The 55,463-nt window shown below is 42.0% G+C and overlaps 1 protein-coding gene and 1 long non-coding RNA gene across 3 annotated transcripts; one reads left to right on the plus strand and one right to left on the minus strand.

The window, feature by feature from the left end:
* Positions 1-31,252: 31,252 nt before the first annotated feature.
* On the minus strand, positions 31,253-37,916 carry LOC106611021 (uncharacterized). Its single transcript, XR_001330042.3, has 3 exons — positions 37,119-37,916; positions 36,237-36,407; positions 31,253-32,853 (listed from the first exon to the last, which is right to left on the minus strand). It is a non-coding gene; the product is annotated as an uncharacterized LOC106611021 (long non-coding RNA).
* Positions 37,917-38,121: 205 nt separating this feature from the next.
* Positions 38,122-44,001, plus strand: otx2b (orthodenticle homeobox 2b). 2 transcript variants are annotated; one of them, XM_014210818.3, is made up of 5 exons: positions 38,122-38,381; positions 40,661-40,706; positions 41,177-41,392; positions 41,840-41,991; positions 42,404-44,001. In XM_014210818.3, exons 3-5 carry the CDS (start codon positions 41,296-41,298, stop codon positions 43,022-43,024), a joined length of 870 nt encoding a protein of 289 aa, XP_014066293.1. In that variant the 5' UTR covers positions 38,122-38,381; positions 40,661-40,706; positions 41,177-41,295; the 3' UTR covers positions 43,025-44,001. The 2 variants fall into 2 exon arrangements, with proteins under 2 accessions (XP_014066293.1, XP_014066292.1); XM_014210817.3 differs by lacking the exon at positions 40,661-40,706 and having other exon boundaries at positions 38,123-38,381.
* Positions 44,002-55,463: the final 11,462 nt, after the last annotated feature.

Raw genomic sequence — 55,463 nt, forward strand, 5'->3', positions numbered from 1 at the left:
GAGTTCCTCTGTGGTGATGGGAGAAACTTACAGAAGGACAACCATCTCTGCAGCACTCCACCAATCAGGCCTTTATGGTAGTGGCCAGATGGAAGCCACTCCTCAGTAAAAGGCACATGACAGCCCGCTTGGAGACTCTCAGACCATGAGAAACAAGATTCTCTGGTCTGATGAAACCAAGATTGAACTCTTTGGCCTGAATGCCAAATGTCACGTCAGGAGGAAACATGGTGCCATCCCTAGAAGTGAAGCATGGTGGCAGCATCATGCTGTGGGGATGTTTTTCAGTGGCAGGGACTGGGAGACTAGTCAGGATTGAGGGAAAGATGAACGATGCAAAGTACAGAGAGATCCTTGATGAAAACCTGTTCCAGATCGCTCAGGACCTTAGACTGGGGCGTATGTTCACCATCCAACAGGACAACCATCCAAAAACACACAGCCAAGACAATGCAGGAGTAGGTTTGGAACAAGTCTCTGAATGTCCTTGAATGGCCCAGCCAGAGCCCGGACTTGAACCCGATTGAACATCTCTGGAGAGACATGAAAATAGCTAGGCAGCAACACTCCCCATCGAAACTGACAGCTTGAGAGGATCTGCAGAGAAGAATGGGAGAAACTCCCCAAATACAGGTGTGCCAAGCTTATAGCGTCAAACCCAAGAAGACTCGAGGCTGTAATCACGCCAAAGGTGCTTCAACAAAGTACTGAGAAAAGGGTCTGAATACTTACATTTGAAGTCGGAAGTTTACATACATTTAGGTTGGAGTCATTAAAACTCGTTATTCAACCACTCCACAAATGTATTGTTAACAAACTATAGTTTTGGCAATTTGTGCATGACAAGTAATTTTTCCAACAACTGTTTACAGACAGATTATTTCACTGTATCACAATTCCAGTGGGTCAGAAGTTTACATACACTAAGTTGACTGTGCCTTTAAACAGCTTGGAAAATTCCAGAAAATGCTGTCGTGGCTTTAGAAGCTTCTGATAGGCTAATTGACATCATTTGAGTCAATTGGAGGTGTACCTGTGGACAGGGGCAAAAATCTGATATCAACTTTGGAGGGAACAATTACTTTAAATTTTCTCAAGAGCAATTCCTGAGGGGGACACCAAAAGTAGTGCTGTAACACATAGCCTACATTGTAATATGGTAAATGTATATTGAGGAACCAAAGAAATAAGGTGTTTGCCGTACTCCTAACTACCGGTACCCAAAACTACACAACTAATCACAACAGCAATACCATTGCCTTTAACAAATCTTAGTTCAGTCACCAGTTTAAGTTGAGAGTGGGGGTATCCATGGCAGTCAAAAAAATGGAGAACCTTTCATAATGTTGCCAAACAAAGACTCAAACTTACCTGAGACTCCCTGTCTCTGCCAGTCTGTCCCTGCATATCTGTCCCCAACTCTGCTGTCTGTGTGCCATCTGTTGCCTGCTCTGCCTAATGACATCATTGTGAAACATTTCCATTAGAATTTAATTTCTTTCTTATGAACATTTTATCAACTAGTCTTTGAGATATTAGGCTACTAGGGTTCTTACTTTGCGTTTTGGTGTACTGAAAAATACTCTGATGTCCGTCTTTTATTTTTCTGCCATTTCTCTACCTGGCTGGCTGGCTGGCTACACACAGTGTGTAGGTTATTTACAGTAGGAGATGGGCTTCTATCATCTTATCTTTTATCATTCTATTTGGGCTTCGATCTAAAAGGTAGCTAGCAAATGTGAAACGGATTAAAATGACAAGAGTTGACAGCTGTATGAGTTCACCATTTACACAACATATGCTGCAACCTTTTGTAATTTTAATAGTTTGTTTCATATTGGCTGGCTTCCAACAATAGCTGAATTTGCAAAGCTAGCGAGCACCAATTCCGTTTCAGTGGTGTTTGCTATAATCTTTGCTAACCGGGTTAAATAAAGGTGAAATAAAATAAATAAATAAAAGTTCCCTTGCGACAATTTAGCTTTTGCAACGAGACCATTAAATATATTTAAGACAATGGTAGAAGAGAGTGTAGTTCTGTTCAGTTTGGACTTCAGTTTATCGCTAACCTTATTACAGGGACTTTGAAGCACTAACTTACATCATCTGCATGCTGATCTGGGAATAAATTGACGATAGCAAAGATTCCATCTTTGACGAGGCCACATAAATGGAATAGGTACTAGCTAGCTTAATAGTTAATATTTGCGCGCTAGTGTGTGTGCGCGATTGACTGGATTAACCTCACTTCAGTTACGTTCATCGAGTGCCTTTCAGACAGTAGATACGACCCCTCTGTTACCTTGCCAACTAAGGAACTGGCAGTGGATCAAAACATTGTGAGGCAAAGGGTGGGGGGGTCGCAATCTTTTGAAACTTAAAAACGCGCTATTAAGTGTTTATAATCAGCACAATTGCTTTCATTGCGTATTATTAATATTATTTAAATTACATAGTTATGTTTCAGTGATATATTGGGGGGGACAAATCATATTTTTCCAAGGATGGGGGGGTCGTGTCCCCCCCGGGATTTCCGCCCCTGCCTGTGGATGTATTTCAAGGCCTATCTTCAAGCTCAGTGCCTCTTTGCTTGACATAATGGGAAAATCAAAAGAAATCAGCCAAGACCTCAGAAAAGAAATGGTAGACCTCCACAAGTCTGGTTCATCCTTGGGAGCAATTTCCAAACGCCTGAAGGTACCACGTTCATCTGTACAAACAATAGTACGCAAGTATAACACCATGGGACCACGCAGCCGTCATACCGCTCAGGAAGGAGACGCATTCTGTCTCCTAGAGATGAACGTACTTTGGTGCGAAAAGTGTAAATCAATCCCAGAACAACAGCATCTATATCCACAGTAAAACGAGTCCTATAATTGACATAACCTGAAAGGCCGCTCAGCAAGGAAGAAGCCACTGCTCCATACCCGCCAAAAAAAATGCCAGCCTACGGTTTGCAACTGCACATGGGGACAAAGATCGTACTTTTTGGAGAAATGTCCTCTGGTCTGATGAAACAAAAATAGAACTGTCTGGCCATAATGACCATTGTTATGTTTGGAAGAAAAAGGGGGATGCTTGCAAGCCGAAGAACAGCATCCCAGCCGTGAAGCACAGGGGTGGCAGCATCATGTTGTGGGGGTGCTTTGCTGCAGGAGGGACTGGTGCACTTCACAAAATAGATGGCATCATGAGGCAGGAAAATTGATGTGGATATATTGAAGCAACATCTCAAGACATCAGTCAGGAAGTTAAAGCTTGGTCGCAAATGGGTCTTCCAAATGGACAATGACCCCAAGCATACTTCCAAAGTTGTGGCAAAATGGCTTAAGGACAACAAATTCAAGCTATAGGAGTGGCCATCACAAAGCCCTGACCCCAATCCTATAGAAACTTTGTTGGCAGAACTGAAAAAGCGTGTGCGAGCAAGGAGGCCTACAAACCTGACTCAGTTACACCAGCTCTGTCAGGAGGAATGGGCCACAATTCACCCAACTTATTGTGGGAAGCTTGTGGAAGGCTACCCGACACGTTTGACCCAAGTCAAACAATTTAAAGGCAATGCTACCAAATACTAATTGAGTGTATGCAAACTTCTGACCCACTGGGAATGTGATGAAAGAAATAAAAGCTGAAATAAATCATTCTCTGTACTATTATTCTGACATTTCACATTCATAAAATAAAGTGGTGATCCTAACTGACCTAAGAGAGGGAATATTTACCAGGATTAAATGTCAGGAATTGTGAAAAACTACGTTTAAATGTATTTGGCTAAGGTGTATGTAAACTTCCGACATCAACTGTATGTAAATGTCATATTTCAGTTTTTACATTTGAATACATTTGCAAAAATGTTTTAAATACCTGTTTTTGCTTTGTCATTATGGGGTAGATTGATGAAGGGAATTAGGCTGTAGCGTAACAAAATGTGGGAAAAGTCAAGGGGTCTGAATACTATCCGAATGCACTGAAGTGAAAGTAAAAAAATTGTTTTAGAACACCTACTCATTTTATTTATTTATTTATTTATTTATTACAACTTTCTATATTGTAGAATAATAGTGAAGGCATCAAAACTATGAAATAACACATATGGAATCATTTAGTAGCCCAAAAAGTGTTAAACAGATTCTTCAAATACCCACCCTTTGCCTTGATAACAGCTTTGCACACTCTTAGCATTCTCTCAACCAGCTTCATGAGGTAGTCACCTGGAATGCATTTTAATTAACAGGTGTGTCTTGTTAAAAGTTAATTTGTGGAATTTCTTTCCTTAATGCGATTGAGACAATCAGTTGTGTTGTGACAAGGTAGGGGTGGAATACAGAAGATAGCCCTATTTGGTAAAAGACCAAGTCCATATTATGGCAAGAACAGCTCAAATAAGCAAAGAGAAACGACAGTCCATCATTACTTTAAGACATGACGGTCAGTCAATATGGAAAATTTCAAGAACTTTGAATGTTTCTTCAAGTGCAGTCACAAAAACCATCAAGCGCTATGATGAAACTGGCTCTCATGAGGACCGCCACAGGAATGGAAGACCCAGAGTTACCTCTGCTGCAGAGGATACGTTTATTAGAGTTACCAGCCTCAGAAATTGCAGCCCAAATGCTTCAGAGTTCAAGTAACAGATACATCTCAAAATCAACTGTTCAGAGGAGACTGTGTGAATTAGGCCTTCATGGTCAATTTGCTGCAAAGACACCACTACTAAAAGACACCAAAAAGAAGAAGAGACTTGCTTGGGCCAAGAAACATGAGCAATGGACATTAGACCAGTAGAAATTTGTTCTTTGGTCTGACATTTTTGGTTTGAGATTTTTGGTTCCAATCGCCGTGTCTTTGTGAGACGCGATGCGCATGAGCGGATGATCTCCGCATGTGTATTTCCCACCGTAAAGCACGGAGGAGGTGTTATGGTGAGGGGGGGGGGGGGGCTTTGCTGGTGACACTGTCTGTGATTTATTTAGAAATCAAGGCACAATTAACCAGCATGGTGTCACGTCCTGACCATACTAAGTTGTTATTTTCTATAGTAGAGTGGTCAGGGCGTGACAGGGGGTGTTTTGGGGGGTTGTTCTATGTTTTAGTTCTAGTTTTTCTATTTCTATGTTGGGATTGATCTCTAATTGGAGGCAGCTGATCCTCGTTGCCTCTGATTAGAGATCATATTTAAGTAGGGGTTTTTCTCTTCTGGTTTTGTGGGTTATTATCTTTTGAGTAGTGTGTTGTCCTCTCTGCGTCACGGTTTGTTGTTTTTGTATTTTCAAGTATTTAAGTGTATTGCATTCAGTTTCACGTTTAATAAATATGTGGAACTACGAACACGCTGCATTTTGGTCCGATCCTTCAAACAGCCGTGACAGAATAACCCACCACCAAAGGACCAAGCAGCGTGGAATGGAGCAGCAGGAGAAATGGACTTGGGAGGACATTTTGGACGGGGAAGGACCCTGGAGTCAGGCTGGGGTGTATCGATGCCCGAAGGAGGAAATCGAAGCAGCAAAAAAGGAGCGACGATAGTGTCCTGTTCCTGCTCCCCGCACTCGCCCTGAGGTGCGTGTTACCAGTCTGGCGCCACCTAGGCCAGTCCCACGCATCAGAACTCCAGTGCGCATGCCCAGTCCGGAGTGTCCTGTTCCTGCCCCTCACCCTCGCCCTGAGATGCGTGTTACCAGTCTGGCGCCACCCATGCCAGTACCACACATCAGGATTCCGGCGACAGTTCCCCGTCCAGAGCTTCCGGCGACAGTTCCCCGTCCGGAACCTACTGAGACGGCCTGCAGCCCGGAACCTACTGAGACGGCCTGCAGCCCGGAACCTACTGAGACGGCCTGCAGCCCGGAACCTACTGAGACGGCCTGCAGCCCGGAGTCTTCAGCCCGGAGTCTTCAGCGGCGGCCTGCAGCCCGGAGTCTTCAGCGGCGGTCTGCAGCCCGGAGTCTTCAGCGGCGGTCTGCAGCCCGGAGTCTTCAGGGGCGGCCTGCAGCCCAGAGCCTCTAGCAATGATCTACAGTCCGGTTCTTTCGATGACGATCCACGGTCAGGTGGTTAAGAAGTAGAGGGATCAGTGGTTGGAGTGGGGTTACGCCCCGAACCCGAGCCACCTCCATGGGGGTAGGCGCTAGATAAGAAGGTTCTGGGTACTGCATATGAGCCGCCATAGACATTAGTCGCCCACCCTACCCTCCTTTTGTGTTTTGTTGTTGGTGGGGTTTGTTGTGTTGGGGGGTTTGTTGTTGGGGGGGGGGGGGGGGGGGGGGGGTTCTTTTTTTTTTTCTTTTTTAAGTACGGTCGAAGTCTGCACCTTTGGGGGGGGTACTGTCACGTCCTGACCATAGTAAGTTGTTATTTTCTATAGTAGAGTGGTCAGGGCGTGACAGGGGGTGTTTTGGTTCTAGTTTTTCTATTTCTATGTTGGGATTGTTTGGGTTGATCTCTAATTGGAGGCAGCTGATCCTCGTTGCCTCTGATTAGAGATCATATTTAAGTAGGGGTTTTTCTCTTCTGGTTTTGTGGGTTATTATCTTTTGAGTAGTGTGTGGTCCTCTCTGCATCACGGTTTGTTGTTTTTGTGTTTTCAAGTATTTAAGTGTATTGCATTCAGTTTCACATTTAATAAATATGTGGAACTACAAACACGCTGCATTTTGGTCCGATCCTTCAAACAGCCGTGACACATGGCTACCACAGCATTCTGCAGCGATACGCCATTCCATCTGGTTTGGGCTGAGTGGGACTATAATTTGTTTTTCTACAGGACAATGACCCAACACACCTGCAGACTGTGTAAGGGCTATTTTATCAAGAATGAGAGTTGAGTACTATATCTATCTGATGACCTGGCCTCCAGAATCCCCCGACCTCAACCAAATTGAGATGGTTTGGGATGAGTCGAACCGCAGAGTGAAGGAAAAGCAGTCAACAAGTACTCAGCATATGTGGGAACTCCTTCAAGACTGTTGGAAAAGTATTCCAGGTGAAGCTGGTTGAGAGAATGTCAAGTGTGCAAAGCTGTCATCAAGGCAAAAGGTGGCTATTTGAAGAATCTCAATATAAAACATATTTAGATTTGTTTAACACTTTTTTGGTTACTACATGATCCCATATGTGTTATTTCATAGTTTTGATGTCTTCACTATTATTCTACAATGTAGAAAACATTTTAAATAAAGAAAAACCCTTGAATGAGTAGGTGTGTCACTTAGAAATTTCCTTGTGTTCATTTTTTGTCCATTAAAATAACATCAAATTGATCAGAAATACAGTGTAGACATTGTTAATGTTGTAAATGACTATTGTTGCTGGAAACTGCAGATTCTTTATCAAATATCTACATAGGCATACAGAGGCCCATTATCAGCAACCATCACTCCTGTGCTCCAATGGCACGTTGTGTTAGTTAATCCAAGTTTATCATTTTAAAAGGCTAATTGATCATTGGAAAACCCTTTTGCAAGTATGTTCGCACAGCTGAAAACTGTTGTACTGATTAAAGAAGCAATAAAACTGGCCTTCTTTAGACTAGTTGAGTATCTGGAGCATCAGCATTTGTGGGTTCGATTACAAGCTCAAAATGGCCAGAAACAAAGACCTTTCTGCTGCAACTTGTCAGTCTATTCCTGTTCTGAGAAATGGAGGCTATTCCATGTGAGATATTGCCAAGAAACTGAAGATCTAGTACAGCGCGGCATACTACTCCCTTTATAGAACAGCTTAAACTGGCTCCAACCAGAATAGAAAGAGGAGTGGGAGACCCCGGTGCACAACTGAGCAAGAGGACAAGTACATTAGAGTGTCTAGTTTGAGAAACAGACGCCTCACAAGTCCTCAACTGGCAGCTTCATTAAATAGTACCCCCAAAACACCAGTCTCAACGTCAACAGTGAAGAGGCGACTCCAGGATGCCATGCCCTGTGGACAGCACTTAATTGGAGCCAATTTCCTCCTACAACAGGACAATGACCAAAAGCACAGCTCCAAACTATGCAATAACTATTTAGGGAAGAAGCAGTCAGCTGGTATTCTGTCTATAATGGAATGGCCAGCACAGTCACCGGATCTCAACCCTATTGAGCTGTTGTGGGAGCAGCTTGACCGTATGGTACGTAAGAAGTGCCCATCAAGCCAATCCAACTTGTGGGAGGTGCTTCAGGAAGCATGGGGTGAAATCTCTTCAGATTACCTCAACAAATTGACAACTAGAATGCCGAAGGTCTGCAAGGCTGTAATTGAACGGTAGTGAATATTACGAAATATAGCTCTCTCTCTCTCTCTCTCTCGCTCGCTTCAGTCATTTTTGAAAAAAATGTATTTGTTCAAAACTGTTCAACTACTGTCTCTCTCTCTTTGTCAACTCCTCACCACATTGAAGTCAATGTACCCAGACGAAGACAGAAGCTAGCTGTCCTCTGGCAACACCACGGTGCTACCCTACGGAGTGCTGCTGAGGCTACCATAGACCTTCAAGGCAAAACAATGTTTTAATCAATTATTTGGTGACGTGAATATATTTTGTATAGTTTTATCTAAAAAGGACATTTTTTTTATGTTTCACTATTTCAATTTTTATGAAATTCACTCAAGATGGTCCTTCCCTTCCTCCTCTGAGGAGCCTCCACTGGTGCACATCTTACTATGGTTGACCAGCCAGTGGCACCTCCACCTGTCCCAGTCTTACCTGTGCCAGCCCAGACCATCTGCGTAGGATCCGGGAGTGGTCACTCACCACTGCCACAACACATCACACCACGTCACAGCCTCGCGCTCTCTGCCCTCATGGTAGTTAGATAGCAGCTGCTCTGCTCTGTACAGAACAAGAAATGTCTCCTTGTGAACAAACAGGGAAAAAACAAATAAACCCGGGGGTTGATCAGGCCATGTGCAGTGTGCGGTGCGCCCCAGCCCAGCTCCGCTCCGCTAGTCTTCGCCAGCAGCTCGCCTTCGCCACGCAGCAATTAAAACCCCTGCCATCAGGCAGACAGCTGGCGGACTTCCCACGGGAATGCCAATTAAGTTTGTAAAACATTTAGACAACAAAACTGTACAAGAGAAAGCATCACACCGAGGCAATCGTCCCCACAACTCCCCACAGTACTCACCATGACCTCCACTGGCCCTCCCATCTGCAGCAGCCAACCGGAAATACCACCTCAACACACATACACATACCCCAGAGAACCGGGAATATGCTCACATAAATGCATGAATATTAAATCAAACACATAGATTTTGTCATTGTGATGTGCTGTAATAGTGAACTAAGTGTGTATGTTTTATTTATAAGTTGTGATAAATAATTAAACATTTTACCGGTTTAATTGTAAACCATTTCTGAAAATGTCAATAATGTTGTGTCTGTCAAGTAATGAATCTTAACATGATTTAGGTTAAATACAACTATTCACATATAACCTTTATCGTATAGCATGTTACACATGACCAGTGGCAATTTTAGCATGTAAATCTTGGTGGGGCAAACTCCCCCAAAAATATGTTGATGCATGCCAGCAAACACAACACTAAACAATATATTAATTGCACTATCATTTTATTTTTATTTATTTTTTTATATCACCTTTATTTAACCAGGTAGGCAAGTTGAGAACAAGTTCTCATTTACAATTGCGACCTGGCCAAGATAAAGCAAGCAGTTTGACACATACAACAACACAGAGTTACACATGGAGTAAAACAAACATACAGTCAATAATATAGTAGAAAAATAAGTCTATATACAAAGTGAGCAAATGAGGTGAGATAAGGGAGGTAAAGGCAAAAAAGGCCATGGTGGCGAAGTAAATACAATATAGCAAGTAAAACACTGGAATGGTAGATTTGCAGTGGAAAAAGTGCAAAGTAGAAATAGAAATAATGGGGTGCAAAGGAGCAAAATAAATAAATACAGTAGGGGAAGAGGTAGTTGTTTGGGCTAAATTATAGATGGGCTATGTACAGGTGCAGTAATCTGCGAGCTGCTCTGACAGCTGGTGCTTAAAGCTAGTGAGGGAGATAAGTGTTTCCAGTTTCAGAGATTTTTGTAGTTCGTTCCAGTCATTGGCAGCAGAGAACTGGAAAGAGAGACGGCCAAAGGAGGAATTGGCTTTGGGGGTGACCAGAGAGATATACCTGCTGGAGCGCATGCTACAGGTGGGTGCTGCTATGGTGACCAGCGAGCTGAGATAAGGGGGAACTTTACATAGCAGGGTCTTGTAGATGAGTATGAAGCGAGGGCCAGCCAACGAGCGCGTGCGTACAGGTCGCAGTGGTGGGTAGTATATGGGGCTTTTGGTGACAAAACGGATGGCACTGTGATAGATTGCATCCAGTTTATTGAGTAGGCTATTGGAGGCTATTTTGTAAATGACATCGCCGAAGTCGAGGATCGGTAGGATGGTCAGTTTTACGAGGGTATGTTTGGCAGCATGATTGAAAGATGCTTTGTTGCGAAATAGGAAGCCAATTCTAGATTTAACTTTGGATTGGAAATGTTTGATGTGACTCTGGAAGGAGAGTTTACAGTCTAGCCAGACACCTAGGTATTTGTAGTTGTCCACATATTCTAAGTCAGAACTGTCCAGAGTAGTGATGCTTGTCGGGTGGACGGGTGCAGGCAGAGATCGGTTGAAGAGTATGCATTTCGTTTTACTTGTATTTAAGAGCAGTTGGAGGCCACGGAAGGAGAGTTGTATGGCATTGAAGCTCGTCTGGAGGGTAGTTAACACAGTGTCCAAAGAAGGGCCAGAAGTATACAGAATGGTGTCGTCTGCATAGAGGTGGATCAGAGACTCACCAGCAGCAAGAGCGGTGGTAATGGTGACAAGCGGTGCCCACAAACTCTTTGGACCTACATAAAGCTGTCCCAACAGCAGAGCTTTCTTTTCAGCACCATGGAGTGAATCCTTACCACTGCCACCCCTGGCTATCAACAGAGCCTTGTCTGGTTGTGAAACAGTTAATTCAGCCTCATTTACTGCCTTAAAAAAAACATAGCTGATATGGCTGACTTGCTTAAACAAATGTGGTTTCTACTGACAATTGAGATGTACAAACTATGGCATAAGGGGATGACGAGCGGATAAGAGGAGCGGATAAGAGGCAATCCATTATTTAGATTAAGACTTTCATGAGCAAGCTAGGACGGACGTAGTCGATATAACATTTGTTCAGCAATTTTCGAATGTACAGCGACAGAATTCAAAACATGGGCTGTTCTTACAGTATTCTTCTTGTACACCGAGTCAGAACTGTCGGATAAATAAAGGGGGCATATAAGCAGACAATTAAAGCTCTTACAATATTAATTTATTACATTTCTCTAAAACAGGCTATAGGCCACCTGTGCACCAGCAAGTCAGAACAGTAGCCTAAGCTATGAGAAGGAAAGGGACCAAATTATTAGGGTGAGGCACATGGGCTACTAACAGCTTACTACACAACATACACTTAGTATTACTTTCTTAGCTACAGAATACACATCTCCCTAGCATATTACATAATTTATGCAGCATACAGTACATTTTTAGACTCACCTTGTTGTGCTGTGCTCACTTGAACAGGAAGGTGGTGCAGCTGTCCTTCTTGTGTGCAAATTTTGTCATCAAACTTTGTCATCAAAGTCTGGCATTCTCTGGATTTATGGTGCTTTAAAGGTTGAATCATGACGTCAGTGATCTTCAGGTTGCGCTCTAGAAAGAGGCCCGAGTTCCCGACCTGGAATTCCAAGTTGGATGACCGCTCAAAACACATTTTCCCAGTCGGAGCTTCTCAGTTGTCTTGAAATCACTGAAGTCTGAGATTTCCCAGTTCCAAGTTTCCCGTTGATTTGAACGCAGCAGAAGTCATGCTGGATTGACATTATGGCCAATGTATTCAACCTTTAAGCTACAATTAGCCTAATCAAACCGTTATAGCTCTGTTATTGTCTTTACATGCTTGCACCAACATTATCTTAGTCTATATTGTTGAGCATTTGGCACTATTGAAAACTCAATACAATGCAAAACCCAAACACGCCTCTTTTACCGAACTAATTTGATTCAAATCAACCCCCCGCCGCAGCGCTGACCTCTTCTGTCCTGCGTTTTACACGGTGTTGAAATGGCCAGCTGTCTTACTCCCTGTCCTCGAACTGACGTAGTAACTGCGTCAAAACAGTTTCCTCTTTCAAACAGGGAGCCCGTCCACACAGAATGAAACGGTTTTACGGTAAATTAACAAAAATGTAAACAACTCATTCACTCGTGCTGTATTCAACCGTTTCTGGCCCACTGTGTTGCATGTGAATGTTTAACCTTTTAAGCTTGGAAAAGCGTCCCTTAAACCCAGACTTGGACCATAGACCTACTCCACTGAATAGCAGGCTAGTGATTGCTTTCCAACGCTTGCAGTTAGTCACTGATTCCTTCCAAACCACTCATTGTTGAATTTGCGATTTCCAACTTGTTCTGTAATGTTCATGTCCAATGGCCGATGAGCACCGATATGATTTATTTATAATGTCTCTTCATATGACAAGGATGGAAAAATATTTGCCAGTAGATTGTTGACTTTATTCATGATGATGACTGCTTGTCTAGCTTGCGAGCTAAGATTTTGAAAGTATGATGTTGACATGATAAGTCCAATCAAAGCTACAGTAGATATAACGTTAAATAAAGCGTTTTCTCTAAAGGCGAAGGTCGAGTCAGGTGTCCTCCGAAACATGAAACGCCTAACCACGCTTCTTAACACCCGTCTGCTTAACCCAGAAGCCAGCTGCACCAATGTGTCGGAGGAAACACCGTTCACCTGACGACCGAGGTCAGCCTGCAGGATCCTGGCCCGCCACAAGGAGTCGCTAGAGCGCGATGAGCCAACTAAAACCCCCCCGGCCAAACCCTCCCCTGATGATGCTGGGCGAATTGTGAGCCGCCCTATGGGACTCCCGATCACGGCCGGTTGTGATACAGCCTGGGATCGAACCCGGGTCTGTAGTGATGTCACTTGGTAGGCCAGATATAACGTGTTTAGTGGGACTATCATTTGTTTTTCAACAGGACAATGACCCAAAACACACCTCCAGGCTGGGTAAGGGCTATTTGACCAAGAAAGAGAATGATGGAGTGCTGCATCAGATGACCTGGCCTCCACAATCACCCGACCTCAATCCAGTTGAGATGGTTTGGGATGAGTTGGACCGCAGAGGGAAGGAAAATCAGCCAACAAGTGCTCAGCATATGTGGGAACTCCTTCAAGACTGTTGGAAAAGCATTCCAGGTGAAGCTGGTTGAGAGAATGCCAAGTGTGTGCAAAGCTGTCATCAAAGCAAAGGGTGGCTACATAGAAGAATCTCAAATATAAAATATATTTTGATTTGTTTAACACTTTTTTGGTTACTAAATGATTCCATATATGTTATTTCATAGTTTTGATGTCTTCACTATTATTCTACAATGTAGAAAATAGTAAAAATAAAGAAAAACCCTTGAATGAGTAGGTGTGTCCAAACTTTGACTGGTATATATACACACACACACACACACACACAAGTTCAAAAGTTTGGGGTCACTTAGAAATGTCCTTGTTTTTGAAAGAAAAGCACATTTTTGTCCAAGAAAATAATATCAAATTGATCAGAAATACAGTGTAGACATTGTTAATGTTGTAAATGACTGTTGTAGCTGGAAAAAGTAGATGTTTATGGAATATCTTCATAGGTGTACATAGGCCCATTATAAGCAACCATCACTCCTGTGTTCCAATGGCACGTTGTGTTAGCTAATCCAAGTTTATCATTTTAAAAGTCTAATTGATCATTAGAAAACCCTTTTGCAATTATGTTAGCAGAACAGTTTTATTTCTTCTTTAATCAGAACAGTTTTCAGCTGTGTAGCACAGCTGAAAACTGTTCTGATTAAAGAAGCAATAACACTGGCCTTCTTTAGACTAGTTGAGTATCTGGAGCATCAGCATTTGTGGGTTCGATTATAGGCTCAAAATGGCCAGAAACAAAGAACTTTCTTCTGAAACTCGTCAGTCTATTCTTGTTCTGAGAAATGAAGGCTATTCCATGCGAGAAATTGCCAAGAAACTGAAGATCTCGTACAACGCCGTGTACTACTCCCTTCACAGAACAGCGCAAACTGTCTCTAACCAGAATAGAAAAGGGAGTGGGAGGCCCAGGTGCACAACTGAGCAAGAGGACAAACACATTACAGTGTCTAGTTTGAGAAACAGAAGCCTCACTAGTCCTCAACTGGCAGCTTCATTAAATAGTACCTGCAAAACAGCAGTCTCAACCTCAACAGTGAAGAGGTGACTCTGGGATGCTGGCCTTCTAGGCAGAGTTCCCCTGTCCAGTGTGTGTTCTTTTGCCAGTCTTAATATTTTATTTTTATTGGCCAGTCTGAGATATGGCTTTTTCTTTGTAACTCTGCCTAGAAGGCCAGCATCCTGGAGTCGCCTCTTCACTGTTGACGTTGAGACTGGTGTTTTGCGGGTACTATTTAATGAAGCTGCCAGTTTTTTTGCTAAACAGGTGGTGCTCAAAACAGGTGAGGCTCAACCCCACCTGCTCTGAATGACGGATTGCCACTGCACATGACCCATGTCCAAGTGCCTTAATGGAAAGCAAAGCGTGGGGAAAAGCGCAAGGACCTGGTCATTGGTGACTATTCAAAAAAGCTGATCTGACAAAGTGGATATTTGTCAATTCCATCATGATTTATCATTTATGAATTCTAACAGGCCCACTAAAATCCGATTTAGATATATTTGGCTGTTTTCGCTGCATAATATTTAGAAGTTGTCTGTAGGGTGTGAATGTTATTTCAGGGTTACATGGAGAAAATCGAACCTCTGAAAATAAAATGGATGTCCCTCCTGCAAAATATATTTTACCTCAACCCTCCCTGAACGCTTGAAAAAAAGACAAGTGACCTTCCCTTATACCCAAAATAATAATTAAAACATAAAGTGTATAGCAGAGAACATGCCTACCGTTTACCCTCACGAAACTGTCCCTGTTTGAAAGTGATTAAATCTGAGAAGTCATTAGGAATCTGAGCATGGTAGTTTAAAAAGTTAGGATTCCTTTTCCACCCCAGAGAGAGTAGGCCTACCGATGCCAAAAAATGTAAGCTTTATCTGCTGGCGGCTCTTCTTCTGTGGCTTAACCCAACGAGAGAAGGTCACAAGTGTTTACCTAAAAGCTGTCTGGGTTTAAACATCTTCCATTGTACATAAAGTCAATAGCTTAATAAATTAATAGTGACAGAATTAGATTACTCCCAAGCAAAGACAATTTTTTGTCTCCTCGGCTATGTAAGGTTGTAGCGCAACCTATGAATTTCAAATTAACAAAACAATGATTTATCCATATGCAGAGTCACGTCTTTCCCTGGGTATTTTACAGCTTGTTTGTAGCATGAAGCATCGCAGACCAAAGAGCTGTTATAGATCCCTTTATATAAATCAGATCTGTTTTATTTTCTTCAAAGTCTTAAAGACAATTTATTCTTGATCTGGGAAATGTGGTCGGATGCGCCGTATTGATGGTGTGACACAATCACGGAGCCTCTGTGGGCACGCAGAGGCCAAATTGATCTCACTGCTGCATTGCTGTGCGCCTTTCAACTTTTGTAACATTGCAGAGGGCTCTGTATAGCTCCGCATTGACATGATTGGTTGATGGTAGGTGAGGGTGGGAGGTCTTGTATAAACACAAACTCCTTGAAGTGCAAGGATGAATGCCATGACTTCTGCAGAGGCCATATCACCTTAAATTATGTAGGCCAATGCAGACATCAGATTGACCATGCAGCGCCTTTCAAGCTAACAAGGGGTAGGCCTGTGCATTGAGCCATTTTATTAAATAAAAAAAGGTAGGCCTATGACATACATACATACAAACATACATACATATGGCCTACTTTCAGAACCATGAGCTATCCATTTCTGATTAATTGTGACACAGCTGCTGTTTCAAATTTTAGAGTCACAATGCAAGTTACTCGACTCTGGCTTATTGTGAGGTCAATAACTCTGATAAATACATGACATGACCAAAAGTATGTGGAAACCTACTCGAACATCTCATTCCAAAATCATGGGCAATAATATGGAGTTGATTTCCACTAGATGTTGGAACATTGCTTCCATTCAGCCACAAAGGCATTTGGCGATAAGGCGATAAGGCCTGGTTTGCAGTCGTCATTCTAATTCATCCCAAAGTTGTTCAATTGGGTTGAGGTCAGGGCTCTGTACAGGCCAGTCAAGTTCTTCCACACTGATCTCGACAAACCATTTCTGTATGGACCTCGCTTTGTGCATGGGGGCACTGTCATGCTGAAACAGGAAAGGGCCTTACCCAAACTGTTGCCACAAAGTTGGAAGCACAGAATCGTCAAGAATGTAATTGTATGCGGCATCGTTAAGATTTCCATTCACTGGAACTCAGGGGCCTAGCCTAAACCATGAAAAACAGCCCCAGACCATTATTCCTCCTCCACCAAACTTTACAGTTGGCACTATGCATTCGGGCAGGTAGCGTTCTCCTGGCATCTACCAAACCCAGATTTGTCTGTCGGACTGCCAGATGGTGAAACGTAATTCATCACTCCAGAGAACATGTTTCCAATGCTCCAGAGTCCATGGCAGCAAGGTACACACCATCCCAGCCGACGCTTGGCATTGCACATGGGGATCTTAGGCTTGTGTGCAGCTGTTCACTCATGGAAACCCATTTCATGAAGCTCCCGACGAACAGTTCTTGTGCTGACGTTGCTTCCAGAGGCAGTTTGGAACTCGGTGGTGAGTGTTGCAACCGAGGACAAACAATGTTTATGTGCTACGTGCCTCAGAACATCGGCTGTCCCGTTCTGTGAGCTTGTGTGGCCTTCCACTTCATGGCTGAGCCATTGTTGCTCCTAGACATTTCCAATACACAATAACAGCACTTACATTTCACCGGGGCAGCTCTAGCAGGGCAGAAATTGTAAGAACTTACTTGTAGGAAAGGTGGCTTCCTATGACGGTGCCACGTTGAAAGTCACTGAGCTCATCAGTAAGGCCATTCGACTGCCAAAGTTTGTCTATGGAGATTGCATGGCTGTGTACTTGATTTTATACACCCGTCAGCAACGGGTGTGGCTGAAATAGCCGAATCCACTAAATTGAAGGGGTGTCCACATATGTTGTGTATTGATATTCTAGTTTTGTCCCTTTAGGGCACCTGTAACCCCCCCTTGCTTACCTACGTTAAATACGCTTGGAATGTTCTTCCTGTGAAACGCATTAAACAATGCCCACGTTAATTTCTACTCCCGTCTTATGTCCTGTCCTTATATTAGTTGTATAAGTAATACAGTGTGCTATACAACAAAACTGGCGACGAGGAAGAAACGTGATCACGTTTGTACTCATCATCTTCTGCAGAAAGTCTGAGTTAAATTCGGGGTTTTTTTTCGCTGTAGAAAGACGCAAACAAAACGTGGAGCTAGCCAGTCGAGTGATGCTAGCTAGCCTTTGATGTCACGGCAACGAGAGCCTCGAAGGGATAGGAAGAGTTTCGCTACGGGAGAAAGTTAAGTCATCGTGAGTTAAAAGAAAGGGGGGGAAAAAGGGGTCTGGGTGTAAGGGACCGTCTGAAAAGTGTGAGTTAGAAAAATAAACCGAAAATGTCTGCATTGATTGGAAATATAGGAACATTTGATGAATCTGGAACAATGGAGTTCTTACACAGAACGTTTTGAGTACTTTGTGTTGGCAAATGGCATTAAAGCAGAAGTCGTTGTGCCAACATTTTTGACTGTTATGGGAGGAAAAACATTCAATCTACTGCGCAGCCTAGTAACGCCTGAAAAACCTGGTGATAAATCATATGATGAAATTGTGGCTACCTTAAAAGGACATTGTTCTCCCAAACCACTGATAATCGCAGAGAGATTCCAGTTTCATAAGAGAAATCAAGAGGAGGGGGAATCAATCTCCCAGTTTGTGACTGTATTAAAACAGTTATCTGAACACTGAATTTGGGCGATCAATGAGCGACACTATACGTGATAGGTTAGTGTGTTGCATGCGCAGCGAGGCAATTCAGAAACGCCTTTTGACTGAGAGTAACTTAACATTGCAGAGAGCAATAGAAGTGAGTACATCAATGGAAATGGCAAATAAAGACTCACAACAGTTAAGTGCATCGACCAAAGTGCATAAGGTGTCTACGTGGTTAAAAAACAAGGCAGGAGGTGGCAAGCCATGCTATCGCTGTGGGAAACCAGGTCACCAAGCAGAGGAGTGTTGGTGCAAAGAATTAGACTGCAGAAGTTGTGGAAAAAAGGGTCACATCGAACGTGCATGTAAAAACAAAAATAGACAATCAAAGGTACTGAACAAAGGAAAAGCGACTTCAGGAAGTACAAAAAGAAAGTGCATAAAATGGAGCACACAGAGGCTGAACAAAGTGATACCCTGTCTGAAGGGGAAGAATCTTTGCATGTTATGTCAATTTCAGACAATGGATACGGCTACTGGGTGACACCGCTACTGGATGGAAACGCAATACGGATGCAAGTGGACACTGGAGCAGCCATATCTTTGCTGTCTGAGGCTGTATACAAGGAGAAACTACATCACCTCACACTACAGCCCACAAAGATGACGCTGAAAACATACACCGGTGAGATTGTTCCAGTGAGAGGAAGCGTGATTGTTACAGTGGCGCTCAACAAACAGAAGGTAAAGCTACCACTCTACATTGTGAAAGGCAACCATTCAGCATTGCAAGGACGCACATGGTTTGGAAAAGATCAAACTAAACTGGCAGGAAAGTCACATGGTTGCAAAAGAGGACACAAACCTACAAGGGATATTGAGGAAACACGCGGATGTGTTCAAAGGAGACCTTGGCAGTATGAAGGACATAACAGTTAAACTGACCGTGAAACCAGACAGCAAGCCAAAATGCTTCAAAAGCTAGACCTGTCCCATACGCCATACAACCTAAAGTTGAAATTGAGCTAAACAGACTAGTCGAGAGTGGAGTATTGGATCCAGTGAATGTTAGTGAATGGGCTACACCTGTTGTTCCAGTCATAAAAAAAGAGGCTTCCTTTTGGAACCACCTCAGCTCCGGCCTTGTTTCAGAGAGCTATGGAACAGACACTGAGCGGCTCACTGGGGTCCAATGTTACCTCGATGATCTACTCATCACCGGCAAAGACGAGCAGGAGCACCTGAGAAACCTGAACGCTACACTACAGAGATTGGAGGAGTACGGTCTGAGGGTCCGGAAGGACAAATGCGACCCTCTGTTGAGTACCTGGGCCACGTCATCAATAGTTCGGGGCTCCACAAGGCGCCATCGAAGGTGAAGGCCGTTGTGGAAGCTCCATCCCCCACAGTCCGTCAGCTGAGATCATTCTTAGGACTACTGACATACTACGCAAAGTTTGTACCAAACCTAGCTAACATGTTAAAGCCACTGCATGAACTTTTGAACAAAACAAAACAGTGAAAGTGGACAGACAGATGTGAGGAGGCATTCAAGGAAGCGAAAACAGCCTTAGCTCAGTCAGAGGCCCCAACCAACTTGCCATTTCAGTTGGCATGTGATGCATCGCCTTATGGCGTTGGTGCAGTTGTCTCACACATCATGCCATCAGGTGAAGAAAGGCCAATTGCTTTCGCATCACGGACCTTAAGTAAAGCCGAGAGCAATTATGCACAGATAGAGCGTGAAGCACTCGATATTGTGTTTGGAGTTAAGAAATTTCATCCGTTTCTGTTTGGCCGACGATTCACACTGCTGACGGACCATAGACCCCTCACCTCCATCTTTGGTCCCCACACCGGCATTCCGTCGCTTGCAGCCAGCTGCATGCAGCGATGGGAGTTATTGTTATCTGCTCACCAGTACGATATCAAGTACAGAAGGTCTGAGCAGCACTGCAATGCAGACGGCCTCTCAAGGCTTCCCTTACCTGTCGCACACACTGAGCACTCCCAGGCTGAAATCTTCTACTTCAAGGAAGTGACGAACGCCCCAGTTACATCTGTCCAAGTGAAAAAGTTCACCCACACTGATCCAGTGATGTCTGAGGTCGTGGACATTGTCACTCGTGGAAAAGAAGGAGAGATGTCGGACAGCCTACAACCTTACGTAGTGAGGAGAAACGAGCTCACAGTTCAGTTTGGATGCTTGCTATGGGGTTTTCGAGTCATCATACCGCCGCCACTGAGAAGGCAGGTGCTTGAAGAACTCCATTCAGGGCACTGTGGCATGGTGCGAATGAAGGAGATTGCACGCAGCTACTTTTGGTGGCCAGGTCTGGACATAGCTATCGAAGACAAGGTCAAGTCATGTTCTGCATGTCAACAGATGAGGAACATGCCTCAGCTAGCGCCACTACACCCATGGGACTTCCCAGAGGAGCCTTGGCAGCGAGTTCACATAGACTATGCAGGCCCACTGGAGGATCGTATGTTCTTAGTCGTAGTTGATGCACACAGCAAATGACCTGAGGTCACAGTGATGAAGAGCACCTCAGTGGAGAGAACCATCGAAGAGCTACGGTCAATCTTCAGTCGCTTCGGCTTGCCAACGCAACTCGTTAGTGATAATGGCCCCCAACTGGTGTCTGAAGAGTTCCGGTCAGTCATGGAAGCAAATGGAATTCAGCACATCAAGTCAGCGCCGTATCACCCTGCAAGAGAAAGACGACCCCCTGACAGGGTGACTATTTAGTTCAGACTAACCTCCGACATAGGGGCAGAATACACCCCAGGGTTAAGTCTGGGGACTGAGGCAGTCTACCCTCTATCCCTAGTTTAGAAAGGGTTATTCTGAAATATTATATTAAAAAGAAAACAATAGGCAAAACAGTGAATATTTACTTTTTCCTTATGAGTCATCAAAGGTAAAGGGGGAGGAATATGTTGTGTATTGATATTGTAGTTTTGTCCCTTTAGGACACCTGTAACCCCCCCTTGCTTACCTACGTTAAATACGCTTGGAATGTTCTTCCTGTGAAACGCATTAAACAATGCCCACGTTAATTTCTACTCCCGTCTCATGTCCTGTCCTTATATTAGTTACAGTGTGCTAAGTAATACAGTGTGCTATACAACAACATACTTGTGTAGTGTACATCAATTTCAATCTGTCCCTTTAAATAAAATATCTGCTAAATGCTAACTCCCGTTTATATAAGCTGGTAGCATAGCTAGCCATATAGAAATTGTTGGTGGAAGTTGAAGACATTTTTTTATGTATTGCAGTTGATTTGTGGTGATGACATGAACGTGTATTGGGGTTGACATCCAAACAAGCATTATCCTCAAATGTTAACCCCAACATTGTGTGAAATATACATACAAACAATAGCCTAAATGTACACTAAGTTTGATGAGCGGCAATGAGGAGATTCTGAATCTTTCCCCCACAGGGGGAGGCGTATGTGGCGTTGCCATTGCATTGGTCGAATTCCATTGATCTCTTTACTGCATCTATGACAAGCACACCATTGTTGTCATCTTATGCCACAGTTACACTGAACCATGAAAACTCCTTTAAACTATTTTACACTCATGCTTGATCAAGTTGCTCTATCATGCTTGTCCTAACGGTAACTCAATTTTTTGGCATTGGGAAAGAAGCAGAGTCGGGATTAGAATAATACGTAAGTAGCTTTCTGAAAATGTTGCCCTTGGGTAGGAAGAGAATATGGTGGCCCTCAGCAAGAGTGTGACCTACGCTATCGCCCTGAAACACAACGCTCTGAGATGTTGAATGCTCATCCTGACAGCCCACTCCATGTTGAGACGCACCATGAAGTGACAGATAGACTGACAGCGTGAGTAACTAATTGAGACAGAAGGCGAGAAAAGATCCGCTCAACTCTCTGGGTAAATTAGAAGGGAAATGGATGCCCCCTCCCCATATCCAATCCCCCCGCGCTCCCCTATCCCTGCTCAGGGCATCTCTATCAATATTAATTAGCTAGGCAATGATTATTTTGAGAGTTAAACAAAGTTATTTCATGTAATCTGTTTCCTTTGAAAGATCTTTCATTATGTCAATAGCACTCTGTTTGAATTCCTATAGGACAACATTGTCTCCCAGAGAGAGGAAGGAGATGATGGAAGAATGAGAGAGAGAGAGAGAGAGACGTAACATAGTACATGTAAATCCGGGACAATTAGTATGTTACGTTTTGAATGGTATTCATTTGTGGATATCCATTTTGTTTTGTTTGGTATGCTACGAATTACAATTTGTATGATATGTTACGAATTGCAATTCGTACAATATGTTACGAATTTGCAAAATGTATGATATGTTATGAATTCCAATTTGTTGTGGCTAACGTTAGCTAGGTTGCTAACTCTAATGTTAGCTAGTGGCTAACATTAGCTAGGCGATGGGTTAGGAGAAATGTTAAAGAGTTAGGGGAAAGGTTAGCTAATATGCTAACTAGTTGCAAAGTAGCTAAAAAAGTTAGCAAAGCTGATAAAATGCTAAAGTTGTCTGTGATGAGATTTGAACACGCAACCTTTGGGTTGCTAAACATTCACTTTATACACCTACCCATCCACCCAACCAACCGCCCTACTGTCATTTTAAGTCAACTTCTGTCTTATGTAACCATACAAAACATAACAGATCATACCAATTTAAGTGTCCCTGATTTACGTTTACTAGGTTGCATCTAGTCTATTAGACCAGGCTGGACAACATCATCACCACAACATCATGGACAGTAAATAATTCAATATGACAGGTGGACACAGGTAGAATGTCTCCAGTTGAATATTCCAGACAGAGGAGCAGGGAGACCTGCTCTCCTATAAGGCTGTTACCACTATAATAGGAATTGGATGTTAAACAGCCCGTTGACCCCAGCTTATGGCAAGGGTTAACTAGAAAAACACTACTAAAACCCACTTCAGTCTTCATTCATTGGCCTATAGTACACTGTGCATATCAATCTATTCAGCCCAGTCCGTCTTTGGCCAGCTTTGTTTTTCTCCCACAATGCCTCTCTCTCCTTCATGGTTTGATCTCACGCTAACAAAAGATGAGTATGGCAATTCATTTCATCCAGAGCAGCAGCAACAGCATATATGCAACAATGACCTGTCTCCCGCTGACGGACCCTTACTGTCTGGCCTCTGCTTCTCAAATACACATACCTTCTTGACTGGAAATATAGGGCAGGCAGGCAGTTGCACATAAACAACTGTCACCATAGCAGGGATAGAATTGATTTGTGTCAGGTTCAGGAACTGACTCTCCTGTGTTATGGCCACTGGAGGCATTGTAGTACACACACAGTGACACAGACACTCCCAGTATGGTTTGCTGCCATGCCTGGTCTAGATAATAGCCCACTAAATGTGACAGTGTTTTAGGTCTCTATAAATCAAGAGCACCAATCAGTCCATTAAACCATTTTATCCTCCAAGTCTCTGTACCTCACTCTCTCTCCCTCCCTCCCTATCTTTCTTTTTTCACGCTATCTTTCTTTATTTTCACACTCTCCCTCTCTCTCTCTGTGGTTATCTGATGACCTCTCTCCCCCAGATGACACAGGAGGGGTAAAGCGATACAGGCGCTGACAGCTTTATCACTCTCATTACACTTTCTGCTCAGTTAATGATCACTTAGTACAATGTTAATTGTCAGAGTGGGTGTGGCAGAGCAAGGGTGGGCCAATGTATTTAATGGAATGGAAATAGAGGAACACACTGAAACTCAAGATGTATGGAAGAGGACTTAGCATTAAATGGATGTTTGGAAAGTGTTTATTTCTTGTTAAATTTCCTAAAAGGTAGGCCATTATTTGTCTTTTAAAAACCCACTGTCTGCTCCTTATACAAGAATCACCACAATGGGATCCATTGTATACAATGAGAGACATATATGTAAATCAATAGAGGAAACGGACTAGTAGACTCTCTCTCTCTCTCTGTCTATTTATTTCTCTCTCTACAGGCTAGACTGACCCAATGCCTTTTCAGTTTGAGTCATTTGTGTCACCTATGTAACCTTGTTCCTATAATGATCTTAAGGAATCAAAATAGACATGGATTTCCTCTGTGTGTGTATTTGGGGTGCAATGTGTGCTTGTTACAATGTGAGCTTGCTTACCAGGAGTGGGACCCTTCCCCCAAGCAGGTCCAGTGGGGGGGCTACACTGGGCCTTCTCGCCGCCCCCCCCCCCCCCCCCCCCGGGTGATTTTGGGGGATGAGGGTTGCAGGTCGGCGGTTCAAAGCCACTCCGTGCATTGTTGGGCAGTAGGGGATTAGGACTCTCCAGGCTGCAGAATTTGCCTTCTAATTAAAAGGGATAAAGAAGTAGAAAAATAGCAAGGGTTTCTACTGTAGAGAGAGAGTGGGGGAGGAAAGGAGAAATGGTGAACAGAGGGATAGAAGTTTGTATTGTCACCACTGATGCTTGATCACAAGACCAACCAACACTTACCAAACTTTTTGTTTCGAGCGTCTCTCTCTCTCTCTCTCTCTCTCTCTCTCTCAATGCAGACAAAAACATTTCGGTGTGTGTTGCAGGTATCAAAGAGTTTGAGGGTCTAGGTTGCTGTTCAACCTGGTTCAGGATAGATACAATTGTCTCTCGGGAAGAGGACAGGAGAAGCCTCTTTAAAACATTAAGCGCTCTATACATGAATGGTAGGCCCACCATCTAAAAGCTGTGGTAACAGCTCCTTGGGGTTAGGCCTGTATGTTGTGGGGGGATCCAGCATGTGTTTTGATTTAACCCCTCAACTCCAGTGTCTAAAAAGCTGTACAGATGCATCTTTCACAGTCTGCATTCTTGTAATTAAACTTCAGCTTATTTTCCCCCTCAAACTAATAGACATGCTTGTGAATATTTCCTGACAAATCTTTCCCAGACTAGCTGTCTTGGTTTTCTGATTACTTCTTTTTTCCACCCCTCTTTCCACCCCTCCTGTCAGCAAGCTGCTGTTTTGTTACCCTGTCCTCCTGAAGGGGTCCAGCACTCCCCTGGAACCCCACAAACGAGGACTGAGGTTTGAGCACGCACAGCAGCCTGACTATTTTCCCCAGAGCCCTGGGAGGCTAACGACGTGCCAGCCGACAACAAGACCACCTCCCTTCCTCTCCATCCCTCTTCCTGCCTATCACCTGATTGACCAACTAGTATATTGCGGTGTAGTCTTAGCCACCACAACCCCCTAAACCCCTATTCCTCCACCCTGTAAACTCCATCCCAAACAGTGCTGCTGGGTCTCATTATGGAGGTGGTGTTTGGTAGCTAACCCCCATCCCTACTCACTCACCTTTTAACTCCTGGGCAATCCCATCCCATTTGGAGTGTGTGACGAGCTCGATTCTCCATCAGCTCACTGATCAAGAGCCCCCCGGTAAAGCAGGCCTAGACCCAGGGATGAGCAGGTACAGATTTAGGGAGGGGGCATGTAGTGAAAGAATCTGGTGAGCCAGGGAGAAGATAAAACGTCAGCCAAGCTTCCCCCTCACTCTCTATCCACTGGTGTCCTGAGGGGGAGTACAGAGGGAGGGGATGGGGAGGCCGGAGGCACAGTGGTGGCTGAGCCATCTAGTCATCATAGCCGGACAAGCACATTCAACCGTGTCCTTTCCACCCTCCCATCTTATTCCAGACTCCTCTATTGCCCTCCACTGAAACCCATCAAAAGGCCTCTCTTGCCCCCTGCCCCCTTCCCTGGAAGAGTCTCTCCGTTGGTGTCTTTTCTTCTCTAAGGAGCAGGGATGGGTCCAGGGCATCACAGCCTTTCCAGGCATCTAAATTCATTTGTGTCTGGCAGCTTAACCTAACGTGGCATAAAATAAAAATAAAGGCCTGAAACTAGATCCCCTACATAATGGTCTTGACGAAGAAAAACTGTTGGGGGAGGTTCTCTTCAGCACTGTTCAACCAATCCAGTAAACGTGGAGGAGGAGTTAAGATGGAGTGTCATCTTAACGGAACATCCTGTTGTTGGGGATTCTGCAGAGACTATGGCACCTAGATAAGCAGCACAGGGCTGTTTGTTGAGAGTGTAGGTCAATGACATGCATTGGCAGTCATGCCTTGATCTCTTGCTTTCTCTCTGTCGCTCCCTCTCTGTCTCACCTATAGTATATGCGAGGCCCATGCCAGCTTCATCTTCATCGGTGGGCACTTTGAGACACTCAGGACAAAAACAAACCACTACACTTGTCTGACTAGATAGCCGTGGATTAATTGGTGTGACAGAGTGGAATACTGTGTGAGATTGGCATACAGTCTTTGCAGAAAAAAATACACAAACAATATCAGCTGTGAGAAATATTAGGTAATGCTGCTAAACATTTAATATTTTCACATAAAGCACCTGAACACTAAAAACTGAAACGTGAAGTACACTTCACAGAAGAACAAAACGAGAGAAGAGACATTCCATTTTGCCCAAATCCTCTTTTCTAATTTTCTGTATCAATATTTCAAAAAATATACATTTCCTAATAATAAACAGGCTAAGGACATCTACAAAACGGCTTTACTTTACTATAGTGATAAATGGCTGTCAAAGATAACTTAATGCAATTTGACATGCGATTGAAGTGGTGATCCAAAGGCAACAGACACAGTTAATGCCTAATTAGCGCGACTAAATAATAAAGCAACTTACACTAATAATTATTGCATGTAGCCATTCTACCAGCTGCACTCCCAATTAACCTTTCTCAACTGGCGATTCACAATTTGAGTAAATCCTGTTATCAGCAAATATACCACATGGTACACATACTCACCGGCTCCTAACACTAGTCAAGGGAAGCAAGGCAGTGTTGACGGTCGGGAGGAGAGAACAACAAAACAAACAGCAGAGATCCACTTTCAGTAAACACCAGCCAAACACTTCTGTCTTCCCAATGGCTTAGAGGGGCGGGGATCAACTTTAGGTGGTAGCTGTGAATGTCATTGAACTACTTGTGTTTGCACAGGCTTAGTATTACTATGACAAGCTCTCTTTAAATATACAGTGAATGCTCCGGAATGCATCAGGTCAACTCTACCCAAGGGACTGCTTTTAGAAAAGCTCCTCTCTGCACAACAGTTATGAAATTGACAATAACCTAAAGCAAATCAAATATCCCAGCCTCAAGAGAGATGACAGAGGAGAGTGAGCAGCATGGAACGGATAGAGAGCACCTCACAAAGACATTGCATCGGTCTCATGGTCAAAGCCGATTTCAAACAAAGACCAGGAGGATTTCACACACTGACTTTGAACAAATGGACACATAGTAGAGTCTGTGACCTTCTGTCAAGAGGGCCCAAAAAATACTTCTGGGAAAATAATACTGGGACAGAGTGAAGGAATAAAAAAGATTCTGTATTCCTGGGAGTTGTTTTCCCCATAAAACTCTCCTTCATTCCAATTTGGCCGCCCTTGGCACAATGCCCACTCACATTGTGTGGACTCACAAGGGCCTGCCACTGTTGCCATGGGGATGTGTGGTCCTGCGCTGGGCAGGCCCTGGAGGCAGAGTGGCCTGGTGGAGAGGTGGGGGTTATCATCACCAGCAGACTCTACTGGGCCCCATCCAAGGGCCTGGGCCCAGTAGGACGACAGGACGACAGGAGGAACAGGAAAGGGAGAAAGGAAAACTGGATTCATGTCTTCTGAGGCATCCCCGTCACTGGAAGGGCTCGGAGAGCCTCACTGAGGCTGTTCTAGCGAGGTTTTGGTCTGGGACTCCACCGTGCAGGGCTCCAGCCTGTCCACTGGGGGCTGGCTGCCTGAGGCCTGGGCCAGAGAGGGTGGGCTGGGATAGGGTGAATGGGGTTGGGAGAGGCAAGGCGAGCTGGACCATGGCCCAGAGCGGTGACTGCCTGTCTGCCCAGCGCTGGGCCACACTGCCACTCCTCCCTGGGCTCGTGCCCCTGCACTGGGATTTCAAAGGGATGTGACAGGGGAGACTGGCTTTCCCTCTCCACCCCAAAACCTATGACCCCCATACCCCCCTCCAACTACTTTCAGCCCCCGCTCCCTCCCCAACAGCCTTTCTGATCCCAGGCTCCCTTTCACACTGTGCCTTTCCCACCACTGCTGCCTCACATTTGGGAGGAGAAGGGGGAGGTTGTGCTGCTACACTGAACCCATCTGCCCCATGTCTTACCATGCTGTGGACCATGATGCTGCAGCATGTCTCTCTGGGCACCTCCATGGCTTTGGCCAGTAGGCTAGCTAGGCTACACTGGGCCTTCTCTCACCCCATCCCTCTGCCACATGTTGGCCTACACATTGACACTATTAATAAAAAATGAACACACCGAAAACTAAATTGTACATACAAATGGGCACAGCCAGAAAAAAATTGTGGTCAGTTGTGAGGGATGGTGGTCAATACAATGCAGATAAAGCGTGGTCCTATATGACTCAGTTGGTAGAGCATGGCACTTGTAACGCCAGGATTGTGGGTTCGATTCCCAGGGCCATCCATATGTAAAATGTGTACACACATGACTGTAAGTTGCTTTGGATAAAAATGTCTGCTAAGTGGCATACATTATTATGAGGGGTTTATGATGGAGTCAAATGTGACAGAAGGTTAGTCTGAAATCCCCAGGCCTTTGGTGTGTTTGTTTAAAACAGCCCATATTTAGTTATGATTCCAAACCTGAGATGAATAAAGACTAATCTACTGTTCTCCGTTTGGGGGAATGCACCACCTCATCAGGTTACTGGCCCATCACTAGGTATCTTACAAGTGTAGAACCCAAGTGCATTTCAATTGGCCCTGCTCCTCTCCCTCTCCTCTTTCCCTCGCTCTCTCGGTTTCTCTCATTACTACCCAAATGGCATTTCTCTGGCAGTCTCTCCTGTGAAATTCCTTGTCTCCTTTCCTCGGCATTCCCGCAGCCAGCTTCCCTGCCTGACCGGAGAAGTGGCGGTGGCTGCTATGGTGCTCCGCTCCCCCTGGGCCTGTCCCAGTCTGCAGCTCCAGCCCACACTGCATTCCACTAGCCACTATCCAGTCCCCACAGCAACCAGGAGAGGGAGAGGTGAGGAGAGGAGAGCCAGGAGGGAAGGAGAGGAGAGGTGAGGAGAGCCAGGAGAGGGAGAGGTGAGGAGAGGAGAGGAGAGGAGAGGAGAGGAGAGGAGAGGAGAGGAGAGGAGAGGAGAGGAGAGGAGAGGATACATAACTGTGGAATAGTTTCATTGATTCCGGTCAGGCATTGAAGAGGTCCGGTCTAGGAATGCAGGCATATAGGACAGGATAACTGTTTCTTTGATTCTTTCTTAACACTCACATACCGAAATATGTACTGTACATATCCTTAACTGTTGTGTTCCAGAGCAAATTCAAATGGAAGAAGAGTATTATACTATACTAACTACTCACAGGTGTGTCCCAGCCCAGCATAGCCTTCAGAGATAGCGCTGTCCAGAAAACATGTGGTCCACTCCAGCAGTCTGTATAAAATAATCTGTTACATGTTCAATAAGACACAAAGCACCTTCGTGGTCTATACATTTCATTTCAAAAGATTTATGGCATCAGTTGTCAACTGATGTCAAAAGATGATACAACAACTGAACTGATGGCAGTCTCTTCTAGATCTTACAAAATGTGAGCAACAGTACTACTTTATTTGGACTTGGTAAGTTGAGAGAGGGAGATGAGCCCAACAGAATCGCTCTGTTAGCAGTGTCTGTCTCTGGCCTGAACAGCTCAAGTAGCATCAGCTCAGGTAGCATCAGGACAGTAGCATCAGGACAGTAGCATCAGGACAGTAGCCGGTTGTTCCCCCTACCCTCCCTCCCAGGCTGGGTCACTTCTGTGTTTACACTCCTAATTTTAGGGGAGGGGCTGATTGACAGGCCAGCCATCCCATCTCAGATCCCCTCCAGGCCAGGGGTTCGGAACATCCCAAACACCCAACCAGCACTGTCTCAAAAATCTGACGGCAACAACATCCAACTATCATGGGGGAACCTCGACTGGCAAAACCTGAGGGCAGAAAGAGAGATATTAAAGACATGAGAGGAATTGGCAGTGTCAGGGCTAACGGGGGTACGCTTGAGAAGTCGAAGCAGGGAGCTGGAGGCATTGCCAAAGTGTCAGTCAAAGCAAAGTGGGGTTTGGACAAGGCACAAACACTGACTGACTGACTGACTCACATAAGAGCACTTCTCTCTCTCATTCTCTAACAGTAGCGCCATACAATGTATTCAAACAGGGTAGAGACCATGATATTACATATTTCACTTAAAACAATTATTATATTTGGGACACAAAGTACAAAGTGTGTGTGTGTGTGTGTGTGTGTGTGTGTGTGTGTGTGTGTGTGTGTGTGTGTGTGTGTGTGTGTGTGTGTGTGTGTGTGTGTGTGTGTGTGTGTGTGTGTGTGTGTGCGCATGCATGCACGCATATCTCACCTTCCTTTCCAGGGAGGTAAAATTCACTTGGGGTTTAAATGCTCCGCTGCTGTTGGGAGACCTAAGCGAATACCTCAGGGAGCATGGTGGCTGACCCCCATCTCACATTCAGGTCAGAGAAACAAAACAGCGCTGAGAGACAGTTAACATGGAAGAATCACTACTTAACTGGCTCTCCCTCCCAACGCCTGAGATCTCACCAATCCCTCCAACACTTACCTAGCCCCCGAGAGGCAAGACAAGAAACCATTTGATAGGAATCATAAATAGTCACAGTTGTACGAGTGCGCCGGGCCCATTTCTAAATGCATTATGGGGATTACACACAAAATCACACAATGTAACATTTTCAAATGTGTTAAGAATGCTTCCCAGAATCCAATTCAAATCCTGGGTTACCAAATAAGCCTGAACAAATCCTTCACATTGAGTTCTTACTCCTTTGAACTCTGTAACTGGGAGAGGTCCGGTCTGCAGGGCAGGTTTTACCACTCCAGGCACAGACAGAGACACCTCAGCAGAGAGAATAGGATAGCCTAGCACTGGGCGAGAGAGAGAGAGAGAGAGAGAGAATGTATGTATGCCCAGGTCCACAGGATGTCTGGGAGCAGAGGAAGAGGCTGCTTGACAGTTACATCAACATAGATATCTTTATTTCCACACTGCTGGAGCTGGAGGATAAGTCGATCATAATATTACAGTCTCCTCGCTTGGTGAAAAAACACTGACTTTGAATGCAAGGGACATGATTTAAATCAAATATGTAATATCAGCGATACATCTTGATATTACATACATTCATTTTAAAAAAATCATAATAATCATAATCTTGAGGCATTGCTGTTCTATTTTATTTATTTTTTTATTGGATATTTAAAAACAAAGTACACGTACAAATTGATGCGCATGATTAAGAATCGTTGAAGATAAACACAAAAAAAGTCTACAACCTATTTAAATTGTGGTCCTCTTTCACGATAGCATTTGTCATATGTGGCAAAATAAAAAACAGAAGCTAAAATGGCAGGTCAATATGGTTATTTAGTCATAAGAGCACAACAACATATACACACTATAGACAAAAGGAGGCTATTTGGTCATTATCATTGGGCTAGGATGGATTGCTCACAGAGGCACCCAATCCATTAACCAGGATTTCAACAACCTTTTTAAGCTACTCAGAGTAGGAATAGTTTTAACAGACCAGAGGCAGAATATTCCACTCAGAGGCTCCTGAATATAAAAAAGTACCTTTCCCTGCCAGGCTTCTACACACAACACGTTAGCTCGCTCTATTGTTGTGTTTGTAGGAGTCTCTAAAATGGGGAAGGTAGTGAGACAAAATGCCTAGGAGCTGCTTCATAGATGATCCTATGAACCCAGCTAAGTCTGGTCTGTGTGACCCTTGACTCAGACGGCAGCCAGTTGAGCTCCTAAAACTGTCTGGTACCAATATGAGAACTGTAGATGGGCTCAGATTCAACTTGTTCTGGGCTATTCTGAGCTTGCTTTTTAGTAGATTAGTTAAGCCTTCGAACCAGGAGGTGCTAGCATCAAAATGACATTTGGATGAGCACATCAGCTAGCACTTTCTTTGAATCTTTGTCCAACAGCTTAGACTACATAGCCAAGAACTTGGTCCTGGTGTAGCACATGGGGATGTGTGAAACTTACTCCTCAGCCTGAACTTTCCCCACTTGCACCAACAAATAGCTAGCTTTTCCGTGGCGCCGACTGGTAAGACGCTTGAGGTCCTGGGTTCAAGCCTCGGTGTGAGCCGAATCAGGAGGAAGTGGTACTCGCGACACTAAGCAAGCAGCGTGATGTCCCTTACACTATTAGTGTAAAGCAGCGTGATGTCCTTTACACTAGCACCTTACCTAGTACCTTAGTAGCCATACTCCCTCCCTGCCAGGTTGCCATCTAGTGTACATCCTAAGTAATTAACTGCTGTTCTGGCTGTGAGTACCTGTCCTGCTAGCTGTACCCTGACGTCTGAGGACTCGCTTAGTTTCATTTTGGACCCAAACAATATTCCTTCTGTTTTGCCGAGGTGCGGAGATAGCTTGTTGATGTTAGTGAGCTCTACACTCAGTATACTCTCCAGAGTGGTTTGGTTTATGCGAGACACCAGGAGTGCAGAATCATCTGCATAAAGAAACGGGTGACATTGAGCGAGCATCCTTGATATCTTTAATGTACAGCAGGAATAACAGAAGCTCCAGCACACTTGCCTGTGGCACGCCACAGCTTATTTTACAGTGAGCTAATGAACATAAGCACACTATCAGTCTGGCTTCATCTTGGGGTGGTAGAGAGGTATTTTTATCTTTGTATTATTTGTCCTTGTTGGATTTCCATGGGTCTTGACTTATTGATGGTCTGGAGGAGAGTGTAGTAAATGTAATCCATGTGTTTGTTGCAGAGGCCCTGTGCAAACACAAGACAAACAATTACAGCACTGATTAATAGGCATGCCATATTAACGGCAGCAGCAAACTCGGCACACGCTGAGCCGACACACTATCCAGTTTTCCGCAGGAAAAAAATATTCTATAGGACTAACGCCCATACAGTCAAGACTATTATAGTGCTACCATTGTATGATACTTTTTTATCCCACGATAACAGATTGCCAAGATAAGTAAATACAGTGAGTGACTGAGAACACCAATGCTGATACACTTGATGTTTTCAATTTCATATTCAGCCCTAGAAATGAAATAGGTATAGTTAACACTGAGCAGAAAATAAAGATCTACAAATAACAGATGCAACTTTTCAAGAGCATCTCTTCCGGTTTTCTGCAAAGTGAGTTTGCAGAACCCAACCCCTCTGAATCAGCCATGTTTTCACCATATCACTACCCATCTGTTCACACTCATTCAAGAGGCAAGACAATCTCTCTGTAGCAAAGACATCTAAAGCTCACACAGCAGATCTTGACTAAATGTGGTAGGTAACAGTTAGCTTCAACAACACTGTGTTATTCTACAGGTCTAGTATAGAGCACGATTATTATACCAGTGATACACAGACCCATGGATTTAATTTACAATATGAATGATTTTAAAACAAGCACACTATATCACGCAGGAAGGAGAGTGTACATCTCAGCATTTATCCCATTAGACTGAGAAAATGACAGTGAAAAGGCCTGCCCACCCTAATCCCAGGGGAGCACTTTGAATGTGTTTTGATGACCTCATAGGTCAGTGTTACATGTTACATTACACAAAGGGTTAGCCCCTTTGCCTTAAGGGAATAGCAGATAAAACAAGGTTTCTATTGAAGCCCTATGTAACACACCTTGACCAGGACACGTGTACAGATGTAGGATCTTAATTTGAGCCAGTTTGCTACCGCAGGAAAATAATTCTGCAGCAACAGGAAATGTGAATTATTATGTGGATTATAATTAATTTTATTCATTTTTCGCAAGGGAAAATCAAGTCTGAAATTTCCATGTGGAAATTACAAACTTTAGAAGACTTTTTAAATGTCAAATACACTACAAGTTTTACATTTCCTGCATTGCACGAAAGTTCTCTTGCAACAGGGTGATCAAATTAAGATCCTACATCTGTATATCCATCAAACCTGCTGAGCTAATTACAATACAGCTTGTGATGATCCCTGTTCTTCTGCTCATCTCTCTCGCCCTCTCTCTTTCCTTACAAAGTCACAGAGGGAGGGCTAGCTCCATCTACAGCTACATTAAATGTGCTCTCCACATTTCCTTTAACTTTGTGTTCTAGATTTTGTTTGTTTTACTTTTACTCAACATAAATTGTAGTAGGCTTACTAATATCAATCATCTGCCATTTTTACACCAACTACTGATCAATAACATAACCATAATTCAAACAAATGATTATTTCTTGAAAAACTCAGAATCTCCAATTCATATTTATATAAAGTGCAATGCACAAACTACCAGAAAATGTTGTTCCAAGTACAGTAACATGTTTCTGGGCCTACTAACATTCTGAATGAATGATATTTACAAGTACATTTCCATTTTGTTGTTAGTCTTATACTATACCTGTGTTATTGTATTTGTATTATGCCCAGCATAACATATTTAAGATACTATAAGAACTCTCTCTTGAATACACAACTTATTGAGCATATACAACTAACTAAAGGGTTTAGTAGGTTCTCCTAAATTAAGTATCCTTGGTTGAATGAAGGAGATTGCTGAAGAAAAGTTATTGTATTCGTTCTGTTTCCATATGTTTATTAAATGTATTTCTTAGAAGTCAAAGCTTATATTATGCTATTTCCTTTTTCTATAGAAAATGTATTTTATGCAGTTAATTCACAGATATAAATCCTTCAATATAGTAGGCTATCGACGTCTTCTCTTGATCCTGAGACTGTCCTTTTTTATATGAACCAGATTGTATTGTTTTGGCGCAGAATAAATTCCCCGTACATTCCACTGGATCAGTCATGCGGGATTTTCAAACGAGGATGAAAGTGATGCTCGACATGACAAAACAATGAAGTGCAGATAGCTGAATGTAGCCTACTTGTGTGTGTAGCCTATGTATGTATATATTTGTTTGTCTGTTTGTTCTATTCTTGTCTAAAAAAGAAATGTGTAGGAGTGTGCATCTGAGAGAGGGAGAAAGAGAGAGCAGGAGAGAGAGAGAGAGAGAGAGAGAGATGGAGCGAGAGAGTGCATGCACATCTGAAAATGTATAATAGTTTTTCATGAAAAGGAAGTTGCATTTGTGTAAATTTAACACGGTGTAAATGTATATATTTTAAAGTTGCACCATGATGGTGATGATTGGCATAGATGCACATGCACTGTGAGAAGGCAAAGGGGTTTCAATAATTGGTTAAACAAGATTGAGGTTACAATGTTAAGTGGTAGGCCTAAATCAATGAGCGAAAAGATGAAACGGGGAAGAAGAATTGGTATAGGTAGAGTTTGATTCATACATCCCAATTGTGTTAAATGAGGGATTTGAATCCCGCAACTCTTAACCCGGAGGGTTCACTTACCAGAGGCACAGATAAAAGACGCCATCGTCGCCAATTAGCCGTGAGTCAGTGGGAGCGCTGATTGCCAGAGGCGTTAACTCGTTTTCGCTTTAACGTCGTCCTCCTTTTAAGATAGAAAGTCCCTGAGGAGGGCTGGTGTTTAGAATTTTATAAATAATGTAGCAATTTAAACGGCGAGGGGCAAGCGAGATCCAACAGATAACGATATTAGGCATAATGATTTCCCACACAGCACTGTAAAGTATTAGGCTATTAAACACACGCAGGTAAACAATCTGTGCGTTATTTGATAGCTATGGCTAGAGCTAGCTCGTGCTACCTATATGATCAGGCTATTATTTTTGTATATGTAAGCTAATAATTCTATATGTAGCTTAATAAACGAAATGGCATACAGTAAACTAGGCCTCAAAATCTGTATAGATTTCAATATAGCCTATTCAACAAAAAAAAGCTGGTAAAGGTAGATTGTTTTAGCAATACATTTTGTCTTGATCTCTGTGTGATATGGCTTACTGCAACTTGCTTCAGAAAGATCCTTTGAAATTAAGGAGAGGCAGATACAAAAGAGAGACCGACCACTTTGAAAGCATACTTTCATAATGGGTAGACGGATAAACAAATAGCCTATATTGTTTAGTTTTTTTAAGTTACCATACCCAAAAGCACCCGGGGACAGTCACAAATCAGTAATGTTAACACATGAAATGTTCTAATTTGCTGCAAAAACATAGTGAAAACAATATAAAAGAAAATACAGATACAGTAGGCATATAAACAGTAGATATACCTCCCACCTTGTCATGCGCCATCCCTCATGGACAGAGAGCAGCTGTAGACTGAAGAAATCCCCGTCATAAATTAGAAAACTTTGCTCCAGTCGAGATGCAGATATGAGTCCGGAACTGAAGTTTGGTAGAAAACAAATCTAGAGGGCGTGATCCACTACGATTTCCGTTCATCAAAGTCTGTCAAAAGAAATTACATAGATTTTTGCATTAGTCAATATGTTTTAGATTTTCAAAGCGTAAACATAGGTCTAACGATTAAATACTGCACTTTTGACATAGCCTAGGCTATCTAAAAAGACTTCCAGGGAGGCAACTGACGATTCATAAAACTCACGGGTCTGTCTCTGTTGATAAATCTAAATCAATATTCAAATCTGTTTGAAGTGAGCGGGTATGCCAGTGTGAGTGTATGTTTGTTGTGTGTGTGTGTGTGTGTGTGTGTGTGTGTGTGTGTGTGTGTGTGGTGTGTGTGTGTTCCTCAAAGCTTTTAAGATGATACATTTACCAAGCCGTGACAAAACCCTCGGCATATTGTTTTTGTGTGCATACAGGTTTAACATTCAGGTGACGTAGGCTATTAGTTGTGTCTTGAGTCAATATCAATGGCGGAAATCAGTTACCATTTCTGTTCTATTAACTATTCAACTAAAGCCCCTATTCAACTATAATAATTATAATAATAATAATATACATGAAGATAACTTACGTGAGCTATGGACAAAATACATTTATTTTTTGTAGAGGGATTCCATAACGCAATTTCACCTATTATTATTTACACGTATCACAAATTGTTGTGAAACGATCATTCAAAATGTAAGCCATAGGAAATACATTTGGGGGAAAAAATACGTTTTCATTATTCACAATAATTTAAAAGAACTATACCTTTGGGAGAGAAAAACAGTCTGCGTTGATTTTCTCCTGAAGTGTATGTGGTCCACTGAGTTCTCCAGTCAATTCAAGGTTGCTGTAAAAATGCATCCACTAATTTAAGTCGGATGTCACCCAACTCCTGCAGGGATGGTCTTCTCTCTGTTGATGTGTTCCAAGCACGACATCATGTGTTAACATGGCTGGATATTTAAATCTATTCATTTTATGTTTTTAAATAAGCCACCAGCAATTATTATTACATTTGGCAATAATATATGAGGCCCAAATCTTTGGTTAGTCTGCCTCGTATATTCCCTATCCTGGCTGAATTTTGGTATAACAACTCGATCGAAGCGGGCGCTCTGTGGATGGGAGCACAGTTATAAGGAAATAAGACTCCCTAAATCCCCCCGTGCTACGCAATGGAATGTGAGAGGACCGTGTTTTAGCCTCCACTTGGAGCGCCTGCTTTTCGCTAGGACGGTTTTTGTCATGGCCCCAGAATTGTCATGGATTCGTGGGGAGCGCTTCATGTTGTTATTAGTTGTTGTTATTAGTCATTATTCGGGAGATGAACAGGCTGTGGATATTGCTTTTACCATGTCCACTGATCTGGAACCATTTATGAATCGTGAGGGTTGTTTCCTTTTTTACCATGATAGGGATTTTATATCAAAATTGTTAAATGTGCTAAACAGACGTAAGTAATGTATATTCACGAGATGGTTAAATGTCCTCTGTCCACTAACCACTCAAATGAGTCGTGATGCAGGGAAACAACTGTTCCTATTCCTTTGCTAAGATTTCCAGCCCTGTGAGTTTGAGGTTTTATTGCTAATTTACTGTCAGCTCGGGGATGAGAATGTTGTCAGTCGTCCCCTCGCTGCCATTGGCTGAGGAGTTTGCGTCAAAAAGTAGCTGGCGACATTTGCTTCTCAGCAAATTTCCCCGCGAGAGAGACAGACCCCCATCTCCGAGTGCTCCAGACGTTCTCATTGGCCAGACCTCTCTACAAATCCAACTCAGCAACTTCACTCAGAACAGACTAACAAATCAGAACCGTATGTATTTTACCAACATAAACGCGTTTGCACTCTACCATACATTGGTGCAAGTGTTAAAGATGAAAGTTTTGTCGGTCTTTTTATTCTAATATATCCAAAGCGACAGTTACTTTTGATTGGTTACCTTATAGGATTTCGAAATTATAGAGAGAGCTATTTTATTCAAGGAAAGGAGTGGACAAAGAACTATCTTCTCCGGCCACATTCCTGAGTAAGTTGCTATGTATTATTATTATGATTATGATTAGTAGTAGTAGTAGTAGAGGTTATCATTATTATAGGTATAGAGTCGTAATTGTACGACAAAATGATGAATAGGCTACCTATTAGCCTATATGCTATACAGGCGACATCACACAGGAAACATCCCGCAGAAAAAAAGAATAGCCTATAACAATAAAATAAATAAAAGTGTGTATTAGGCTGTATCAGGTTACTGTGTTTGTATAGCATATTTACGGTCATATTTATCCAGGAGAAAGAGCGAAACATCCTGACACATGATAATGGACTAAGTAAAGTCATTAGACCACTGAACACTCCGGTGTGTATTGTGTATGGATCTTCAATGTAAAGCCTACAGTAGGACACTGGGAAACAGTTATAAGACACAGTTTCTGTTCTACGTGACAATGAATGTGCTAGTTTGTAGCTTCATTTAAATCCAAGTTAGGCCAATCATTTGAGCCGTAATGTTCTTCAACATGAATATTATCTTTTAAAAAATGGAATAGCTAATGTTTGTTCGACACTTCAGATGACTTTGTTCAATCTGCATTCCAGTTAATTCTCTCAGTTTGTGTGAAAATGCATGCAGACAAAGGGCGATAATTGAGAAGGCGTGTAGTGAAGCCCCTCTCTGCCTGTACAACACCTCCCTCCCCGCTCAGTCCTCCATGGAACAACCAGGCGGGACAGGGCACGCGGGAGGATCATGGCAATTCTCTCAAATATAGCCTGCATTGCAGAAATGTTGCACTTTTTTATACAGAGCTGTTTTCGTTGGTTTATGCTAAATTAGTTTTTGCTTAAAAATGTGTTTTGTTTGACGCAGGGAGGGAGTGTTTATCCATAAAAAAAGTCAGAAATCAAAAAGTCCAATTCCCATTCTAAAAGTGAATATTTTTCTAACACTTTAATATCAATTGAGTAGACTAAAAACAACACTATCTGCTAATTTAATAGTCAATATATTCTTTAAAAATATCGCCTAGAGGCTAGGCTAATATTTAGCATATTTAGCATACGCCTGTAAATTGATTTGTTTCCATTATCCATATGTCTAACGAAAAACGTCTTATGAATTGTTCTATCATGATTCTGCATGCCATATGGATATTAAATAAAATAGAGGAACCTGTGTATTTTTGTTAACAGTTATTTTCGTCAGTTTGCAGAATTATGACCGAATGCTGTGCAGAGGTGAGGATAGCGTCCTGTAATTAGGGTGCGCGTGCCACACGGATTATCTAATTAATTAATCAACAAATTTTTTAAATCAGAATTAATTATTGGACAGGGTCATTATTATTGAGCGGGTGTGCAACTGTTATGCGATGTCTGTTTTAAGAGTGACAGATTGAGTGGAGGTAAAAAAAACGTTGGATGGATATTCAAAAATGCAACTCAGATGGAATAATCAAGAGACACAGAGGGGGTAAGGGTGTGGGTCACCACACATTGAATTTAAGCCAGTTTTCCAGGTAGAAATATTCCAATATCATCGAATTGTTCAATCTTTATGAAGATACTCTGACTTGCCTGACTTAACTGACTTCCCTAGTTAAATAAAATGTAAAATAAAATAAATACAAATACTCCTGGAAATATATTAACCTCATTTAAAATCTGAAATATATTTGTAAAGCCATTGACGTGGAAAGTGGCATACTATCGAATACATTACAGTTAGTCCAATTATGCTCTCATTTGTAAATTCAAAAACGGAATATTTTCCTGTGTAATATAATTTTGAGATTTCATTGATTCATCACCAATGTCAAAGCATGAATAAAGCATGCATTTAGCATTAAATTACATTAATTATGCCTATTAAAAGGAACTATGCCTATAATCCAGGCCCTGCATGAATAATCTTTGTCTAAATAGTTTACTTTATAAAAGTTTGACTGGCAGGGCTGATGTGTCCTCCAGCCCAGTACTATGTTTTTTTTTATGGGTTTTAGTACCTTTAAATGAGTCAAGAGGCGTTTTGACAGTGGGAGATAGGGGGAGTTAGCCTATAACTTAGAATAGGGTTGCCTGTTTGGTTAACTCAAGTGCCCTAAGCATATGGCCTCGTTAGCAAAACATTTCGATTGCCTTCTGAACGTTCTTCAACCTTGGAAATCTAATTACAGAGAGCAATTAATTAGGATGGTAATGGTGAAGAACCTATTGGGCACAGTCGAGTTCCCTTCAAGTTTTAAGTTGTTAGCTGAAGTAGACTTCTGTTTTCACACTTTAATGACACCCTATTCACATTTACAGCGATTACTGGTGCGGACAAAACCAAGAGGCAGAGTGAAAAGCTTAGGTTAGTGAAATACCTAAATGTACAAAATGGTCCCGATAAATTGACTGCATTGTTAGCTACTTTTCGCCAAGGGGGTTTTTGTTATCTGTCGGGTCTACGGTGTCTTTGTCTCGGCCCCCATCAATTCCCTTATATTTGACACAATTAGTTGGGTTCTATGTAAATTGTGGTCCTAGCTGATTCCCAGTGTGTGTGCATTTGAGCGACTGTGTTTTGTTCTTTGAGAGGACTTGTTGCAATTATAGGATGTTGCTTTTTTGGCCGGGGGGGTTGGGGGGTGGGGGCGACGTTTGGTCAAGATGAGCCAAGCTGAAGAGGACAGCTGGGGGTCTGGGACTGTTTTAAGAACACACTGCGGCTGGATAATATTGTTTCCCAAGTAATTACAGCGCTGAGTCCATCAAATGCTATTTAAACTCGATGCAACTTGCTTTACTAAATGTCTTATCTTATTGTGATTTCTGGAACAGGCATCCAGCGGCAAAATCGAGACAGCGAGAAAAAGAACAGATAAACAACCAAGGACATCTACGGGCCTTACCCAATTTTCAAAATTTTCTCCAACTTTACCCCCCAGTCCAACATTAGCATGATGTCGTATCTGAAGCAACCACCTTACACAGTCAACGGACTGAGCTTAACGACCTCCGGAATGGACCTTCTGCATCCATCCGTAGGCTATCCAGGTGGGTTTCAGCACTTTCTACGCGTGCGCATGGATGCTTTAATAATTTATGTCAACTCTTCATTGGATTAAATAGTCCAATTAGGATCAAATCACGTAGGCCTATAGCCTGCTAAAGCTTTAATGCGTCTGATTACAAAAACACGCCAATGGATTCTTGCTAATAATGGTGATCATATTGCTGCAATGAGGGAGACGTCAGCTAACTGTTGCATTCTGTAGTACGGACTTTCAAAATGTCTTTCATTAAATGTTTGTAACGTGTCATTGGTCCTGAATTCGTCTTAGCTCTGGATAGCAAATACATGTGAAATAACGTTTTTATAACTTACACTTAAAATGGAATACAATTCATTCACAGTTGTCTTAATAACCCTGCTTTATATTCTGATAAAATGTTAATTCTACCCACATGAAATTAAGTTATGCATCTGTTCATTTTCAACAGCGACACCCCGCAAGCAGAGGCGAGAAAGGACGACTTTCACACGCGCCCAACTTGACATTTTGGAGGCACTGTTCGGCAAAACTCGCTATCCTGACATATTCATGCGCGAGGAAGTAGCACTAAAAATCAACCTCCCAGAGTCTCGTGTACAGGTGAATGTGGACCAACACAAAACATTCTCTATCTACGTATCCCTGTGAATAATACAAATCCTCTGTTTGTGGCAACTCAAACGAGGAGACAGATGGTCATAACAAATATTGGCATAGCATTCATAAAGAGAACCTTTGAAAAACTGAATGGATTAATCAGTCTACTTTTTTTTATTTTTTTTTAAGTGAAGTGTTGACCAGTGCTTTTCAACATCAGTATAATAATGCATATCCATAGTCTGTGATCAATACAACACATATTTTCAGCATTATTTGATTCACACGTGCATAAAGAACTGTTTGGTTTATGCGTCAAATGCCTATTTTCGTCACATTTTGGAAACTGTATATAATAGATGGCTTGCTTTAAACTGTTTGGGTGATTAACTGTTTGCTATTTTGTATTTTTTAGGTTTGGTTTAAGAACCGAAGGGCAAAGTGTCGCCAGCAGCAACAGCAGCAGCAGAACGGGGGCCAGAACAAGGTGCGACCTGCCAAAAAGAAGAGTTCTCCAGCCAGAGAAGCGAGCTCTGAGAGCGGGGCGAGTGGCCAGTTCACACCGCCCTCAAGTACTTCAGTCCCGACCATCTCAACCAGCACCGCGCCGGTATCTATCTGGAGTCCAGCCTCTATCTCTCCGATGGCTGACCCTCTCTCTACCTCCTCCTCCTGCATGCAAAGATCCTACCCAATGACATACACACAGGCCTCGGGATACAGCCAAGGCTATGGCGGATCAACGTCATACTTCGGCGGAATGGACTGTGGTTCTTACCTTACTCCCATGCATCACCAGCTGTCTGGCCCCGGGACGACACTCAGTCCTATGAGCACCAACGCTGTCACAAGCCATCTGAGCCAGTCCCCTGCATCCCTCTCCACTCAGAGCTACGGAGCCTCGGGGCTAGGCTTCAGCTCCACGGCAGACTGCTTGGATTATAAGGACCAAGCGGCATCCTGGAAACTGAACTTCAATGCAGATTGCTTGGATTATAAAGATCAGACTTCATCTTGGAAATTCCAAGTCCTGTGAAAAAAACAATGTGTAAACTATTCAAACAAAGACAATGAAATCAAACATATAGCTCTGACATCCTTCAATAAGATATATGCTTAAAATACTGAATATTCGTGTCGTCGGTAAGGAACTGCGAGAGAGAGGGAGCTATCGGTTGCGCCTCGCGTTGATGGCATGATGTTTGGCCCCAGCCTGTAGAGGAGAATTTAGAATTTATTTTAGCGTTGGCTAAGAGACTTTATTTTCATGAACCTCACAGGTTATAGCCCTCTCACATGTATGTCTGTCTGTGTGCCTCTATGCTTACAACACCTGTTGGTTAATTTAAGGAAAACTCGGAGTGGACCCTTAGTAATTTATGGTACATCACAGCCACGGAACAAATCCTTATCCCAGAACAACATGGCGAGAGGAGCGGATCTTTTGGTTAAGAGCTTTGGATGGACAGGCTTCGTTTAAGCCTTATAACTTGCCGACCTATTGGCAGAGAGACTGATCAGGATGGTGTGTGGACTGCGCGCACCCGAGGCGACATGGATGCACTACTTTATTTAAGAAAAAGTGTTTATAAGGAATCAATATGTAGTTTCTAAGAGACAATCAGTGTGTGTCTTATATAAATGGTACATATGTGTTTTTTTAATCTGTGCTAGCCTTCGAAACTGTGATCTGTTGTATTGTATGCAATTTGTGAGCACCCTCGCATCAGCGATGACTCTCTGCTGTGATTTTAATAGATTTGTAACTTTTTGAACAACAAAAAAATAATGGATAATGATAAAATAATAATTATTGCAAGAGACAACCTGACTGTCCAAACCCATAGTAGAACATCTTAGGTGATACTGGAAAAGAAACTTGATTGCTGAGAGCTCTCTAGATTTGCGCGTCGTTCTCCGTTGATAACACGCTGATTGTGGATACCTAACATGGCTCCAAAGATGGTGTGACCCCACCGCTGAACAGACATGAATAAAGGTCCTGTGATCTGACCCCCCTCCCCCCATTCATCAATTAACTTAATATGGATTCACTATTGACTGTGTGTGAGTGTGTGTGTGTGTTGATTATCATACTTATGTATTTTACAAGGTCATCCTTGGACCGATCTGGATTAAACGTTGTGTAAGTAGGTTTTATATGTACTGTATGTCCCCTCACCTTGAATCAGGGGCGGAATGGGGCCAAAAATCTGCCCTGGCATTTCTAACAGGAGGACTCCACACAGCCCATTTTTTTGCCCCCTTTACTAGCAAGATAATGATCATTTTGCACACAAAATGATCCTCATAGAAGGAGTCATAATTCCATTTATTGGAATAATTGAGAGAGAACACCTGTCTCATGTGTTTTAAGGATATGTTCATTGCAAAACTAACAGGACTTCAGCCATTCAAGCAAAAAGTCTAACAAAATCTTGGTAGGCAAGATAAATGGCAGTGGCCTAGGCATTGTTATTTCCTCAGAATAAGATATTTTCTAAATAAATGAATGAACGAATGTCAGTCATATAAAAGACTCACTTAAGAACAGCAATAACATCCGCGATCATATTCATATTCAAATGACATAGAAAAAACCCTGTTGACTAGTTGTGATTACCTTTTAAGAGCAAGAGGGCGGGCTGTCTTATCATTTCCAGAGAGATTTTCCCCTACTTCAGGTTTTAAGAGGTGTGTTAATTAGGTCTGTAATTACCATCTTAGTAAGCAATCATTAGCCACACTTGGCCGTTCAATATCCTCCAATCCGCCTCAAACGGTAAACAGGCAGCCTGCTGTCTACAATGACCATTGCTATGGTAAAGAAAACATACTGTGTAAACCTAGCTGTGTTTCAATCATAATAAATAATGGATCAATAATACCAGAGTTGGCCTATTTCAAGCCATAAAATGGCTGTTGCTTTTTTCTTTGTCAAGCCCAGTGATACAAAAGGTGGATTTGACTTATTCACGTTGAATCCAACATAAATAGGATACGATGACAGTGAACAGCTCTGCCTCGTGTAATTTCGCTATTACAAAATAAGAGTTTATAATTTCAGAATCAGCCAGGGTAGGCTATAGCACATTTTAATTAGCCTATGTTTCTTTGTTCGTTTCCGGTCCCTCGTTTTAGATCGTCTCAGCGACAGGAATGTGCTTCTTGGGAAAATTGTATTAATCCTGGCCTCAAAGAGAAGCTAATCCCATATTTTACTAGCGGGTTTCTTTAGGCACAGGGCAACCGCGGTTTAATTCAAGCACCACTGCATGCTTCTACCCAACTCTGCATTCCATAGGCTGGCCTACTGCACCAGTTCGTTTTAAGCAGCCTCTCTACAAACAAACTTTGTTTGAGTTTTTTGTTCAACACATGGATTGACTCGATCTCAAAAAAAATAATGAGGTTATAGCTATTCAAATTCATGCAACTTGGTAATACTATGGACATATTTTTAAGAAACTCTAATTGCATATTGCTAAACTGAAGCTGCCCATATTCTGCAAACTGGAATTGTTAAAATCAATTAAAAGGGAACAAAAGACGTCTAATTAGTTAAGTTAATCAAAGATATTGAAGCACAGCTCTCTGCAAAGTTCCACTATGACGTGTAATTGCACAAAGATTCAAGCTTGCATTCATAGTTGTTTTTGGACCAAATCCGATTTTGTTAGGGGGTGCAATGTTTATGAGAACAATTGGCACCCCGTAGTCATCTGGAGCTCAACGGAGAACTTCTACAAAGCTAAATCTGGAGAAGGCAGGCGGAGGGGAAAGGGTTTTAACGTCGCTCTGGGTTCTTCCGGAAAGTCTGACTCTAGGCATGCAACGTTATTGATAGTTGACTAAGAGGCAAAGTCAGAAAAGCAATCGAATCTTTAATGCCTCTGCGGTAATTGTTAGAAGTCGAACATTCAATTAGCATCCTTGACATTGCAAATAATCCTTCTTTCATTCGAGTCCTCACACACTAATTAAAACCCGGGCTTGAAATAATCGAACCATTAAAAATAATGATAAAGATTTAGATGTTATTCCTTTGCAGAAAATGGTAGGCGAATGAACATTGTGTGTGTGTAATATGAATTATAATAATGATCAGCTAAAATAGATAGACAGTTTAGATGTAAGTAAAAAGTTCAGTCGTATTAACATACTAAAGGCCTACTTGAGTGCAAGTACAAAACTGTACAACAACAAAATGTACGTATGTAACAAACAATGAAACAATAATAATAATTAACATTTAAACAATAGCTGCAATTATCTGTTGCATGCTTATTCATGAGTTGGCGTCTCCTCGTGCTGTGTCAACAACAACTGGCCTCTGCCCTGCAGACTGTACAATGTGTTTCCATAGTGTTTGGAATTGAAGGTCACTTGCAGGAAGAACAAATGTAGATATCAACTGACAACTTTTGGTAGCCTATAAGTATTTGATTTGAGCGTTTGACCATAAATGATCAGTGTTCTTAATGGGAAATCCTAACGATAAGCGCGCGTATTATGGATTGTGCATAAAGAGATTAGCTCATAAATTCGATTTACTTGCGGGAATTAAGGATTCTGATTGGACCCTAGCGCACAGAACCATTCACACCACATATTCATGAGGGATTCTAATGGTAATATTTTTTTAATCAACTAACTAACAGTAAAATCCCTTTGTAATTAGGCCAAACTGCTGATGATGAGAGCGTTAACATCAGGTAAATAGCAAAATATCTTCTATCAATGCTTATTTTCAACAAACATTTTTAGAAGTCAAATGGCCTGCTAAATAACTGTTAGACAGTGTAGCACAGTGGGGTTGGCACATTCATCTGAGGAGCAACTCTACGCGAGCAACTTCACACACATGCACAAAATGGCAACCACTAATTATAACAATAACAACAATAGACCTAACCAGAATAATAATAGTAATGCTACAAATAATAACAATAAATAATACCAAGAAGTGGAGTCATCATAATCATCACAATAGTCACCAAACTGTCGCCTATAAGGGCCCTGTGTTTAGCGCAATCATGTAAATGCCTGGATTCTAACCTTTATTTAAAGCTTTTTATTCAAACTGTCCACTTTTCATTTATGTCAGATGGTCCAGCATCATCCTTAGACAATTTGCTTTCATTTTTGGTGTAATTCTCATTTCTGGATAAGGCTTAAAACGAAGGATAAAATATTGCTATGTCACGATTGTGCAAAACCCCCATTGCGTTTGTATTATTAAAATACATTGGTAACTAGCTATTCATATGCGTTCCTCCATATGAAGGATGTTACTTATTTGCCTTCCTGATGTGTTTAATCATCGAGATCAAACGAAGACGCAGGACAAATCATTCATCATGTCATGATCTCTTTTGCAGCTTCCTCGAGCCGGACTAAACAATGCACACATTTTTACGTTTTAAATGTAACCTTTATTTAACTAAGCAAGTCAGTTAAGAACAAATTCTTATTTACAATCACGGCCTACCAATAAGCAGGCCTGATTGATAAGTGCAGTGACATTCTGAGGGACACAATAGGCTCACTCTGAGGGTTATACCTTTTGAATGTGATGTTGTTTTAAGAGTGCACAAGTCACTGTGAGATTAGACATCAGGCACGCATATCCGTCTTGAAGACCCCATTCCTGCAGTCAGACTCTGGGTTTTAATCAAGCGCAAGCGTCGCTGAAGAGCATGTGGGACCGACAGACTCTGCATTGATCCCTCCTAGCTTTTCTCAGTGTTACAACAATACGCTGCACTTAAAGCACTCCTTGTCCTGCCCAGCAATGCACCGCGCCACCACGGTCGTGACGGTCCACTCCAAGCCCTCACTGGAGACGCCCCGATGCAACGCCTACCCAGATTAATACCCCAGAGTAACTGATCATGATCTGTGATTATAGGCTGCATAGGCCTACGAGGCCATCGTCGACAGAAGCTTCAACAGAGAAACAGGTGATGCGCACCTCTTACTAGACAGGGTGAACTATCATATTAGTGTCCACATTCTGATTGTGCCCACATTTCTAGTCAGGTGTAGACGATTACAAGAGGCATTGTGACCTGATTTTGATCAGATCTTATAAGTGTTAACGGGCAAGATCAGGATGGACGCATGTCAGTGTATGGTAGGACTATACATCGGGCTACAGATTAGCCTATAGCCTTTAGGTAGTTTATCGTTTGTGCGAAGTCAAGTCAACTGTTATCAATTTATAACGATTTAGGAATTAGTTTAGGTCTATGACAAACACGTCCTCTATTTTGCTGATAATGACTGATAATCCTAGTCTTATATTCTTTTGGTAAATTGTTTTCATATATCAGACGTTATAATTGCCTTCCTAAACGGTATATTTCATTGATTTAGGCCAGAATAGGCCTATGGTCTGGAAAGTGGGTGAATAGGCTAATGTGTGCATCATGAGAATTCATTCCCTGTCACTAATTCCAAAGGTTGGCGACCACCAGTTTAAAACCTTCCTGCAAAAATAGTATGCAAAAGCCTCAATCGTTATCAGTCCCAAAAGCTGAATTTGTTAGCCCATTTCCTTTGTCCTTTCCTGCAGTCTCGGGTGACGATACAAATCCTCTATGGCTCTGAAAATATATTGTTGTGAAATACTGTAGCCTACATGTAAACAAAACAAACCCATTATTGACTTTGAACAATGAAAAACTGGCAAACTATCCGTAGGCTACACATGCTGCTCTCTCAAATTACTGATTTAAAAAAGATTTGTGCAGATTTCGACTTAAGCCATCATTTAGAGATCTACCTTTTGGCAAATGTTTAATGACTCAAGGTAAACGAGAGAAATGATAAATGGTGTTAGGGAGTCATTGATTATTGTTACAGTTTTTTTTTCATCACAAAATCCAGTTGCGACCGACTGGTTTGCATATGCACAATTAATAACATTGGGCTATAATACAACTACTACTACAGTACAATAATACAACAAAAATAATAATAATAAATAATTATAATTATAATTATATCAAACATTAATCCAGCACTATCCCTTTGCTTCTGCATATTCAGGCTCGGCACACATACAGGCCTATATTTTCTGCATTACTTATTTCAGTTTAATCTTGTCAAAGATTCAATTAAAATGGTTTTGTACCCATAATAACAGATTCATATATTTTAAAAATGAAGTGTAAAGGGATTTCAGTAAGCACACTAAAAAGCATGCGATTTTCATTTCTTCCAACTGCTCACACAAATCCTTGGATTTCCAGAGATCTGAAACTAATAACAGTACCAACAGTGACTAGTTGGAGGTCTGATAAACTAGAAGACCACACACTCTTTCCACATACTGTAGCATATTGCTCAAGCTCGGTCAAAAGCTACAATCAAGATTTTTGACTAAGCAAACCATGTTTTTGACTTGCTTATTTGCATGATTATCCCAACATGTAACATGCATCAACAATCTGATATTCTTTGAATTATCGAAATAGTTTCAGAGATGAAAAGTGCATAGGCCATCTAACTAACTCATAGCCTATTCGATTCAGGTCAAAAAGTGCTAAATAATAATCGCTATCTACTAAACTTCAAAACGGATAATATTTCTACAGCCTCGGTTACATGTACGGGATTACCAAAAAAACGGTAACTGTAAACATTACCTTACCAAACATTTTTTTTTGTTGTAATCAGATTACAGATACTTTTGAAAAACTAGATGATTACTTCGAGGATTCATTTTACATTACATTACATTTAAGTCATTTAGCAGACGCTCTTATCCAGAGCGACTTACAAATTGGTGCATTCACCTTATGATATCCAGTGGAACAACCACTTTACAATAGTGCATCTAAATCTTTTAAGGGGGGGGGGGGGGGGGGGGTAGAAGGATTACTTTATCCTATCCTAGGTATTCCTTAAAGAGGTGTGGTTTCAGGTGTCTCCGGAAGGTGGTGATTGACTCCGCTGTCCTGGCGTCGTGAGGGAGCTTGTTCCACCATTGGGGTGCCAGAGCAGCGAACAGTTTTGACTGGGCTGAGCGGGAACTGTGCTTCCTCAGAGGTAGGGGGGCCAGCAGGCCAGAGGTGGATGAACGCAGTGCCCTTGTTTAAATTCAGAAAAGATGTTTGCGACAAAAAAATCGTTGCCACTTCTCTGTTTTCTCAATGACATTCAAATCAGCATTGAAAAAAAAGGTGCAAGTTTAAGTTTGTTCCACCTGAGCGAGTCTAACCACAAATTAGAGACCACTATGATGACACACCAAATGTGTTTGATGGATCGCGGGAAAAGAGCGACAATAGGCTTTTGTAGGCTACAGTCCAAGCTATCTCTTCCAATGGTGCGACTGCTGTCAGCATCCAAAGATTATCCAACTTGAATAAACGCTTGGAGGTAAGGATGACAGCAGTGGTGTAGTCTACGGCGATACAGATATCACGTATTATTGATATCTACATAGCGCATTGATGTGAATCACACTGCTGCTCTCTCTTTAGCTATTTGCGCCTTACGGATTGTGGTAGTTGTGGATGGCTGTTCACAAATCTAAATGTGCATTTGAACTCAATAATGGTGGAATTCAAGAATTTTAAATGGACTGTTTTTGAAACCAGTGGACAGCCAGTGAAAAATGCAGGCTTCCAACAGCTGCATAGTGCGGATCCAATCCCATGGAATAAAAGTGGGGCTTTTATTGCTCAATCTAATTCATGCTGATAAAAAAATATGAATCCATAGGCGTAATGGACACATGCTCAAACTTTGATAGACTTAAAGCGTCAATCTGTCGTTTCTACAGTTTGAGTCTGACGTTTACATACATACATTATTTCAACTTGTATTTCTTTCAACACATTCCCAGTGGGTCAGAAGTTTACATACACTCAATTAGTATTTGGTAGCATTGCCTTTAAAAAAATGGTTTAACTTGGGTCAAACGTTTCGTGTAGCCTTCCACAAGCTTCCCACAATAAGTTAGGTGAATTTTGGCCCATTCCTCCTGACAGTGCTGGTGTAACTGAGTCAGGTTTGTAGGCCTCCTTGCTCGCACACACTTTTTCAGTTTTGCCCACAAATCTATAGAATTGAGGTCAGGGCTTTGTGATGGCCACTCCAATACATTGACTTTGTTGAGAATGTAGAGAATGCCAAGAGTGTGCAAAGCTGTCATCACGGCAAAGGGTGGCTACTTTGAAGAATCTCAAATATAAAATATATTTAGATTTGTTTAACATTTTTTGGGTTACTAAATTATTCCATATGTGTTATTTCATAGTTTTGATGCCTTCACTATTATTCTACAATGTAGAAAATAATAAAAATAAAGAAAAACTCTTGAATGAGTAGGTGTGTCCAAACTTTGGACTGGTACTGTAAGTTTGGACACACCATTCAAGGGTTTTATGGGTTGGTTATGTAGGCTTCTTCTAACCCATCGCTTTCTACTACATATAATAATACGATTAAAATTATATCTTTACATTAAAAACCAAAGTCTATCAGAATTCCAGTCTTTCCAACTTAAAGATATAATTTAATCGTATTATTATATGTAGTAGAAAGTGATGGGTCAGAAGAAGCCAATATGACCAACCCATAAAGTAAAATTTAACATCCATATATGGCCAACTATGTAAACTTTAAAATTGATTTATCCTGCAATAGATGTCATTCAATTGGTAACATACATTTTGTCTTCTTCTAATGCCTTTAAGGGGAAAGTAATCTAAGTAACTGAATGTAATCAGATTACTTACTGAGTTTGGGTAATCCAAAAGTTACGTTACCGATTACAATTTTGGACAAGTAACTAGTAACTGTAACGGATTACATTTAGAAAGTAACCTACCCAACCCTGGAAGGGGGGTAGGGTGATCCATTCGGCAGAATCATATTTTGTTATTCAGAGGGGTGGAAAACTCAAAGCCATAAACTGATTACAGGATGTCAGCATATGTTATAATAAAACCACATATTGTCAAATTCATACCTAGTGAGTTAATGCCTGCTTAGTTAGCACTAAACGTGGAGTCCATTTAGGCCCGAGGGATTTAACAACTCTTGGATTAACAGAGTATTCCACGATAGGAAACATCTAACGACTCCCCCTTTGACTCACAAACCATTAATAAAAAATATCTTTAAGAGACAAATTGAAATGCGTTTATGGTGGATTGCGTGTCTCTAATGGTAATGTCCTACACGCGGAGGCTTCATGGGGACTAAAGTGCTTCCAAATGAGTGGAATGCGAAATGATAATAATTCCCAGAACAGACAACCCTAATGGTCGTTGATGTGGCCACAAGCCATATAATTTGTGATGGAACACAAAGTGTGGCTGTAGACAGCAGCGGAGTTTCGAAAGGTCATGCGAAATTCAAATTATTCTCGACAAACGCTCATGTCTCTAAAACTAGAATTCTAGAGTCACATTTCTAAACATTTTCAGTTTAACCTGTCAAGGTATAGGGGGCAGTATTTTCGATTTCGGATGAAAAGCATGCCCAGAGTAAAAGGCTTAATACTCGGGCCCAGAGTCAAATATTTGCATATTATTAGTAGATTTGGATAGAAAACACTCTGAAGTTTCTAAAACTGTTTGAATGATGTCTATGAGTATAACAGAACTCATATGGCAGGCAAAAACCTGAGAAAAATCCAACCAGGAAGTGTGGAAATCTGAGAATTGTCGTCACGTTGGGGTCACGTTGCACTTCATTGGCTTTCAACAGCCTTCAGAAAGTTTTTCCATCATTCTCCTGTAACCAGGCAGAGAATAGGAGCTCAGTCAATGAGTGGACTGCTTATGGACAAAGGACTTGGTGATGCGTGAGCCCAACAGCGCGCCCCTCCTTCTTTTTCTTCTTGAATGAATACGCTATTGTCCGGTTGGAATATTATCAACATTTTATCTTAAAAATACCCTAAGGATTGATTGTAAACAACATTTGACATGTTTCTACGAACGATAATGGAACTATTTGACTTTTCGTCTCTGGTACTGCGCTCGCGCGTTATGCCTTTGGATAGTGATCTGAACGCACAAACAAAACGGAGGTATTTGGACATAAATTTGGGGTATTTCGAACAAAACGAACATTTCTTGTGGAATTAGGAGTCCTCGGAGTGCATTCTGACGAAGATCAGTAAAGGTAAGAGAATATTTGTAATGCTAATTCAGAGTTTTGTTGATGCCAGAACTTGGCGGGTAGCTGTATAGCTTGCTTCGATGGCCGAGCTATGTACTCAGAATATTGAACAATGTGCTTTCTCCGTAAAGTTATTTTGAAATCTGACAAAGCGGTTGCGTCAAGGAGTAGTGTATCTATAATTCTTTCAATAACTGTTGTAAATTTGATCAACGTTTATGATGAGTATTTTTGTAAATTGATGTGCACATTCACCAGAAGTTTTGGTGGGAATACATTTTCTGAACATCACGCGCCAATGTAAAATGCTGTTTTTGGATATAAATATGAACTTTATCGAGCAAAACATACATGTATTGTATAACATGAAGTCCTATGAGTGCCATCTGATGAAGATCATCAAAGGTTAGTGAATATTTTAGCTGCACTTTTGGTTTTTGTGATGCTTGGAAAATGGCAGTGTGGATTTTCTTGTGAAGTTTATGTCCTAACATAATCTAATTTTATGCTTTCGCCATAAAGCCTTTTTGAAATCGGACAATGTGGTTAGATTAACGAGAGTCTTATCTTTAAAATGGTATAAAATAGTTGATTGTTTTGAGAAAATGAAATTATGAGATTTTTGCTGTTTTGTATTTCGCGCCATGCTATTTCACTGGCTGTTGAATAGTGTGGGACGGTCAAGTCCCACCTAGCCCAGAGAAGTTTTAACATCACTTAGGCCTACATAGAAGTGTGTTATAGACAAGGCCTATAAACATTATCCATTAACTCGACAGGGAAACTTGAGGGGGAAAGGGGAGGCAGACTATAACCATCACCAACGTATGAAGGCGACGTAAACAAAAATAACTACATTCATGATTTGATGTTGGATGACTCACCAAAACACTCTCACCCAAAGCACGTTCCAGTGAGCTATAGCTACTTTTCTCTCCTACACTAGCCCACTGAGACACCTCATTATGGCAATTAGGCAGGTGCACGCGATGAGGCCTCTGATCATTTACAACTTTTGAAAAAACTCTCGCCAACTCTTTCTGGGATCCTGAGTGGCACAGCGGTCTAAGGCACTGTTCGATCCCGGGCTGTATCACAACCGACCGTGATCGGGAGTCCCATAGGGCAGCGCACAATTGGCCCTGCGTCGTTCGGGTTAGGGGAGGGTTTGCCCGGGGTAGGCCGTCATTGTAATAATAATTGGTTCTTAACGGACTTGCCTAATTAAATAAAGGTCAAATAAAATAAATAAAATAAAAGCTCTTAATCTCCCACGAACAAGATACTCTTGTGTTAAGTGTACTAGGAAGCAAAAATGTATTAGTTGAAACCAACAGATTAGAGTTTAGAGACTCCGCTAGACGGACAGCTGCTACATGTTGGGAGGTTGTAAAACACCCCCTGACATACAGAACTATTGCTCCTTCTTATTTCATTAAGTGGTATATACACATCAATTAACTGTTGCGAGTTGTCATCCAGACAGAATATAAGCCTTTTGAAGTCATGGAGCTCATCTATAGGCCTACAACCAATATGCTTTGAATATCTGTCATGGGAAGCAAACGCAGAACTTTCTTCACTGAAGTTCTAGAATCACTTCAGGGTTTAGAGACACTGCATTTCTGGTCCTCAATACTTATCCACTTTTCCACTCAAACCAAAGCTTTTTCACATATTCTTTGCCTCAAGATGAAAATCTGAAACACTCCTGAGAGGTTATGTTATCAATTTGGGCACATGATAAGGGAAAGGAAAGGAATTGCTGTCCTCCAAGCCCCTTTCTCTTTTATTCAACTCTCTAGTTCTGTACTTCAAAGATTAGATTAGATTAGACATGCACAGAGGGTACAGTGAAATTCTTATGCTCCGAGCTCCAAAAGTGCAGCTAAAAAAAAAGAGAAATGAATGAGACTATAATAAAACAAAAAAATATATATACACATTTACAATTGTATAAATGATAAATGTCCATTGGGGTGTGGGGGCAGAGTAAATGTTCGCTATTGGCCAGTCTGACAGTTTTTGCCATGATATTCCTATATTGCCCGCATCTGAGCGATAATGCCTACTCAAAGGGTTCAGACGGCATCTAATTGTTAGGAGAAAAGGTGACTGAGCCCTCACAGGACCACCTCATTATCTTGATATAAAGGCAGGAGATATCTAATCCCTCATTCAAGATTGCATTGTGTTCTTCGCGGTGTAGGGGGTAAGCTACCCGAAGCACTGTTCCAAGGCCAGTTTCACTGTTTACTTCTCAATTGTTGAGAATAGGGTTGGATTAAGGAGGCTGAATCTCGAACAGTGCTTTTTTGTACCCAGTGCCT

The sequence above is a fragment of the Salmo salar genome, chromosome 09, assembly GCF_965601325.2.
Source record: "Salmo salar chromosome 09, fSalSal1, whole genome shotgun sequence".
NCBI lineage: Eukaryota > Metazoa > Chordata > Actinopteri > Salmoniformes > Salmonidae > Salmo > Salmo salar.

What these genes read in the sequence shown, in the direction of transcription:
- otx2b (XM_014210818.3), top strand. Translation starts at nt 41,296, where the DNA reads ATGATGTCGTATCTGAAGCAACCACCTTACACAGTCAACGGACTGAGC. An exon ending in TCCATCCGTAGGCTATCCAG is followed by an intron (nt 41,393 to 41,839) that starts GTGGGTTTCAGC and finishes CATTTTCAACAG; the next exon opens with CGACACCCCGCAAGCAGAGG. An exon ending in TCCCAGAGTCTCGTGTACAG is followed by an intron (nt 41,992 to 42,403) that starts GTGAATGTGGAC and finishes TGTATTTTTTAG; the next exon opens with GTTTGGTTTAAGAACCGAAG.